The 58,523-nt window shown below is 32.4% G+C and overlaps 4 protein-coding genes and 1 long non-coding RNA gene across 12 annotated transcripts; 2 read left to right on the top strand and 3 right to left on the bottom strand.

The window, feature by feature from the left end:
• Window positions 1-2,490: 2,490 nt before the first annotated feature.
• Window positions 2,491-15,766, bottom strand: LOC105324676 (serine-rich adhesin for platelets). 4 transcript variants are annotated; one of them, XM_066066932.1, is made up of 10 exons: window positions 10,316-10,364; window positions 9,420-9,532; window positions 7,047-8,655; window positions 6,514-6,885; window positions 6,040-6,202; window positions 5,232-5,422; window positions 4,713-5,021; window positions 3,997-4,116; window positions 3,289-3,341; window positions 2,491-3,096 (listed from the first exon to the last, which is right to left on the bottom strand). In XM_066066932.1, the coding sequence occupies exons 3-10, from the start codon at window positions 7,105-7,107 to the stop codon at window positions 2,590-2,592; spliced, it is 1,776 nt and encodes a 591-aa protein (XP_065923004.1). In that variant the 5' UTR covers window positions 7,108-8,655; window positions 9,420-9,532; window positions 10,316-10,364; the 3' UTR covers window positions 2,491-2,589. The 4 variants fall into 4 exon arrangements, with proteins under 4 accessions (XP_065923004.1, XP_065923003.1, XP_034314349.2 ...); XM_066066931.1 differs by having other exon boundaries at window positions 3,289-3,389; window positions 10,316-10,363; XM_034458458.2 differs by lacking the exon at window positions 10,316-10,364 and having other exon boundaries at window positions 3,289-3,389; window positions 9,420-10,288.
• LOC105324677 (uncharacterized) lies at window positions 12,360-13,903 on the bottom strand. The gene is made up of 2 exons (XM_066066933.1): window positions 13,766-13,903; window positions 12,360-13,562 (listed from the first exon to the last, which is right to left on the bottom strand). Exon 2 carries the CDS (start codon window positions 13,475-13,477, stop codon window positions 12,482-12,484), a length of 996 nt encoding a protein of 331 aa, XP_065923005.1. The 5' UTR covers window positions 13,478-13,562; window positions 13,766-13,903; the 3' UTR covers window positions 12,360-12,481.
• A 7,668-nt stretch (window positions 15,767-23,434) lies between the features above and the next one.
• On the top strand, window positions 23,435-25,035 carry LOC136270230 (uncharacterized). The gene is made up of 3 exons (XR_010707977.1): window positions 23,435-23,607; window positions 24,331-24,420; window positions 24,742-25,035. It is a non-coding gene; the product is annotated as an uncharacterized lncRNA (long non-coding RNA).
• A 6,761-nt stretch (window positions 25,036-31,796) lies between these two features.
• Window positions 31,797-36,398, bottom strand: LOC117684806 (uncharacterized). The gene is made up of 8 exons (XM_066067798.1): window positions 36,156-36,398; window positions 35,624-35,995; window positions 35,149-35,311; window positions 34,342-34,532; window positions 33,818-34,126; window positions 33,091-33,210; window positions 32,403-32,503; window positions 31,797-32,147 (listed from the first exon to the last, which is right to left on the bottom strand). The coding sequence occupies exons 1-8, from the start codon at window positions 36,214-36,216 to the stop codon at window positions 31,797-31,799; spliced, it is 1,668 nt and encodes a 555-aa protein (XP_065923870.1). The 5' UTR covers window positions 36,217-36,398.
• Window positions 36,399-41,937: 5,539 nt separating this feature from the next.
• Window positions 41,938-56,380, top strand: LOC117688344 (uncharacterized). Of its 5 annotated transcripts, XM_066066834.1 has the most exons (10): window positions 41,977-42,287; window positions 43,185-43,280; window positions 48,428-48,490; window positions 50,349-50,445; window positions 51,526-51,687; window positions 52,427-52,626; window positions 52,882-52,953; window positions 53,848-53,919; window positions 54,412-54,489; window positions 55,553-56,371. In XM_066066834.1, exons 5-10 carry the CDS (start codon window positions 51,656-51,658, stop codon window positions 55,627-55,629), a joined length of 531 nt encoding a protein of 176 aa, XP_065922906.1. In that variant the 5' UTR covers window positions 41,977-42,287; window positions 43,185-43,280; window positions 48,428-48,490; window positions 50,349-50,445; window positions 51,526-51,655; the 3' UTR covers window positions 55,630-56,371. The 5 variants fall into 5 exon arrangements, 3 of the variants coding, with proteins under 3 accessions (XP_065922906.1, XP_065922905.1, XP_065922907.1); XR_010707890.1 differs by lacking the exon at window positions 43,185-43,280 and having other exon boundaries at window positions 41,938-42,287; window positions 52,427-52,579; window positions 55,553-56,380; XM_066066833.1 differs by lacking the exon at window positions 43,185-43,280.
• Window positions 56,381-58,523: the final 2,143 nt, after the last annotated feature.

Raw genomic sequence — 58,523 nt, 5'->3', positions numbered from 1 at the left:
ATTCCACAGCAACGGTAATCTGTTATGGTAAAATTAAGTTTTCATTATAGATATTGTCACTTCTGGTCAAAGTATTCAATCAATTTTGAAGTATAATATTATATCAAATATTTTGATAAGAGAAATCGGCCAATTCAAATTGACCACTGATTGAGGCTTGCAACCTTGTTCCAGTTTTTCGATGTCTTCAATTCCATTAAAACAAATCTGGTTTTACACGCATGATTTTATATTGAAATGTGTGATAAATAGAGGATATCTATATTGTGTGATTTTATATTTGCTTTATCCAACGAGTTGAAATGGTGTATATATTCGCGAGGCTTGCCGAGCGAATATAACCATTTCAACGAGTTGGATAAAGCAAATATAAAATCACACAATTATAGATGTTCTATTTATCTCATACAATTTGATTTATATTATGAAGCTTTGAGACAGTCCCTTGTGGGACCCAAATATATTGGGTTTTTTTCTTCAAAGATTAAAAACGATGATGCAACGTTGTATTATGCGGTTATTGTGACCTTGCGCAATACAATTTAGTACGTCATTCCTGAGATAAATCTAACTGTTTTAATGTAAAGTTTCACTGAAATAAACCTTAAAATAATTTTTTAGCTCTAGATAATTTTTCTTAGTGCTTATTCACTTGATTAAATGGAAATTCCGATTAGAAGACTTGAATAATCAAGTTTGTTGACATACACAAAGTTGCGAATGCTCGTTAGTTTGAATTGACTCGAACGAGGAACAGTTGTTGATGCATGATGTTTAATAAAACAAACACTAGGCTAGCCTTATGATTCAAAATTGAAAATAGTGAATAAGGATGCTTACTGGTGGTGGAATAAAAGTCTCATGAAACATTATTTCGGTAAGTTCTTGTATATAAACACAACCAGAGCGCTCTGTTTTCATCGCGTCGTCAGGATTCATGAACTCCTTGATAGTTAACGTAATTTGTAGATTTATAAACTTCACAAAGCAAATTGAAAGTTGGAAGTGGGCTAAATTTATCAAAAATCTTGACCAACAAGAAAAAAGGGTCTTGTGGTTACGGTTATGAATAACTTTGCAAAAAAGGTGGGGGGGGGGGGGGGGGGGGGGCTAACCTCCCCCCCCCCCCCACTCACAAGCCCCCCCCCCCCCCGGTTCCGACGCCTGTGCTACGCAGTTATGTGTTTTCCTTCATATTTGTAATTTAAATCTTTGACAAAATCAATTTTATATTAATTTTTGTAGTAGATATAGTTATGTTGAAAGTACTAGCAAATCTTCGAAAATAGGTCGTTGAAGCGAGGGGCTGTGTCAAAAGTAGTTCCGACCGGAAGTATTTGATATAGCATCACCCGTGTGATATAGCAAAGGTTTATCACACGGGTAATATACACCACACGTATGAGATAAATACACATATGGTGAAGTTAACTTACCGGCCACGGAGGCGCAATTAAAATAGGATATCTAACTTATGTAAAAAAAAAATGACGCAAGTTCGATTCGCTGCGTGACTCCAAAACCTTTCTGGAACATTAAGACTAAAGAGCAAATTACAAAAATCTAGAAATTGACTAACGATTAAAGGGGAAGGAAACTACAATTATGTTGTACAATAAATCAACTACTTATCATCTACTTTAATTGTAAATCGTTTTTATTTTCATTAAAACCTCCGGAACAATGAATAAATCAGGAAAATCGATCGCCTAATTTAAATTTCCCGCTGCTATGGGAGCTGCCATATTGAACATTAATGTATGACGTCACACCATCCATTCTGGTTTGTTTTATGAACATAGTATCAGTATATTAATAAGCAAATCATTATATTTACTATAAATGACAAATTTGAAACAATTTCGATTTGAGACCGTTCTTTAACCTTTGACTTTCCACTAAATTACAAACCAATGTCAAACAGGGCATGTTCGTTAAAATCTCAAAGCGGAGGTAATTGTCGGAGGAATTAATCTCCGCGTAGTTGTGGAAATTGTCAACAGATGCCAAGTATCGTAGACAAATTTTGACATGGTAATTCCGACTTTAGAGAATGAATTGTATTTTATACATTCCGATTACAAATATAACGTGCTTATGCGGAGAGCGAAGAACTTGACTTGGAATCAAAATTACTTTAAATAATAGCCGATTAACAGCTGTCATTTATTTAATAAAAATGCATATATTTATACATAAATATATTTATTCTTTAGATTGACGTGTGAACCTAAACATAATCAAATTTGCTCAGTCGGATACTTGAGTAACAGAAAGGCATTAACAAGCGTTTTATTCAGAGCACTGTTTATATTGTATTATGTAAACCAAATTGGAATAGATGGTGTGACGTCAAAATAATTTTTTTGTTATTTGTTTTTAATACAAAAGAGTTCTACATCATGTCAGCCTCCAGTAAATACGATTTTTCAACTTCAAACGTGCATTAAAGCTTAATGTAGTTTATTTTTAAAACAGCATGACCATGTGTGATAATTGAAACCACTTTATTAATTTAAATAAAATGTGTTTTGACTTTCCTTCCCCTTTAATATAAATAAAAGTTCAGCGTCCCAAGATAACGTATCATTAATACTGAGCCATCATTACTGGATCTGTAATGTCTATGGTTGGTGACGCCGGTACAGGTATGTGCGTGAGGTCCCACAGTTGACTCGTGGAGCCACCGTCCTCTTGGACGTCCTCTTGCTGGGAGACCTTGTTCTTGCTTTTTCTTTTCTTCGACTTATTTTTCTTTCTCTTGTGTTTTTTACCTTCCTTTGAGCTTTCTTGTAAACCGTGTTTGTCGTCTGACGCTGATATCCCAGTTATCGGATCTGTATCAGTATTGAACGTTTCATCAGAAAATTTCACTAGCGATTTGTTGTCATGTCTCTTTTTGGCTGTTTGGAAACGTTTATGTTCCCTAGTAATTGGTGTAGGGGTATCCAGATTACGTCCTGCCATTGTAAACTCGTGTCTTAGAGGAGGAAGGGATTGGAATTTGGAATGATCTTCCAAATTGATGTCAAATATTGGATTTGATTCATTGTTGTTGTCTTGAATGTTGTCATTTTCTTCAATGTCTTCTTTGGTCTAAAAAAAATCAGGAAAATTGATTTATATGAGAGAATGTATACTTTGCATTCTATATCTAAAACACTATTAGCTTATCTGACCCATAGATTGGTCGGATTGATTGGCAACCAATTCTCAGTTTTGACATAATGACAAAATGACGTAAAACCATTACAATGAGGCAATACTTGATATATAGTTTAAACTTACCTTTCCTCTACAACGTGTCATTATTCTGTTTCGATGATAAAAACCCAGAGCAGCTAAAACAAGAAGAACTCCCAGGACAATCACTGGTATAACATACGCCGCTAAAAGAGCAAATGCATCGTGAGTTATAAATCATGTCTTGTGTGTATTCTTCTCAAAAATGATAAGCTGCCATTGACCATTTTTTCGTAAAAATATCCAATTGAATGATTTAATTGTGAAATAAACACTGATAAATCATGGCCTTTCACATGATGTGCCATATTTTTGTTTCAACTATACATGTATGATCCTTGTTATGATAATGGCTCTGATTCTATAATTAACAGATGCACCAATAATTGTGAATTTGGTAAGTTAAATTTTCATAGGAGAAATGCAAAAAAAAAAAACAAAACACATCAAACTACTTCGTTATTTTACTGAATATCAATTAAAGCAAATGTACAAACCCTTCCTATTTTTGATGGTTGATTTTATTCCACATATATTATAGGGTCCTTTTTCCTATATGGTTACTACGTTAAAATGTATTACGTCAAACGCCAAGCTCTGCGACCCTGTTAGTTTTAGTGTGTAATGTTTTAGCTGATTCAGAAGCATTCAGTATGCAGATATTCCTGATCTTTTATAGTATTTTCTTTTTGCAATCTAAATTAATAAAAAAAATGATGGGAAGGTTAATATTCCTATAACATGATAACTTACGAAGTCCATCTGAGGCGTTTGAATCACTACAGCAAGATTCCATATCGGCAATGGTTGAGATATTTTCCGTACTCATCCATATCAATGTTGTCATTTTCTGTGTAACATCAGAGGTGATATCTGCAATTAACAGTATTCCTTTCTTCATAAAAAATATCATAGTTTGAACCCTTCGTGTAACTAGTATTTATCAGTTTCTAACCCCATAGAAATAATCGACTTTGATAACTAGTCTTTCTTATACAGATTTTGCGGTAAATATACATATTGCAGCAATGTATGTCGGTGTCAGAGTATGAGGAGAACACGTGATTTGTTAGACCGGAAGACAGAAATGTTGACCAATGCCAAAAGCCGAGTTTAAGTCTAACATTGATATCGTTAGGATGGTTAAATCTGCATATCAATTTGTTGGAAAGAACTTTATAGAATAATATTTAGTAATATTTATACTGATATCATAGTTTCAGGAAAATATATATTTTATTCTGATATGATTTTCAAACGAACATTCATAAAATCAAAAGTAATATGATAATGATACATTTTTATTATCATATGGAAAAAAGGTTACGCGAAATATGAAAAAAGCAAAATGGATGCGAGTCTTTCGTGATTGTGTTTGGTGTTTTGAAATTTTTTTTTGTTTTTTCTTTTATAAAGAAATACATTGTTTAAAAATTATCAATATGAAAAAATAATAATATTTTTCTCACTGTCAACGGTAACGTTGACCTGTGTCGTCATGTCTGTAGACAACAATGACGTTGTGTTGACGTCAGACATTGTAGACGAGTCTGACGATATGGTTGTTAACTCATCTTGTGTTGATGACGACACATTCGATGAGTCAGTCGTCAGGGCGGTCAGTGTCGTGGAGTCCTCGGTTGATATACCGGCGGTCGGTAGATTTGTGGTTGTGTCCCCCTCTACTGGACATGTCGGCAGACTACTGGGATTCTGTGACGACATTGTTAGTGCGGATGCCCCGCAAGAAAGAGTTACCTCTCCTGTAGGATTTGTTCCTTTAGAAAAAAATAAACATCAATAGTGAAATCAAAAGGCATATGATATTTATATATCATTTAACATGTAACAATTTAAGTTGTTTTTGAAAAAAACCCAGTTATAGCTATTAAAAGATTATACAGTAATGAAATCAGACATGGATATTGGTATATTATGACTTTTTTGAACTAGAAATTTAAATGGACTTAAAAGAAAGTTTTTTATACCTTGGATTCGAATAAAAAACTTCCCTCCAGTAATACCCAGATTGTTTGTAAAAACTATGGTCACAAAATGGCTGGTACTGGTGTACATCACTCGTGGTAGAAAATCGTTGTTGCTGGAGCAGTCATACGTTGAAGAAGAACTGCCATCAGTGACGACAAGGGACTGCTTACAGTTTCCAGGGTCTTTTAATCTTTTTAAACAAATGTTGGGGACTCACTAAATGCATTGGCGATTTTTTGTTTTAAAAGTTTAACTCACTGTCATTATTTAGATTTGATTTTTGTTCTATAAATCTAGGGTATATATATTGTACAAAATATGTTTCAATACTAGCTGACTCATAAACATTACTTTTTTATTATATTTAGTGATTTAGAGTCGCTTATAATTTTGATTTTACCAATATGAAAATGAAAATATCAAATTGTGTTTAAGTATGTTAAGATATTAGATTTTGACATATACATGTAGTCTATCAAAATGAAGAAATCAAAGCTTGTTACTTTACGCTTATAACTTGCAGATATCGGAATGAAATGATAAATGTGTTACTTTGGGTCCAGAGCTCACAACTGAAAGTTATCATAATTCACAACTGATAGTGAGTTATTATAGAATTGCAGAGATCGAGGGGAAAGAATCCTAATGCGTAGTGTTTTTTTTTTTAGTTTTGAGCTCTGATTTCGACCAATCTGTGCACAACATTAACAACACAAAGTGTGTTACTTTAGTTAGAGTGTACAATGTAACTGAAGGTTAAGTGCCTAGAATATATCAGATGACAAATTAAAGAAATCAGTGTGTTACTGTAGGTCGATGGCGGTGAGTTCCACTGTTGTGTCACATGACATCTCGATAGAGCAGGTACATGATGAACTTGTTGCCGTCATTTCTGCCGGATACCCAGTGTTCCAGAAAAAGGCGGGAGAATCGGATGTCGTCAGATCGGTACACGGGTCTACAGCCTGGTCTACACAGAGAGTAACAACTTAACAACATCTTATACATTTGAGAACCTGCAAAATCATTTTCCGTTTTGTTTATTTTCTGAATAGAATCTCAAAGATATATAAAACCCTCAATTTTCCTGCGACAAGCAGAAAGGTAGCGAAATGGACGAATGGATTCATTTCATACATTATTTTTCTTAACAAAACTACGAAAACTGCATATTTTTTGTTTTCAAGTCAAGGAACACATTTCCTTTCACCTTTTCAGCTTAAAATACTTCATAAACTTACATTTTAAATTCTGACTTGTTATTTTTGAGAAAATATGTACCTGAGATACAATAGTAGTCCATTTTCATGTAATGCGTCCTCTCAATGTAAACAGAACTGTTGCAGTGTGAGGGTATGTCGATCCATGAAACAGGTATCTGACAGAGAGCTTTCCCATTACATGTCTGATAATAGGCACGAAATGATCCAGAGTCATACAGGTATGAACAATCAGTGACGTCATACTGACAGCAGGCGGGGTCGTCACCCGGTAAAGTTTGTATTTGGGGACAGCCGGTCGACTTGTACTTAGCTAACGTGTACACCGCCATGACGGCTATCTTCTGTCCGGCTGGGCATGACGGCAGTAGAAAATTTTGTAACCCAAGGATTCCGTAACAAGCTGTGTAGGATTTCAACTCCATTGACGATTCTTCAGGAAATTAAAAAGCAAATAAGTTTACTTACTTTTATTCGTAGGAGGTAAATGCACAATATATATATATTCACGTACTATGTAGTAGTGATTTCTCTAATTCCACGCCATGATTTTAAAATAATGTCAAAATGATAGAAAAGATAGATATGACATACCTGTTTTAATAACCACGGAAAGCGCCAGGATTATCAATAAATATTTTTCTTTGATTTCCATTCAAACTGTACTTATATAAATACTTAGTGGAAACCTTCAACCTATAGCTACTTCTCCTTGTACAACTTATTAATAAACAGCTATTACATTGTTCGACCCGGTATGCGTACTGTTTTTATATACATCAAGATCAGCTGAAAGACACTTTGTCCAATTAAATCTAAAATGCAATGCATATTTAACTGCTTTGTTAAAGGGATATTTAACTTATCAGTATTTAGCTTCAAATGATCAGTGATAAATTTTAACGCCTTACGTTAAGCAATAATGTAAATGTCAATCAGGAATGATGCCATCTTTTTGAAATGATATGCACAAACATCCTCGTATATATTTGTTATCAAAGTTTCGGTAATTTTATATCAAATAAATGTTTGAACACTTCCGCACAGAAATTTATTTAATGCTTCAATATTTTAAACAAGAGATAGTACAAATTTAAAAAAGAAAAGTATCTTTTTCATTTGAAATTGTGAAAAAAATTTTGATTCAAAATTATTCCCGATCCCTGTTCCTCACCATCCAACCCAACAGCCCCCTCAACTGTTTATTTTTCTTCTCTCTTTTTGTTTTGATAATTATAATCATATAGGACAGTAATTTCTATGGGAGTAAAAATCATTCCTGCAAGAAATTTAGAACTTTCTGTAGGATTTTCTCATTTACGAAAAAGCATCACTATGTCAAACAAGAATTTAATTCAGAGTTAACGTTTTCCGAATAGATCTAATTCAGGTGTCCAGGTAGCGTCGTGGACAGTGCACTCGCTTTTCACCGCTGCGACCCGAGTTCGATCCCCGTGATCGACAGAGGTCGTATGTGATAGGGTATGGCCGTCGCCCGCTTGGACACGTGGGTTCTCTCCGGGTACTCCGACTTCTACCCACACCAATGACCCCCTCGCGCTAACATCCGTGCCAACGAGAGATAGTAATATAAGTTGTAGAACTTGTTTATCAATCGTTGTAAAATAAATAAAGTTCAGTTTTTTAATAGATCCAATCAGGATTAAAATTCTTGTTTGAAATATTTCCCTTTCGTAAAACATATAACACCGGTAGGGTTATTGTCTTACTCAACAGTCCCTACACAATGAGGTATGTATTTATAAAAATGATGCAAACATTTAACTGGACAGTGCATACTTTTAAGAAAGTATTGTTGCTATCTTCCACCAATAATTGCAATGCAAATGTCACATTTTAACTAAAACCGCTTTACTACGTACTTTACATTGTTACTACCTTCCATCAATGATTGCAATGCAAATGCCACATTTTAGCTAAACCGCTTTACTACGTACTTTTCTTTTCGACATTATTTATGGCAACACGACATAGAATATATGGTATATTTACAGGCATACAGCTCGTAATACAGTTACTCTTCTTGCACATGAAACAAAGAAATCATATAATCATATGGGTTTCAGGACGATCGTCAAACATATGAAATCATAAAATAATACAATAAAATTGGCTTCAAGTCTGGTTAATTCACAGTATGATTGTATAAGCCCTCAAGCTGCAAAGGTATTGAATATGTGGTCTGAAAAATAAAAGTTATTCATAAAAATACATCCTATAACCACTTTACTATTATATACTATTTATATATGTATAAATCTTTTTTTGTTCCATGTGTAAAAAGTCACTTTTCAAAAAGGTATTAAAACACTTTTAATCTATATAATTTGGCAGGTGTAGAGAGTTAGGTGATTACGAAGGCTTATATTGTACAGCATGATAATAAATCAGTATCAGAAATTATTTCCTCGATATAGTTTCATATATATCGTTGTTTTAAATCGTACAACTTATTTAAATAATACAATTTAATTAGGGTTAGTGTTAGGGATAAGATATCGCAGAGTAATTGATATTCTTCTATTGGTTTTACCTTTAGTAAATGGACCTGAGCGTAAATCTCGATGGTCTTGGCAACAAAGAATAAAAAAAAAAATGTTCATTCTTTTTTGATAATTTTTTGATTCATTAAATAAGTATTAATGGTTTTGTCAGTTTTGCCACTCTGCCCACTCATATGCAAAGGGTACAAGATTTCTTGAAGAAAAAATATTGAGTATAGTTAATTTATGTGATGTAAATAGGAATGTAAATAAATACAATTATAACGATATGTTTGGTATTTTAAACACCCCAAACAAGTGGGGCTTTGAATTTTTTTTCGCAATTTAATAAAATCAAAATTAGAATACTATAATCTTGGAGTCATTCTCCTCCAATCAGAATTATTCTCATGCACTTTACAGAATTAATGTTATTCCTAATAAGAATCATAAGGTTGCCTACCCCTCTATTCCGAAAACAACAACAACGACGAAGATAACAGACGTACAGGATAACTAATCCAATTACCAACAGCACGACTATAGTGATAACAACTGGTAAAATAACACCGTTTTCTAAAAGAACAAGACATATAATTATTGGTTAATATATTACTGCGTCAGTGATTAAATTTCTTACATACAGGTTCATAAACCATATAGCAATATGTGGCATTCATGAAGAAATACCATTGAAAAGTAAATGCCATGATGGTATTCGTCGTTTTTTTTACTGAGAAAATAGAAGCCATTCAAAAGTTTTTATTTATTGAAAATGTAACCTAACAATTTTATATATGGGTTTTTGGAGAGTTACTCCCTACATTTCATTAATAATTTAATATTCTCGATACCCTAAATTTTGTTTTATGATTTATATATTTTTATCTTTATTCTTTGATAATAAAGTAAAGTACTTTCTAAATGGTGACTGACATTTCTTAATATCATGATGATATGTGGAAGCATCCTCTGGTAGTGTAGATTCAAAGTTTTAAAAGTCATGACCCCTGATGTAGGGTGGGGCCACAATAAGGGTAGAATTTTTTTTACATAGGAATATAAAGAGTAAATATTTAAAGAAACTAATCAGCCAGGAAAGCTGAAACTTGTGTGGAAGCATCCTCGGGTAGATTTGTCATTTGTGTAAATTCATGATTGGTCAAAAGTCGCATAATGATTCTATAGAATTATTTAAAAAAGAACTATTATGAATTTACAGACAGAGGGAGAGACGGACATCGAACAAAATGAGATCAGAAAAGCTTAATTAAGCCACCATTTCGAACCCGATTTGTGAATTGTAGAATAATGTATAACAATACTGTTGTATTTTGGTTTTTCAGTGCACTGATATACCTGTATCTGGACTGCTTGGTCTGTTATCTACAAAATTCAAAATTAACAATTTTTTTACATCTTGCTAAAACCCCACACTTGTGAATAACTTAACTGTTATTAATATATTCTAAAACAAAACAGAATTTCCTCGTCGTAATAGATTTGCTTCTAACGTTAAAATACGTTCAATTGTCTTTATAATACATGTACTTTATGCCGAGATCCAGCAGGCATGTTCACGAAGCTGTCGTCGGATTAATGTGTGTCCTAAGTACGTCATAGAATATGTTTTAGTCTAAAGCCGCTCTGTTTCTCGAAGCTCTTCTAAATTAAGTAACCGCCATATCTCTGTCCTGATTTTAGAACATCTCTTCCAATGTCCAAAGACCATCCTATGGTTGTGAAATAACATTTTTGTTGATATTGTGACGGATATTAAGCCAGTAGAATAAGGCACTATTTTATAGTTTCCGACAAACCTTCAAAATAATTAAGTCTTTCATGTACGTTTATTTTAACATAATTATGTGGAGAGGGGGCCCTAACTCTCCCCCTCCCTTACATGCCAGCCTGAAAGCTTAAACAAATGTATTTCTTTCTCCTTTCTCTTTTGTTCGAAAATATTGTGTCTGTTTGGCAAAAGAATATTAGTCAATATTTATATCTATACTAAGTAAGTTAGAATTTGCTAAAAAATTCTTCAAATATCCTTGGCTAAAAAGTAATGCGTGATCGTTCTTAATTTTTATCACTTCATTAGGAAAAATTATCTTTAAAAAATTGTAATATTGTAAACTGTATGTATGTATTTTCGAAGATATATTACAACTTATTTTTTGTTAAACCTGTACTTATATTCTATATATTGCAAATAAAAGCTAAATTGAAAATATCATGCAAAATTTTATCGTATGATATTTGCATGAAAACTATGTCAAAATCAACAAAAAAACTTTAAAACACTGTTTCAAAATATTTACTTACTTTGAGGCCAATGCTAGTAATCAAAACAATGGATGTAACTTACTTAGAGTAGATATTAAAAATAAGTGAATATTTTTTTTTACTAAACAGAGACAGTATTTTTGGAAGAAAATATAAATTCGTTTAATTTGTTAGGCATGTAGCAATGGAGAAAGGGGGTGTGGGAATTCGGGGTCCCTCTCCGTTTAGTGTCAAAATGAACGTACATGATAGAATAAATGAGTATGCACCCTCCCGAATTAGAAATTTGAGGTTGTTGTAAATGCTGGAACTGTAGAAAAGATTGCGTTATTCTACCAGTCTAATGAAAAAGCTTTACAAAAGTCCCAATATCCCAAAATATGTGATTTAACAACCTTAGGATGGTCTAAGAAAAAGTTAATTATAACTGATGTCCTAACGTTAGAACAAAATTATGGCGGTTCCTGAATTTAGAAGAGCTTAGGAGAAACATACGTATCCTAAGACGTACTAAGGACGCACCATAATCCTTCGATAGCTTCGTGAACATGACTTCACGACAAGTTTTGAAATTTAATTTTAATGTTTAAAGGCTATATGACAATTTTATTATGCTTGCATCCTCAGATAGTGAAGATTAGAATGTGTTCTAACCGTTACTAGCGAAACAGAACTGGGGCTCAAGAAGGGGTTCAAAGTTCAACATAGAATCTATACACCTAATACTACGTGTCAGGTGAGCTACTTTACTGTAGATCTTTGCCGTAACTAATCTGGCCATAAATGACAGGAAATATTGAAATATACCCAGCTTCCCTTGGAGGAAGGTCTACTAAATTGCCACATTTCCTGGGGAAACTGCCATGTAGGTATTTTTCTGGCGGGGGAGGGGGTAAATTGCTAGGGGGAGAGGCACTAAATAACACCGGTCGTCGGCATTCAAAGTCCGTCCTTATGGCCTGAATGACAGTTTGACATCTCTGCATCAAATGCATTTTCTTATATACCGAAAAGCATAAAGGAGAAAAAAGCAATTTTGTGGAGTTTTCAGTTTTTACATTTAGTAAGGTGCTAGGTGAAGCAGTGGGTGAGTCATTTGTCACATCGGTAGACATTGTGTAGTCCTCAGTTGTCAGAGTGGTAGTTGTTGCAGTGGATGAGACAGTAGTCATAACGTTAGCTTTTGTGGAGTACTTACGTGTTACATTATGTGAGATGCTCGTTGAGACAGTGGAGGAGTCAATTAACATAGTGGTAAGTGTTGTGGAGTCTTTGGTTGACATACCGGTAGGTGTTGTTAAGTTCTCGGTTGACAAAACGGTAAGTGTCGTTGAGTCTTCGGTTGACATGGAAGTAAGTGTTGTGGAGTCTTTGGTTGACATAGCGGTAGGTGTTGTTGAGTTCTTGGTTGACATAGAAATAAGTGTTGTAGAGTCTTCGGTTGATATAGTAGTAGGTGTTGTTGAGTTCTCGGTTGACATAGAGGTACGAGTAAGTGTCGTTGAGTCTTCGGTTGACATAGAAGTAAGTGTTGTGGAGTCTTTGGTTGACATAGCGGTAGGTGTTGTTGAGTTCTCGGTTGACATAGAGGTACGAGTAAGTGTCGTTGAGTCTTCGGTTGATATAGTAGTAGGTGTTGTTGAGTTCTCGGTTGACATAGAGGTACGAGTAAGTGTCGTTGAGTCTTCGGTTGACATAGAAGTAAGTGTTGTGGAGTCTTTGGTTGACATAGCGGTAGGTGTTGTTGAGTTCTCGGTTGACATAGAGGTACGAGTAAGTGTCGTTGAGTCTTCGGTTGATATAGTAGTAGGTGTTGTTGAGTTCTCGGTTGACATAGAGGTACGAGTAAGTGTCGTTGAGTCTTCGGTTGACATAGAAGTAAGTGTTGTGGAGTCTTTGGTTGACATAGCGGTAGGTGTTGTTGAGTTCTCGGTTGACATAGAGATACGAGTAAGTGTCGTTGAGTCTTCGGTTGATATAGAAGTAGGTGTTGTTGAGTTCTCGGTTGACATAGAGGTACGAGTAAGTGTCGTTGAGTCTTTGGTTGACATAGAAGTAAGTGTTGTGGAGTCTTTGGTTGACATAGCGGTAGGTGTTGTTGAGTTCTCGGTTGACATAGAAGTAAGTGTTGTGGAGTCTTTGGTTGACATAGCGGTGAGTGTTGTTGAGTTGTCTGTTTGTGTACTTTGCCCATTGGTCGGTAGATTCGTGGTTATGTCGCCTTCTCCTGGACATGTCGGCAGACTACTGGGATTCTGTGACGACATTGTTAGTGCGGATGCCCCGCAAGAAAGAGTTACCTCTCCTGTAGGATTTGTTCCTTTAGAAAATAAACATCAATAGAGAAATCAAATGACATATGATATTTATATATCATAATTGTAACAATTTAAGTTGTTTTTGAAAAAATGAGTTGAAGCTATTTAAAGATTACATAGTCATGAAATCACATATGGATATCAAGTATTAGGTATATTAAGACTTTTTTGAACTAGACAATTAAATGGACTTAAAGAAAGCTACCTTGGATTCGAATAAAAAACTTCCCTCCAGTAATACCAAGATTGTTTGTAAAAACTATGGTCACAAAATGGCTTGTACTGGTGTACATCACTCGTGGTAGAAAATCGTTGTTGCTGGAGCAGTCATAAGATGAAGAAACACTGCCATCAGTGACGAGAAGGGAATGTTTACAGTTCCCAGGGTCCTTCAATCTGTGTGAACAAATGTTAGCAACTCACTGGATGCATTGGCGATATTTGTTTTTAAAGTTTAACTCACGGCCATTATTTACATTTAAGTTTTGTTCTATAAATCTAGAGAATATATATTGTACAAAATATGTTTCAATACAAGCTAATTCTTTAACATTAATTGTTTTATTATAAAGTGAGTTCAGAGTCGCTTATAATTTTGATTTTACCAAATATGAAAATAAAAATATCAAAGATTTTGACTTACTCATGTAGTCTATCAAAGTGAAGAAATCAAAACTTTCAGTGACTTTATATTTATAGCTAATATTTTACAGATGTCGGAATGAAATGATAAATGTGTTACTTTGGGTCCAAAGCTCACAACTTAGGGTTATCATAATTGACAACTGATGTGAGTTTCTTTCGGTTGAAGATATAGAATTGCAGAGGTCAAAGTGAAAGAATCCTAATGCGTAGGATTGTTTTTAGTTTTAGAGCTTTGATTTCGACCAATCTGTACACAACATAAACACCACAAATTGTGTTACTTTAGTTTGAGAGCATATGACTTGTAGTTGTTAAAGTGTATAATATAACTGAAGGTTAAGTGCTTTGATTAAAACAGTTGATAAAGTAAAGAAATCAAAGTGTGTTACTGTAAGTCAATGGCTGTTAGTTCCACTGTTGTGTCACATGACATCTCGATAGAGCAGGTACATGATGTATTTGTTGTCGTCATTTCTGCTGGATACCCAGTGTTCCAGAAAAAGGCGGGAGAATCAGATGTCGTCAGGTCGGTACACGGGTCTACGGCCTGATCTACACAAAGAGTAGCAACTACATCTTGTATCGTTTAAGAACTCAAAAAACCACTTTCTGATTTGTTAATTGTTTTAAATAGAATCTCGAAGAACCCCTCAATTGATTCAACATTCAGAAATCCAGATGACTGAACGTGCGACCATCAGCAAGGTAACAAAATGAATGAATGCATCCATTGCGTACATTTTTTTCTTTTTCTTTATTTCTTATTTTCAAGATTAAGTGCCCTGTTGTGTGTTTCACTTTTTCAGCTTAACAAGTACTTCATAAACTTACATTTTAAAATTTTCAGAAAAATAAGTACCTGAGATACAATAGTAGTCCATTTTCATGTAATGCGTCCTCTCAATGTAAACAGAACTGTTGCAGTGTGAGGGTATGTCGATCCATGAAACTTGAATCTGACAGAAAGGTTTTCCATTACATGTCTGATAATAGGCACGAAATGATCCAGCGTCATACAGGTACGAGCAGTCAGTGACGTCATACTGACAGCAGGCGGGGTCGTCACCCGGTGAAGTTTGTATTTGGGGGCAGCCGGTCGACTTGTACTTAGCTAACATGTACACCGCCATGACGGCTATCTTCTGTCCGGCTGGACATGATGGCAGTAGAAAATTTTGTAACCCAAGGATTCCGTAACAAGCTGTGTAGGATTTTAACTCCATTGACGATTCTTCAGGAGAAAAACAATTTAATTTACTTACTTGTCTTTTTTAAGGTATTGTAAATGCACATTATGTCTAAATACACAACGTAAACGTTATGATTTCACGAAATTCCACGTCATGTCTTCAAAATTAAATATGGCCTACCTGTTTCAAAGATCATGGAAAACGTCAGGATTGTCAATATATATTTTCCTTTTATCTCCATCCAAAACCGTGTAACTTATATAAATACTTTGTAGAAACCTTCAACATATAGCTACTTCTCCTTGTACAACCCATTAGTAATCGTCTATTACACTTGTCTGACTTGGTGTGCGTACTTCTTTTGTATGTATATTCAGACCAGCTAATAGACAATTGTCCAATTAAATCTAAAAGCAATGCATATTTATCTTCATTGTTAAAGGGGTATTTAATCAGTAATTAGCTTAAAATGATCAGTGATAAATGTAAAGTTAACGCCTTATGTTAAACAGTAATGTAAATGTCAATCAGGAATAATGCCTTCTCTTCTTGGAATGATATGCACAAACGTTTTAACGTTCTCGTATATCTGTGTATATCTTTGTTATCGAAGTTTCGGTAAATTTATATCAAATAAATGTTTGAACACTTCCGCACAGATATTCATTTAATGCTTCAATATTTTAAACAAGAGATAGTACAAATATCAAAAGAAAAGTATCTTTAACATTTGAAACTAAGAAAAAAAATAATTTCCGATCCCCGTCCCATACCATCCAACCCCCCCCCCCCCCCTGTTTATTGTTCTTCTCTATTTTTGTTTTGATAACTAAAATCACATAGAACAGTAATTCCTATGTGAGTAAAATTATTCCTACAATACATTAAGAAATTTCTATAGTATTTTCTCATTTACGAAAAAACATCAAGAAACAAGAATTTAATTCGGACTGATCATTTTCCGATTAGATCCAATCAAGATTAAAATTCTTGTTTGAAATAATTCTATATCGTAAAACATAAAAATACTGTAGGGTTATTGTTTGCTCAACATTCTTGACACAATGAGGTATTCATAAAAATGATGCAAACATTTACTTGGACAGAGTATACTTTTACGTAAGCATTGTTACTACCTTCCATCAATGATTGCAATGCAAATGCCACATTTTAGCTAAAACTGCTGCACTACGAACTTTTTTCTTCGACATTATTTATGGCAACACGACATAGACTATATGGTACATTTACAGGCATACAGCTCATAATACAGTTACTCTTCTTGCACAAGAATGATGAAACAAAGACACCATATAATCACATGGGTTTCAGGACGGTCGTCAAACATATAAAATCATAAAATAATACAACTAACGAGGCCGGGTCTAATTTTTTCTGCCCTAGATTTTTGAATGAATTTTTTTACAAGAGTTTCTAGTGATATAATTATTATTTTAAGATAAAAAAAAAGACATTTACCACACCGTTTGTTTAAGGGGTCATCTCAAAGTTTGTTAATTTTTAACATAGGACCTTATGGGATTTTGCTTGAAATGTACCAAATTTGCACATTTTAAAAACTTCTTCTGCCTTAGGGATTTCTTTTTTTGTTCTACATATTAAAGTTATTGCTAAAAGGCATCAAATTGTCAAAAAAAAACAACAACTTTTACCTCCTGGTTTGCTCCAGGGTTCTTATCAAAGTTATTTTTTGTACGCCCGATATCCAAGTTTGTCAGATAATGGCTATTTTTTATTTGACAAAGACGGAAATGGTGATCTTTATTGTGTTGTTAAAACATTACGACATATTTAAGTAATAAATAAATATATTTGCATTCCCATTGTTCTTTCCGACTGTAAGCCCATACGGAGGAGCTGCAATTATTTCTCTATAATCGCAATTGCTCTGTCTGTATACTATGACGTCATAAAGGTGTAACGTTATATATACTTTTCCATGACGTCATAGATTTAAACCACTATACGATACATCATGTGTTTTATAAAATTGATCATAAAATTGATGTATTTAATTAAAACATATTTTTGATAACATTTTAAAGAAATTACTATTTTAACATATCATTGATTCTGTTAACAAATCTATATGAATTAAAAAGATACATTACAGTCTTAATGTACACTTTTGATGTAATAGCTAAATGTCAAGGTCTAGGCTAATACAGGGTATTTGCGAGTGGTAAAATGCAAATATAAGTAATAAACAACGATTATTTAGTGAACATGGCGTTATGAATAGCAACTGCTCTGCTGGCATATTTTCCATGATACGCTAGCGCGCATCATGGAATATGCCAACAGAGCAATTGCTATTCATAACGCCATGTTCACTAAATAACGTTGTTTATTTCTTAAATATAACATCACATATTAATTAATATAAAATACATTGTTAATGTCTTGAAATAAATGAATTAAGCTATATTTAGGCGGGTTAAGAAAACGTGACAGAGGGTGAGGCTTGCTGAATACTCTTCACGTTTTCGACCCGAGCCCAAATATAGCTTATACTTCGAGACATTTATGTTTATTCCACAATATAATATCAATTTTATACATCAAACGAGCTATTTTCAACAAATTTCGCTGAATATCTGCAGTTGAAACTATCACGCCGTGGCGTCAACAAAGCAAAAATATGACGTCACAATACAAATGAAACGCTGCGCGAAAGCGTGCGTACTCGTTCTGTACTCGGCCTCGTTAAATTTTCTTCAAGTCTTTGTTCAATTCACAGTATGATTGTTTCCGCTCTCAAGCTGCAAAGTTGCTGAATATGTGGTTTAAAAAATAAAAGATATCATAAATATACATCATATAACCATTTTACTGTAGTATACTTTTTATATATGTAAAAATATTTTTTTGTTCAATGTGTAAAACGTCACTTTTCAAAAAGGTAATGACACTTTTGATTTTTATAATTTGGCAGGTGAAGAGAGTTAGGTGATTACAAAGGCTTATATTGTACAGCATCATAATAAATCAGTAACAGAGAGTATTTTCTCGATAGAGTTTGATAGTTGCTTTTAATGGTACAACTTATTTAAATAATACAATTAATTGACAACAATATATTTAAATTCTTATATTGATTTTACCTTTAGTAAAAGGACCTGAGCTTAAAACTCGATGACCCCGACTACAAAAAAATGAAAAAGAAATGAATATGTTCATTTGATTCATTAAATAAGTATTAATGGTTTAGTCTGTATTGTCGCTCATATGCAAAGGGTACGCAATTTCTTGAAGAAAAAAATATTGAGTATAGTTATGTGATGTAAATGGGAATGTAAATATATGCGATCATAAAAATATATTTTGGTATTTTAAACACCCTAAACAAGTGGGGCTTAAATTTTTTTTCCCAATTAAATAAAATTAAAATAAGAATACTATAATCTTGGAGTCATACTCCTCCAATCAGAATTGTACTCATGCACTTTACAGAATTATTGTTATTCTTATTAAGAGTCATAGCCTACCTCTCTATTCCGAAAACAACAACAACGACGACGACAACAAACGTACAGGATAACTGATCCAATTACCGACAGCACGGCTAAAGAGATAACAACTCCTAAAATAACGTCGTTTACTAAAAGAACAAGACATATAATTATTGGTTAATATATTATTACGTTATAGTGATTAGATTTCTCACATGAAAGCTCATAAACCATGTAACAATATGTGGCATTCATGTAGAAATACCATTCAAAAGTAATTGCCAAGATGGTATTCGTCGTCTTTTTACTGAGAAAATAGGAGCCATTCAAAAGTTTTTATTTATTGAAAATGTATTCTAACAATTGTATATCTGGGTGTTTTGGAGAGTTACTTACAACAAAAACCCCGTAAAATTCATACTAGGTAGAATTAAAAAAAAATTATTGTAACAAAAAGAGCACAGCTTCTGTCACATTTCATTTTTAATCTAATGTTCTAAATACCCTAAATTGTTGTTATATTATGTATATATTTTTATCTTTATTCTCTGATAATAAAGTAAAGTACTTTATAACTGGTGACTGACATTTTCTTCATATCATGAAGATGTGTTGAAGCATCCTTTGGTAGTGTAGATTCAAAGTTGTAAAAATCATGACTCCTGATGTAGGGTGGGGTCACAATAAGGGTCAGATTTTTACATAGGAACATATAGAGTAAATCGTTAAAGGAACTAATCGGTCCGAAAATTGCGTGGAAGCATCCTCGGGTAGATTTGTCATTTGTGTAAAGTCATGATTGGTCAAAAGTCGCATAATGGTTCTAGAAGAATTTCAAAAAAAGAACTATTAGGAATTTACAGACAGATGGACGTTAAGATGGACAAACGAACATCTAACAAAATGAGATCATAAATGCCCAACTAAGCCGCCATCTCGATCCAGATTTGTCGATCGTAGAAAAAAGTTTAACAATACTATTGTATTTGGTGTTTCAGTGCACTGATATACCTGAATCTGGACTGCTTGATCTGTTATCTACAAAATTCAAAATCTACAATTTCTTACATCCTGCTAAAACCCCATAATTGTGAATAAAATGACTATTATTAATATATTTTAAAACAAAACAGAATTTCCTCGTCATAATAGATTTGCTTAAAACGTTAAAATTCGTGCAATTGTGTTTATAATACTTTATACCAAGATCCAGCAGGCATGTTCACGAAGCTTTCTTAGGATTATGGTGTGTCGTAAGTACGTCATAGAATACGTTTTCGTCTAAATCCGGTCTGTTTCTCGAAGCTCTCCTAAATTTAGTAACCGCCATAACTTTGTCCTGACTTTAGGACATCTCTTCCAATGTCCAAAGACCATCCTATGGTTGTAAAATCACATTTTTGTTGATATTGTGACTGTTATTAAGCCAGTAGAATAAGGCACTATTTTCTACAGTTTCCGACAAACCTTCAAAATCATTTATTCTATCATAGTTTTCTTATTTGTACATAATATGTGGAGAGGGACCCCGAACTCTCCCTCTCCCTTCTTCTCCATTGCTATATGCTAGCCTGAGAGCTTAAACAAATGTATTTCTTTCTTTTTTTCGAATATATTGTCTCTGTTTGGCAAAATAATATTATTCAATATTTATATCTATACTAAGGAAGTTAGTATTGGCCAAAAATTATTCAAATATCCTTGGCTAAAAAGTAATGCGTGATCATTCCTAATTTTTATCACTTCATTCGGTAAAATTATCTTTTAAAAATTTTCGTCTCTTCTCATGCAAAGAAATCGCATGAACTTCATGCAAATTTCATATGAGATTCATGCGAGCAACTTTTGCCTTTGTATTTTTGAAAATGTATACAAATTACTGGTTTTAGGCCTGTGTTAACGACACGTAGGATATATATATATATATATATATATATATATATATATATATATATATATATATATATATATATATATATATATATATATATATATATATTCATTCTTTGGCAAGATGTCTATACTGATTTATCCCTGCCCAAGTCTCTCAAATTCTATATGTAAGGATTGATGTTAAAAATAAGATTTTATTAGGTAAGGATATCCTAACTTAAGATGTTTGTAAGTTACCGTCGAGCTACATCTTAAGACGTGCCCTAATGCCCTAAGTTGATCTTAGGATGTTCTTTACTTTTTTTTACTAAGTCATATCTTAGGAACACACTTAGGTCATATCTTAGGAAAGTTCGTGAACATGTCTGCAGATCTAATTACTAAGATTATTTCATGAAAAATAACAACGTATTATTATTTAAATCTTCAACGATCCCACATTTAGTTTTTGAATCTTTACAACAAGCAGACAAGTAAGCACGAGATAAGACCTAAGTGTGTTCCTAAGATATGATGTTATCAGTAAAATTGTGATTGTATAAAGAAAATATACATCATCAGGACAGCTTTAGACTTACAAGCAAATTTGAAACATTTAGTATATATATATATATATATATATATATATATATATATATATATATATATATATATATATATATATATATGAATGTAAGTTAATAAATGTAGATATTAAAAATAAGCGAATATTAATTTTTTTTTGTAAAAAGAGACAGTATTGAGGAAGAAAATATAAATTCTCTTAATTTGTCAGGCATGTAGCAAAGGAGAGAGGGGATGGGGGAGTTCGGGGTCCCTCTCCACATAATTGTGTCAAAATTAACGTACATAATAGAATATATGAGTATGCCCAATCCCGGATTAGAATTTTGAGGTTGTCGGAAATTCTGGAACTGTAGAAAAGATTGCCTTTTTCTATGTCCAAAAATGTGATTTTACAACCTTAGGATGGTCTGAGGACAAGTTAATTAAAAGTCATGTCCTGACGTTATAACAAAGTTCCTAAATATGTATAAATCACTGATGTTCTAAAAGATTTTTTTTTAAGAAACATAACTTACGTATCCTTTTTTCACATCATGCTTGTTTATAAGAACATTCAATTGACGCCAGTTAGAATATGATATACAATGATCTCCATTATCAATATATAGGTATAAATTATTTTCGTTTCTGTTATAGCCTTATGTACCAAATAAGAAGAAAATTTGCTGCATACACAAAAAGGAAAAGGCAGTTGCCAAGCGATGCAGTTTGTGGATAATTCAAGACCACACTAATATAATTTCTTGTTCGTCGGGCGTCCAATGAAAAAAAGTACGAGCGGACGAGCGATTAAATAAGAAAATAATTTTTTTATTGTCGGCAAAATTTTTATGCAGTACGTTAATAAATTTGTGCGGTCGGTCATATTTTTCTACATATTTCTGATTTAAAAATTAAAATTATTCAAAATACGAAATATAGAGCGAAAATAGGACAGAAAGCGCAGAATTTACTGGATGCGGAAATTAATAACATGATTAATTATTTGTACAGTTTTAATAAAATACGAGCGCGCGGGGTCATATGGACAAGAAATTATCTTGGTGTGGTCCAAGTTGTTCTTTACGTGTAAAACTACATAAGATTATGACACATAAAAAATTATAATCAAAATACTGTTTATAAATATAGCTGAGAATGAATTTGGATCTTTTTTTTTAAGTATTTCCCATTGACTATTTGAATATATTATCCCATTGAGCTCTTTAAGTATATCCCATTGAGCTTAACAAGGTAAAAACAATCATTTATTGTATACAAAAATATCAATTATTTCGAGCAAACCGTAAACAATATTTTTTTCAAAGTGTGTTAACATCGACGATATTAGCGCACTTTAAAAAAAATTACCTTTTTTTCCAAAGTGCGTTGTCTTGGTTCAAAAATTAACGCAAAGGTGTGTATTATCAGGGCATTGTTCTTGTGGAATGGAGATTTTTTCGGGCGCTTACAAAAACTGGTGCACGCAAAAGACTGACCAGTGAGGATTTCCGCACATATCTTTTTAATGCACTCGCTAATAACTTATAAAAAAAGACCCCACCCTCATAAGCCGTTAAAAATTGATATATAGTTAGCTAGATTTATAAAATGTCAATATCTCCCGAGTTTACCATATTTATTCTGATTATCAGGCATGGGTTTTGTCAAATACAACATGCACAGGGACCAAGCTCGTTTTAACATTAATTTCAATGTTACCATATATAAAGAAAGGGGTCGAAATCTGACCCAGATAAAAAACTACCAGCTCGTTGCAAAAGCCTAATACATCAATTAATTTTTAAAACACTCGCAATGTGCATGTATTTTTCAGAAAAGTAATGTCTGAGATACACTCATGCCGAATTTCACGTTGATGTGTCTTAAAATAGCGGAGATATACCTAATTATTCTCTCGAATTCGCCAGTTTATTTTTACTCGGACATTTACCGGTCCAGGGCTCACGATGGGATTTTGCCTAAGTTTTTTGTATGAAAATAGAAAACGTAAAAGTTGTTTTCCTATGTAGAATTTTATATTTTGGGACCATAGAGTTGTAGGCGAAACTGGAAGATAAACGACTTATAATGGCGACACGCTTGGATTAGGACATTAACCAATGAACAATTTGGTTACAATGTGTTTGTTTTTTGCAGTTGTACGACAAGATCCGCCGGTCAGAGCAGAAGTACCGCGTGGCCGTGGAGGTGCTGTCCTACCACAGCCAGTGTAACGATGAGGAGTACATGTTAACGAAGAACGTGCCCATTCCGAGTGACATTCCCGACATCCTAGAGTAAGTTTTCATTCCTAGCGACATTCCCGACATCCTAGAGTAAGTTTTCATTCCTAGCATTATTCCCAACATCCTAGAGTTGGTTATCATTCCTATCGACATTCCCGACATCCTAGAGTAAGTTATCATTCCAAGCGACATTCCCGACATCCTTGAGTAAGTTATCATTCCTATCAACATTCTTAACATCCTAGAGTAAGTTATCATTTCTAGCGACATTCCTGACATCCTAGAGTAAGTTCTCATTTCTAGCGACATTCCCGACATCATAGAGTAATTTATAATTCTTAGCGGCACTCCTGACATCCTAGAATAAGTTATCATTTCTAGCGATATTCCCGACATCCTAGAGTAAGATATCATTTCTAGCGATATTCCCGACATCCTAGCCGGAGTAAGTTATTATTCCCAGCAATCCTGACATCCTAGAGTAAGTTACCATCTCTAGCGACAAATTCCCGACATCCTAGAGTCAGTTCCTAGCGACATATTCCCGACCTTCTAGAACAAGTTCTCGTTTAAGTTCTCCGTCTCAACGCGTAATTCCGACACCCCGACAGTCCTTTGCAAGCGATATTGCGGACATCATACGTCATTCCCTTATGGCAAAAAGCAGATACGTAACAGTTTTAGTTCAATGCATATACATGGTTTATATTTATGTTTTTAATAACTTTTATCCATCTGACATAAAAATATCTATTATGCTGTATTTTGTTGCAGTTACAATTATTCCCCTTGGGCGATAGACAGTGACCACAAGCCAGTATATGTTCTGTACATGATGAGGGACATCTTTAAAATGCATTCACAGTAAGTCTATCGTCATCTCTCTTTGACGCAAAGAACCAATCAGATACTACACGTGTCACGTGATAAGACTGAGCCAATCATCGGTTGTTTCTACTTGTATTTTATGTTGTCCAACACAACAAAACGCGATCTGTTTAATAGAGCAGCTTGCTTGTTCGTCAGAAAAACGTATAATTAACTAGAAATGAAAAGTTGGGTTAAAGTTATTTTATGAAAGACCATTGACGAAGAAGCAATTTGTTTTTCAACAAAACCAAATCGTCCCTGTTTTAATTTTTGTCTTTTTCTGAAAAATGACCCATCACATGCTGTTTTTCGCAGTAAAAACAAAAATGAAGAAAGATATTGTCATTTTCAGTAGCGTTTAGTGTAGCCTCTTTCTGGTTCTTGCTCTTTAGAGAACACCACTTATAATTTTCAAAATGTGTGTGTTTTCCCTATCGACTGATCAATGATTGTCGATAAATCTCCTATATAACGGCTCCGCGTACTAACAGCCAATGACTGCTCTTTGGGTTTTTTTTCTCCTGCAGATGTGTGACGTCACAATCGATGTTGTGTTTACATTATTTTGATGTTTTGGGGAGTTCTTTACATAAAACATTGAACAGAAGATTCTCCGGTATTGATATGATTTTTTTTTATCTATTTTAAATTTTGATCCCCCCCCCCCTTACGATAAAACAGAAAAAAAAAATATTTTCTGTTTTATCATGATTTTAGAATTTTTTTAAAAAAATAGATGAAAAGAAATCCATATCAACAGTATTTGATATAATATAGAAAACTCAAAAAGTTAAAGTTCAAAAGTTTTTGTTTGAATCGGAAAGGATATTTGGAATAAATTTAGAGACACGCTGTCAACCCTTCCCACCAATTTCTGGTTTTATCTTATGTATACTAGTTTTCATGTATAACCATACATAGACCAGCTAGATTACTGTAACCGTATTGATGTAGCCTCGATAAATTCAACGTTTTTGAAATATCAGACTTTATTTCATTTTAAATTATGCTAAACTGTTTATTGATGTTTTAGCATTGTTGAGGATAGTGTGTGATAATTTCGGGATGTGTGTCTTTTTCAGTGTCTGGCGTTTTACGTCGCTTGTCTCTGTCATGATCTTGATCATCGAGGGAAAACTAACGCCTTTATGGTCAAGAGCGCCTCCCCTCTGGCTGTCATATACTCCACCTCTACAATGGAGCACCATCATTTTAACCACACCGTTACCATTTTACAGGTAAGTATCCTGGTCATGGCACCAGCAATTCATAATAAATAAGTGTTGGATTTTCAAGCTAAGCAAGATTTTTGTTTTGCTTTTCAGAATGGAGGTCACAACATTTTCAAACATCTAACCTCAGCAGAATACAAACAGGTGAGAATAATACATTATAAATTAGAGTGATATATACATGTAGATTGATCATAAAACAAAAAAAATTCAGATGATGAAAACTAATGATTTACGTTTCAGATTCTGAGCGATATCCGTCATTGTGTCAATTTTGAAGTATAATGTAATATTTGATATTTTGATAAGAGAAATCGGTTCGAAATATTGATAACCCTCAAATTGACCACTAACTGAGGCTTGTAACATTGTTCCAGTTTTGCGATGTCTTCAATTCCATTAAAACAAATTTGGTTTTACACGCATGCTTTTATGTTGAAATATGTGATAAATACACAGATGGTGAACTTACCGGATACGGAGGTGCAATAAAAATAGGAAATTTAACTCATATAAAAAATGACGCAAGTTGGATTCGCCGCGTGATTCCAAAACCTTTTTGGAACATTAAGACTAAAGAGCAAATTATAAAAAAAACATCTTGAAATTGACAAACGGTTAAAGGGAAGGAAACAACAATTATGTTTTACAATAAATCAATTAATGATCATCTACTTTAATTGTAACTCGTTTTCATTTTTATTAAAACTACCGGAACAATGAATAAATCAAGAAATCGATCGCCTAATTTAAATTTCCCGCTGCTATGGGAGCTGCCATATTGAACATTATTGTATGACGTCACACCATCCCTTTTGGTTTGTTTTTTCAACATAGCATCATTATATTAATTAGCAAATCATGATATTTACTATAAATGACACATTTGAAACAATTTCGATTTGAGGCCGTTCTTTGACTTTCCACTGAATTACAAACCAACGTCAAACAGAGCATGTTCGTTAAAATCTCAAAGCGGGGGTTATTGTCGGAGGAATCTCCCTGTGGTTGTGAAAATTGTCAACAGATGCCAAGTATCGTAGAAAATGTCTACCTTCGTTATTTCGACATGGTTATTCCGACTTTAGAGAGTGAATTGTATTTTAAACACCCCGATTACAAATATAACGTGCTTATGTATTGAGCGAAGAACTTGGCATGGAATCTAGATTACTTTGAATGATAGCAGATAAACAGCTGTCATTTATTTGATAAAAATGCATATATTTATAATAAATGTATTTATTCTTTAGATTACGGTGTGAACCTAAACATTATTAAATTTGCTCAGTTGGATACTTGGGTGATGAACCAGCGTTTTATTCAGAGCACTGTTTATATTGTAATTTGTAAACCAAATTGGAATAGATGGCGTGACGTCAAAATAACTATTTTTTGTTTTTTGTTTTTAATACAAAAGAGTTCTCATTATGTCAGCCTCCAGTAATTACGATTTTTTAAACTTCAAACGTGCATTAAAGCTTAATGTAGTTTATTTTCAATACAGCATGACTACATGTGATAATTTAAACCACTTTATTAATTTAAATAAAATGTGTTTTTGACTTTACTTCCCTTTTCATATAAATAAAATGTTAGCGTCCCAAGATAACGTATCATTAATACTGAGCCATCATTGCTGGACCTCTGTAATGTCTATAGTTGGTGACGCCGGTACAGGTATATAATAATAGTTTATTTTAAATTTTGGGCCCAGAGGGCATACAAGATTACAGATATTAGATAGAAATGCCTAAAAGAGAGATTTTACATATAAAAATAGTCCATACACATACATGAACTTTTAACAGCCGGGCAAATGGACATCAGTATGTCAAAACATATGAACAGTGTGCATATAATATCTTTTTTTGAAAGCATTGATCAGAAATTCTCTTAACTTTGTAAGTATTGTTTTTTCTTCATTCGACATTAACCAGATGAATTTGTCTTTCTTTGTAAAAAGTATAAAGTTTTTGTTAAGTATTGAGACTTAATGGAAAAATGAATTTCTTTCTTCTTTATATAATGGACATTCAGTAAGAAAGTGACTTTCATCTTCTACACAATTTTGGTTACATAATAAACATGTCCTTTTGTTTCTTTCTAAAGGAATTCTTTGACCAGTATTATTTTTTGCAAATTCATATCTACCTCTTTCAACTCGTAAGTCATGTGGACTTATTCTGAATCTACAAAGTATTTTTCTTATATTATGAAATTGGATAAACATATATGATTCCATTGTAAAATTTTCTTTATACAAAAAATAAGTATCAATTTTTCCAGAGTTTAAAAGGGGCAAAAAAAAAATCTTTTTTCAGCTTATTTGTCTATCTTTTTATTTATTTTAGGCATGGATAAACAGTTCCTAACGTTTAACACATTCGTTTTAAGTTTAAAACTGAAATTTTTATTTCAGCGTTCAAAATGTAAACAAACGCTTTGTTTACATAGCGAAGAATTTCAAGCTCTGTAACTCGCTTATAACTCAACAAATGACACTCAAATTTCGGGTGCCTATTAAAATGCCTTTCTGAAGCATTGTGAATATTAAAATCGGAAAAATGATTTTGACCAAAATCGTGACCATGCTCCTTTAAGCCCTCTTCACGTTTTAATGCCCAGTAATTTAAAAAGTGTTTTCTTAAATTTTTCTTAACTTGTTGTTTAAAACATGTGGTTTTGTACTTTTTACATATAGAGAGTGACATTTTAATTTTCTTACTAAAATAGACTAAGCTTTTGTACAAAGAGTTAACATTGCAAATTGGCTAGACTAAGATTAATAGTTTCTTTATACGCATGGTGAAGCAGGGAGGATTCTTCACATAATTCTAATCTATGCCAGTATGAAAAGATGCTTTGAATCAATGAAAAAGACAGAGGATATCGTCCTAATTCAGAGATAATTGCAATATTTGTGCTTTTTTCCCCAGCTCCTAATAGATATTTACAAAATTTGATATTTAAGTGTTCCATTTCCCATGTTTTAAAGGTATCATATAAATGTTTGTCTTTTTCTTGTATGCGTGATGTAAGGGTTCCCCAAATTTCACTGCCATATAATGCAATAGGTTTTATCATATGATCAAAGAGATGTAAAAATGTCTTGATAGGGGGTAGGGTAGAGTTTAGGTCTTTAAATAGTTTGAAAGAGGCCTTGAGAACTTTATTATATAGATCAGATCTTGCTTCTTTAAATGAACCACATGAGGACATGATTATACCTAAATATTTATTTTTGTTAACACATTCTAAGTGTGAATTTTCAAGAGTGAACTTCTCATTAATAAGGTGACCACTTTTGTTGAAAATTACAACTTTAGTTTTGCTTGTATTAATTTCTAAGCACCAGTCTTTGCAGTATTTTTCAAGTATATCTAGTTTGTTTTGCAATCCTTTTTGGTCATCTGATAATAATACTAGGTCATCAGCATATAGCAGTGAAATAATGTTCTTTCCAGATAGGTTGACAGATCTTATACTTTCTTCATCAAGCAATTTTGAAAAATCATTCAAAAATATCTTAAAGATGTTTGGGCTTATGACATCTCCCTGTCGAACTCCTATTTCTGGTCTATATGGGGGAGTTAATTTGTTACCTACTTTTACATAATTATTGCTTTGTCTGTACATATTACACAATATATTGAAGAAAAAACCATTTATATTTAACTGTAAAAGTTTAAGTTTAATGCCTTCATGTATAACTATCGAAGGCTTTACGAAAATCTACAAAACATGCATATAGTTTCTTATTACCGGTATTGATATATTTATCAACTAAGCATTTTATTACAAATAAGTGGTCTGATGTTCTGGATTTCTTTGAAAAGCCCATTTGAGTTTCATGTATAATTTTGTTATCTATTAAGTATGTATCAAGTCTATTATTTAAAATGATATTAAAAAGTTTTCCTATGCTATTGTTTATAGTTATTCCTCTATAGTGTTGTGGTAACTTAGGATTATCTGATTTGAAAATGGGTGTAGTATAACCCTCTAGCCATTTCTCTGGATAAATTACTGATGTTAATACAGTATTAAACAGTTTGAGAATACAGGGATTAACAAAAATTTGAGATGCTTTTATAATTTCATTTGAGATATTATCTAGGCCAGGGCTTTTGCCCGATTTCAAAGAAGTAATGGCTTTTTGAATTTCAAGAGCTGTTATCCTAAAATCCAATTTGTTAAAAGAATTTACAGTTTTACTATTTAATAATTCGTTGATTTGTGTTTCAATCGCAGTGATTCAGTTTTTATATTTTTCTGAAGTTTTGGATAAGGTAGTGAAGTAGTTAGACCATGTATCCCCATCTATGGCGTTTTCTATGTTATTTTTATTGCTATCAGTTTCTCTAAGAGATTTAACTAAGTTCCAATACTCTTTTGGGTTAGTTTCGTTAAGTTGATCCAATTTATCAACAATACTTTGTCTAAATTCTTGTTTTTTATAGCTTAGCATATTCCTTAAATTCCGAAAAAAGAGCCCCGCAATAAGGGATTATTAGGAAATTAAGAAAGTAAAGTTGCTCTTTCACATTTTTGCAAGGTCAAGATCGAACCATTTTTTGTGAGTTGAAGTTCTATGTGCGGATTTTCTATGTTTGGCTACTTTATTAAAGATATTGTGAATTTCGTTAGTGGCATTATTTATACTTTGTTCATTATATTCAATAAATTTATCTAGAACAAGTTTAATATCATTTTGAACTGTTGGATGCAAGAAAGCATTTTGAAAATTAGTAACCGATAGCTCGTCCCATTTGTAACGTTTTGGCATCTCTTGCATGTTCATACTTGTACACTCTATTTTGAACGTTGATAACAATTTTAGGGATATCTTACAATGACAGTCAGATAAAGGTAAAAAATCAGATACATATACATACAAAATGTCATTAAGTAGTTGTTCAGATACAATAAAATAATCTACCACACTAGAACCTGCGTAGTTATGGCAAGTAAATTTTCCATGTGTATCGCCAAAAGTTCTGCCATTTGTTATTCTAAGCTTGTTAGCAATACATAATTCTAATAGATCTTTGCCTCTACTATCAACAGTATTGTCTCTACTATGTCTTTGCCCGACTGCTGTATCTATGATATAGGCATCATTTTTTACTGGAATGTGCGAGGCAGAGTCTCCAGTTATATAGTTAAATTTATTGCCTGTTCTTGCATTGAAATCACCTGTGAGGATAATATCTCCAGAATTTCCATACTTATTGATACTATCTTGTTCTATATGTTTAAGGGTTTAACATCCCGTTTTTTAATAATGACTTGACATTTTAGGAGATATATATGCAAGACATAAATAAATGTCTTTTTTCAAATTGAAGAAGTCCTTCTTAAGCATTAACCATTGGTAATCTTTATTTGTATTTGGTAATATTGAAATCCCTTTCCTAATATTTCTCTTCACTAGAATTCCTAGACCACCAAAATATCTGTTATTTGATTACTTATCCCTACAAACTGGGTAATATGTAAAGTCTGTTATTTCAATATGAGTGTTATATCCAATATGGGTTTCAGTGAGAAGGAATAGGTCATAATTTTTAATTTGGTCAATAAAAGGTTTGTCCGTTGATTTGTTAATACCATCTTATATCATACCTCCCACATAATGACATTCCAGGTACAAATATTCAAGCAGGTATCTAAACTGCTCATGATTATGTTATGTGCATATGCTTTACAAAATAGGAAATAAGATAAACAAAACAAATAAAAAAAAACAATGAGTAAAAAGATGAGTTTAAAAATGGCAAAAATGGTAAAGGTAGTTCTGCTTAACCACAAAAGTTTGGTTGAATGTACTAGCGCCAAATCCCGCCATGTCTAGTTCTTTGGTAAGGGCCTCTCCTTTCATATACGTTCATCTGGTGTCGGTTGTAGTTTTCAGACTGGCCGTAAGAGCTCCTGTTGTTACCGTAGGGGCCTCTGTAATTTCCTGCAGTGCGGTTTCTGTATCCATTTTTTCTATATCTGATACCCTGCTCATTGCCTCGGTGTGGTGTCTTGCAGACGGTGTCAATTGTTTTCTTCATATTCGAAGCTAATACTGCTGTTCCATATCTAGAGAGGTGAATGCCATCAGGTATATGCAGGTATATGCGTGAGGTCTCACAGTTGACTCGTAGCGCCACCGTCCTCTTGGACGTCCTCTTGCTGGGAGACCTTGTTCTTGCTATTTCTTTTATTTGACTTATTTTTCTTTTTCTTGAGTTTTTTACCTTCCTTTGAGCTTTCTTGTAAACCGTGTCTGTCGTATGACGCTGATATCTCAGTTATAGGATCTGTATCAGCATTGAACTTCTCTTCAGAAAATTTCACTAGCGATTTGTTGTCATGTCTCTTTTTGGCTGTTTGGAAACGTTTATGTTCCCTAGTAATTGGTGTAGGGGTATCAAGATTACGTCCTGCCATTGTAAACTCGTGTCTTAGAGGAGGAAGGGATTGGAATTTGGAATGATCCTCAAAATTGGTGTCAAATATTGGATTTGATTCATTGTTGTTGTCTTCAATGTCTTCTTTGGTGTATAAAAATCAGGAAAATTGATTTATATGAGAGAATGTATACTTTACATTATATATCTAAAACACTATTAGCTTATCTGACCCATAGATTGGTCGGTTTGGTTTTCAACCAATCCTCAGTTTTGACATAATGACAAATTGACGTGAAAACCATTATAGTGAGGCAATACTTGATATATAGTCTAAACTTACCTTTCCTCTACAACGTGTCATTATTTTGTTTCGATGATAAAAACCCAGAGCAGCTAAAACAAGAAGAACTCCCAGGACAATCACTGGTATAACATACACCGCTAAAAAAGCAAAGGTATCGTGAGTTATAAATCATGTCTTGTGTGTATTCTTCTCAAAAATGATAAGCTGCCATTGGCCATTTTTTCGTAAAAATATCCAATTGAATGATTAAATTGTGAAATAAACACTGATAAATCATGGCCTTTCACATGGTGTGCCATATTTTTGTTTCAAATATACATGTATGATCCTTGTTATGATAATGGCTCTGATTCTAGAATTAACAGATGCGCCAATAATTATGAATTTGGTAAGTTAAATTTTCATAGGAGAAAATGCAAAAAAAAAAACCCATCAAACTACTTCGTTATTTTACTGAATATCAAATAAAGCAAATGTACAAACCCTTCCTATTTTTTATTTTATTCTACATATATTATAGGGTCCCTATTTCCTATAAGGTTACTACGTTAAAATGTATTACGTCAAACGCCAAGCTCTGCGACCCTGTTAGTTTTAGTGTGTAATGTTTGAGCTGATTCAGAGTATGCGGATATTCTTGATCTTTTATAGTATTTTCTTTTTGCAATCTAAATAAATAAAAAAATGATGGGAAGGTAAATATTCCTATAAAATGATAACTTACGAAGTCCATCTGAGGCGTTTGAATCACTACAGCAAGATTCCATATCGGCAATGGTTGAGATATTTTCCGTACTCATCCACATCAATGTTGTCATTTCCTGTGTAACATCAGAGGTGATATCTGCAATTAACAGTATTCCTTTCTTCATAAAAAATATCATAGTTTGAACCCTTCGTGTAACTAGTATGTATCAGTTTCTAACCCCATAGAAATAATCGACTTTGATAACTAGTCTTTCTTATACAGATTTTGCGGTAAATATACATATTGCAACAATGTATTTCGGTGTCAGAGTATGAGGAGAACACGTGATTTGTTAGACCGGAAGACAGAAATGTTGACCAATGCCAAAAGCCGAGTTTTAGTCTAACATTGATATCGTTAGGATGGTTAAATCTGCATATCAATTTGTTGGAAAGAACTTTATAGAATAATATTTAGTAATATTTATACTGATATCATAGTTTCAGGAAAATATATATTTTATTCTGATATGGTTTTCAAACGAACATTCATAAAATTCCAAAATTGTAGCAAAAGTAATATGATAATGATACATTTTTATTATCATATGGAAAAAAGGTTACGCGAAATATGAAAAAAGCAACATGGATTCGAGTCTTTGGTGATTGTGTTTGGTGTTTTGAATTTTTTTGTTTTTTCTTTTATAAAGTAATATATTGTTTAAAAATTATCAAAATGAAAAAAAAAATAATATTTTTCTCACTGTCAACGGTAACGTTGATCTGTGTCGTCATGTCTGTAGAAAACAATGACGTTGTGTTGACGTCAGACGTCGTAGACGAGTCCGACGATGTGGTGGTTAACTCATCTTGTGTTGATGACGACACATTCGATGAGTCAGTCGTCAGGGAGGTCAGTGTCGTGGGGTCTTCGGTTGATATACTGGCGGTCGGTATATTTGTAGTTGTGCCCCCCTCTATTGGACATGTCGGCAGACTACTGGGATTCTGTGACGACATTGTTAGTGTGGATGCGCCGCAAGAAAGAGTTACCTCTCCTGTAGGATTTGTTCCTTTAGAAAAAAATAAACATCAATAGTAAAATGAAATAACATATGATATTTATATATCATTTAACATATAACAATTTAAGTTGTTTTTGAAAAAAAAAACCCCAGTTATAGCTATTAAAAGATTATACAGTCATGAAATCAGACATGGATATTGGTATATTATGACTTTTTTGAACTAGAAATTTAAATGGACTTAAAAGAAAGTTTTTTTATACCTTGGATTCGAATAAAAAACTTCCCTCCAGTAATACCGAGATTGTTTGTAAAAACTATGGTCACAAAATGGCTTGTACTGGTGTACATCACTCGTGGTAGAAAATCGTTGTTGCTGGAGCAGTCATAAATTGAAGAAAAACTGCCATCAGTGACGACAAGGGACTGCTTACAGTTTCCAGGGTCTTTTAATCTTTTTAAACAAATGTTGGGAACTCACTAAATGCATTGGCGATTTTTGTTTTAAAAGTTTAACTCAATGTCATTATTTAGATTTGATTTTTGTTCTATAAATCTAGGGTATATATATTGTACAAAATATGTTTCAATACTAGCTGACTCATAAACATTACTTTTTTATTATAAAGTGAGTTTAGAGTCGCTTATAATTTTGATTTTACCAATATGAAAATGAAAATATCAAATTGTGTTTAAGTATGTTAAGATCTTAGATTTTGACATATACATTTAGTCTATCAAAATGAAGAAATCAAAGCTTGTTACTTTACGCTTATAACTTGCAGATATCGGAATGAAATGATAAATGTGTTACTTTGGGTCCAGAGCTCACACCTGAAAGTTATCATAATTCGCAACTGATCGTGAGTTATTATAGAATTGCAGAGATCGAGGGGAAAGAATCCTAATGCGTAGTGGTTTTTTTTTTTAGTTTTGAGCTCTGATTTCGACCAATCTGTGCACAACATTAACAACACAAAGTGTGTTACTTTAGTTAGAGTGTACAATGTAACTGAAGGTTAAGTGCCTAGAATATATCAGATGACAAAGTAAAGAAATCAGTGTGTTACTGTAGGTCGATGGCGGTGAGTTCCACTGTTGTGTCACATGACATCTCGATAGAGCAGGTACATGATGAACTTGTTGCCGTCATTTCTGCCGGATACCCAGTGTTCCAGAAAAAGGCGGGAGAATCGGATGTCGTCAGATCGGTACACGGGTCTACAGCCTGGTCTACACAGAGAGTAACAACTTAACAACATCTTATACATTTGAGAACCTGCAAAATCATTTTCCGTTTTGTTTATTTTCTGAATAGAATCTCAAAGATATATAAAACCCTCAATTTTCCTGCGACAAGCAGAAAGGTAGCGAAATGGACGAATGAATTCATTTCATACATTATTTTTCTTAACAAAATTACGAAAAATGCATATTTTTTGTTTTCAAGTCAAGGAACACATTTCCTTTCACCTTTTCAGCTTAAAAATACTTCATAAACTTACATTTTAAATTCTGACTTGTTATTTTTGAGAAAATAAATACCTGAGATACAATAGTAGTCCATTTTCATGTAATGCGTCCTCTCAATGTAAACAGAACTGTTGCAGTGTGAGGGTATGTCGATCCATGAAACTTGAATCTGACAGTAAGCTTTCCCATTACATGCCTGATAATAGGCACGAAATGATCCAGAGTCATACAGGTACGAACAATCAGTGACGTCATACTGACAGCAGGCGGGGTCGTCACCCGATGAAGTTTGTATTTGGGGACAGCCGGTCGACTTGTACTTAGCTAACGTGTACACCGCCATGACGGCTATCTTCTGTCCGGCTGGGCATGACGCCAGTAGAAAATTTGGGTTCCCAAGGATTCCGTAACAAGCTGTGTAGGATTTCAACTCCATTGACGATTCTTCAGGAAATTAAAAAGCAAATAAGTTTACTTACTTTTATTCGTAGGAGGTAAATGCACAATATGTATATATTCACGTACTATGTAGTAGTGATTTCTCTAATTCCACGCCATGATTTTAAATAATGTCAAAATGATAGAAATGATAGATATGACATACCTGTTTTAATAACCACGGAAAGCGCCAGGATTATCAATAAATATTTTTCTTTGATTTCCATTCAAACTGTACTTATATAAATACTTAGTGGAAACCTTTAACCTATAGCTACTTCTCCTTGTACAGCCTATTGATAAACAGCTATTACATTGTTCGACCCGGTATGCGTACTGTTTTTTGTATACATTGAGATCAGCTAAAAGACACTTTGTCCAATTAAATCTAAAATGCAATGCATATTTAACTGCTTTGTTAAAGGGATATTTAATTTATCAGTATTTAGCTTCAAATGATCAGTGATAAATTTTAACGCCTTACATTAAACAATAATGTAAATGTCAATCAGGAATGATGCCTTTTCTTCTTGGAATGATATGCACAAATATTCTCGTATATCTTTGTTATCGAAGTTTCGGTAATTTTAAATAAAATAAATGTTTGAACACTTACGCACAGACATTTATTTAATGCTTCAACATTTAAACAAGAGGTAGTAGAAATTTGAAAAAGAAAAGTATCTTTATCATTTGAAATTGTGAAAAAAATTGATTAAAAATAAATCCCGATCCCTGTTCCTTATCATCCACCCCCCCCCCCCCCCCAACTGTTATTTTTCTTCTCTATTTTTGTTTTGATAATTAAAATCGAATAGGACAGTAATTCCTACGGGAGTAAAAGTTATTCCAACAAGACACATAGAAATTTCCGTAGGATTTTCTCATTTACGAAAAAAATCATCACTATGTCAAAAAAAAATTAATTCGGACTTATCATTTTCCGAATAGATCCAATCAGGATTAAAATTCTTCTTTGAAATATTTTCGTTTCGTAAAACATTTAAAAACTGTAGGATTATTGTTTTACTCAACATTCTTGACACAATGAGGTATTTATAAAAATGATGCAAACATTTAATTGGACAGAGCATACTTTTACTAAAGCATTGTTGCTACCTTCCATCAATGATTGCAATGCAAAAGCCACATTTTACTAAAACTAATTTACTAGTACTATGTATTTTTTTTATTCGTCATCATAAATGGCAATACAACATAGAATATATGGTATATTTACAGGCGTTCAGTTCATAATACAATAACACCTCTTGCACCAAAATGATAAAACAAAGAAAACATATAATCACATAGGTTTTAGAACGGCCTTCAAACATATGAAATCCAAAAATAATGCAATTAAGTTGGTTTTAGGGTTTTCTCAAGCTGAGTACGGATCAATCCTTATTGTGTACAGCATGGTGATAAATGTCTATATCAGATATTGTTTCTTGGCAAAGTATTATATTGACTTCAACATCCCTGCGAATGCTATTGTAATTTAAATTTAGACCATGTTGTTGTATTTGACCATTTCAGTTTCGCAGTAAAAATCGAGACTCGTGGCTATGTCTATTTCATCGAATTTGGGTAAGCGTATCTAGACTTTTTATATTTTAAACTTTTTATTTAATAATTGGTGTGTAAATGAGTTATAGAAATACGTATAAATGTGACAATAGAAAATGTTTTATTCTGCAGTTGCAACAAATAACATGCATAGAAGCGACCCCCCTCCCATCCGCCTTCTACCGCTGCTAACACGTTTTATTTATTCATTTATTCACAAATTTTTGAATAAGCAGTTCAGCATATATATGCGTATTTAATGTGTATTGGCATTCTTAAACAAATATCGATTTAGCATTTAATTTTACGGTGAAGTTAATATAATCTTGTTTATTAAACAATGAAATGCTTTCTTTCGTGATTCATGCAATGTATGAATGTGGCGACATTGCAGGAAAAAATACATAACACGCGTAAGCGGGTTGTATAAATTTTTACTGCAATGATCGCTACCTTCATAGCATTTTATTGTTTGTTTTTACATCTTTTTTTAAGATTAACTATTTTATATATTGAATATAAAATGTAATTAAAATACACTTAATTACTGCAAAGAAATAGAAGGAACCATATATATATATATATATATATATATATATATATATATATATATATATATATATATATAAGAAGCACTAACAAACCAACAACTCAATTTTTCGGGTCAACCGGTCCCTTCTTCGGGACAACAAAATAAAAACTACATATGAAAGTGAAAACATATACATGTACAAAACTAGCACTAAAGTAAAATATAAATAATATATTAAACACCGAATCTGAACGTGGCAACTACATCTTTGTATTAAAGATCATTAGCCCGAAAAAGAAAAATCCCGTCCGACGCAGCGAACGGTCTATGTAGGGGTGTTGAACGAAAACGAAAACGAATTGATTTGCTGATTGGGGGTTGCTGTTAATTAAGTTGTACTAGTTAGATAATCCGTAATGAAGGTTTGTAGGGGAGGCTCTGTAAATGACCACATAAATATTCACAAATGAGAAAAGTGTAAAAACGAAAAGGAGTTAAATAAAGAAAAAAAAATGGATAAAAAAACAACTTTAAAAAAAGAAAACCAAACAAAAAGAACCCGTACAGATTAAACCGATTAAGGAATGAGCTAATACGTTGAATTATAAAAATAGCGTCGCTTCTGACGTCATATACTACCAGTGAGTGCAAATAAATCAAATAAATAGGTGAACAATATATTTTACATCAACTCTTCTAAAGAATAACACAACATTTTATTGTATCCGAAACACTTTAAAAAAATGGCGAGTGATGGGGGCCACATTTAACTCATATCATACAAATATATATATAGATATAGATATAGATATAGATATAGATATATATATATATATATATATATATATAAAACTTAAATAAATGAAAACACAAAGATCGAGTAGAACATAAGCGCTTTCATTTTCTTCAGATGTTTTACAATACTGATATATATATTGTAAAACAGTATTGTAAAACATCTGAAGAAAATGAAAGCGCTTATGTTTTACTCGATCTTTGTGTTTTCATTTATTTAAGTTTTATATATATTTCATCGACCACTGAGGTTTTTCTTGGATTTATCTATATATATATATATATATATATATATATATATATATATATATATATATATATATATATATATATATATATATATATATATATGTATCATTTCAGCATCACAAATTCCTTAAAACATTTGACTGACATTTAATATTTGATGCTGATTTACTTTACAAAAGATGCATGATTTAAACAAAAGTATTTGTGCAAAAAAACAAACAAACCAAAAAACAAAAAACAAAAACAAATACACGCAATAAATTAGCATCATTAAACACACACGTTGTTTCAAATCAGTGCTAATAAATGAAAACAAACTGTATAAAAAAAAATCAATTATCTATCAAGAGATCTCAACGGTAAATGCCTGTGAATAACATCAGATATGTATATATTAATATAGACAGTAAGCGTTATGAAGCATTCTATCCAGTTTAATTGTATTGATCCCATGAACCAAATATTTCTCTTTCCAAATATTACGAATAAAAGTGAAATAATGTCCATGAATGAACTCATACTACTTCACATCTTTTGACAGGTAGATTTATGACATTGAGTTAAATATTTGCATTATTAATCAACAGATATTATGAGAGAGAGAGAGAGAGAGAGAGAGAGAGAGAGAGAGAGAGAGAGAGTGTGTGTGTGTGTGTGTGTGTGTGTGTGTGTGCGTTTGTATCATGCCGACACCTACGACATGTACTAGTTAACACACGTGCAACTTACTACATTTTCAAAACCTACGACACAAATCCGTGTAGTAAGTTTGCAGAACCCCGTAAATCGGGTTTTTCGACCATGATTTACCCAGAAAATACAAAATTATAAAAAGTGTGAGTTTCCGGTTTACACATGAATTTTGTTACACACAATATCGAGTCTTAATGGGGATGTTACACACTTTGCCCCCTTGCCACATTTGCGCATGCGCAAATTCAACTTCCTATGGAAATAATGGAAACGCAAAAGAAGGTACGATCACTTATTTCTTTCATGAAAAATTAATCTTTTGTTGATTTTTACACCAATTTTCTTTCGAATATATAATTTTAGATCATTTGTTTAAATGCGACATCTGATTTTTCGTTATTCTGCAGCTAAATTGGGGAAAATTTACATGTCGTTGTGTGTGTCACCTCATAAAGTTGTAGATGGTTAAGATGGTTTTCTTTTACGTTTAACTGGGTTTAATTTCGGTAGTAGTCAAACACATGTAGTGTGTGCTTTTTTTAATTTGTGTTTTAAATAATCATTTATTTCATTACAATTTTAGTAAACCATTGAAATTTTTGATAAACTCTCAAAAAGTTAGAATTTCCTCTAGACTTTAACAAGTTGCATGTAGCACAATCGAGAATTATGTGCCTCCTGCATGTTCTTCTAAACATTTTAGGGGTTTTAATTATGAAAATGTGTTGTTATTAGTTCTGGTAATTAAAGAATAATGAAGAAAAAATTAACATTAACTTGGAACTTTTCAAATTTAGACTCTCTACAGTATATACTTTTTATCAAGAGGAGAAAAATATGGATTTCCTCAAGGGGGTCAACAATTTTTCATAGGCCTTAACTGGGGAATCTTTTAATTATATTCTCTTTTGGAATTCACAACAAACAATTAATCATGAAGAAATAAACAATATGTTTCTTAACTTTCAAATTTACACCCAACACATTTTATCCAAAATAAAGAAATATTTTCTGTTCAACGGCTTTAATTGTGGAGTTTCTTAGTAAAGTTCTCTTCAATCAATCAAGAAAAATTAGCAAATTGTTGCTCTATATTAATCACATATTAATTCTTTCATTAAATTGCACCCTCATGAGAAAACTCTAAGTTTCAATTTAATGCCCCCCAAAAAATCAGTACGGTAAATCACTTATAAAAACCCTTTAATTTCATGAGCTTAATTTTTGCACCATAATTTACTCTTCCTTGCATTAAAACAAAGAAATGATTATTAGAATAATTATTAGGAAAAATCCTATTATTATTTACATAAACACCCATGGGGAAACCCAAACTTTTCATTTTAACGTTAAAAAATCAGTAATGTTAAACCCTAATTTATCCTTAATGACATTAATACAAAGTAATAATCAGTATTAGTTTAAGGGAAAGGCTCATTTACAAATTGCACCCCAAAGGAAAAACCGTGTTTTTCATTTTAATGTTTAAAATCAGTATTAAATTGAAAACCCCTTTTATCCTTTTTTTTGAAAATCCTATTATCATAAACTATGACCCATATGAGGAAACACATTATTTTCTTTTTATCGTTGAAAGATCTGACAGGTATAGTTAAACATTTAGGAAACCACATGCATCTTTCAGGACCAGAATGTACACCCTAATTCCCCCTAATGACATTATTACAAACAAATAATCAGCATTAGTTTGAGGAAAACCCTTTTATTAAGAAATTACACCCCATAAGGAAACCAATAATTTTTAATTTAATGTTTAAAATTTAATACATGCAGTAAATCACTTAGAAAACTCTCTAAATCTTTTTTTTATTATTATTATTATCATTTGCACCCTTATTTATCTTTCATTACATTGATACAAAGAAATGGTTCTAATAAGTTTAAGGAAAGATCCTATATGTAGATATATATGAAGTTTGATCCCCATGAGGAAACTCATTTCTTTTTCATTTTAAAATTTAATAAATCGTTATAAAAACAATACCCCCCCCCCCCCAAATCTTTCGGGATCAATTTTTACACCATATTCATCCTCATAATTAATGACATCAATGCAAACTTGTAAAACAAAAACAAAAAACCTACAAGAGAGCTAAATAAATACTGAATCTTGTAAACACTCTCCAAAAGTAAAAAAAATATTCTTTAACAAGGTAATTATTTAAACAATTTTACTCTGCTTCATTTTCAAATTCATTGAAGTTTACCTCTTTTTTTTTTTTAAATTGAAGTTTATTGATTTGAGTGCCTGTAATACATATGAGAACAATTCTTTGTATACGAGTTGACCTGTTTACGAATTGGTCTGTGTACGACTTGACCTGACAGTGTTACGACATATCCGGTAAAAAAAATGTCACAAAACAAACCCCTCCATCCTGCATACTTTATACGAATTACTACAGCCCCCCAAAAAGGAAAAGAAGCTACGTAAGAACTGTAAGTCGTTTGAATAATTAGTGACAATCTTGTAGGAGAAGTTGAACGTGTGAACAAGTGTAGAACCTCTCTGCGTTTCGTCAGCATGTGCATGTGTTTAACAGCTGCACTTGTAATGTAACGTGATCAAGTCCAGCACAATCTCCTAATTTAGCTACATAGCTTGGTTATAACACTTTTTAAAAAAAAAATTGACATTTTAAATAACATGTCTTTTTTTCTTTTATTATTTTCATAAAATTATTTTGCTAAATAAATGAGAAATGTTTGGAACATATTAGTATGATTTTGATCAACGAAATCGATGCAATGCAATGATAAACAATAATTATTACCGTCGATTGACTAGATAGAATGGTCTTTTCTTAAAATGACACATGTCCAACTAACCCGGTTAAATGATAGAATTTGTGCCCTTTACTGTAATTCTTAGTAGCAAATGAAAAAAGAAATATCTCGGTTGTATCTTGCCTATATTTTCATTTGATTGGTCTCAAATACCTACAATGTTGCTCATTTATAATCCCATTTTACCACATTAACGGTTTTGGCAATGAAATCACTGGTCGCCATGTTAATGATAAAATCCGAGATATTTCGAGTGCAAAATGGCAGGCAAATTCAAACAGAGACACTTTTTGCCTCTGCTGGGGTTTGAACCAGGGTCCTCTGGCACGCCAGTCCAGCACTCTACCGATCGAGCTAAAGGGTTAACCCACTAGCCAGAGCTAGTAGGAATGCCATATACCTGACTCTACCACAGATATATTAACAAAATGCCTTGGTATGACCCATTATATTAATAATGAATATTTTGTGGACTTAATTACATATGCATTTTCAAAAAGGTTTGTAATATAAATGCTGTGTTTTACCCCTGCAGATTGTTTTTAACAGACTTAAAGTCGATGCGAAGCAGATCCGCTTTGCAGCTGCTACATTGCAAGTATATGGGACGAATTCTTACTGTGACCTGAGCGTAGCCTGGTCACGGTAAGATTATTCTTTCTATAGATTGACCAGTACTGAATAGGGTATAGATTTGGCGGTGCTTTAAATGTTCCTGGGTGTTGTTTTGAAATCTTTTTTTTTTCTTTGGCTGATGTACGCTATATTATTGCTGATAGTAATGCAATATTGCTTTATTTAGAATTTTGTCCTAAAAACTTATATTGGAAGCCATTTTACCATTTACGAATAAATCAATAAGTTCTGAATAGCATAGCTGTTTCCATGGAAATCGAATGCAGATAAAATTTTTTAGCCCTATTCAAACACCATCAATTGAACCTATTGAAAAAGAGGTTTGATGCATACCAACCAGCTATTGGCAATTCTTTTAACCTATACAGTTAATTTAATTTGCATGGATTTAACAAACAAGATCACTATAACAATACTTTAGACTACATGTAGTTTCTAAATTCTAATATCTTGTCGGAGTACAGTTGCCGCACCTCCATTTATCATTACTGTGGTTCAATATGATTTATTTAAGACTTAGTAAGAAAATTTAATGAATTCCAGAAGTAATTGTTTTAATCTATTTCTTCATATAATCCTGAAACAGACAAAAACAAATTGAGTTTTTGGAATTTGTAAAATGGCAGCTTAATAAGATTTTTCATCCTTCTGCATTTTTAAAAATTTATATCCTGCATGCTTATATGGGTATGTAAGAATAATACCAAAACAACTTTTGATAGAAGAAATCTTGTTACATGTGAAAATATAAGGCGTCAACAGACTATTTTATGCACATAATAACGTTGCAATGACCTGGCCAAGCAAAAGTTTAATATTGGTTGACTAATGTAAGACTGTAGTATTGAATACGTACATGTATATGACCGCAAAAAATGAAACTACTGCAAAATTTAAACAAGCATTATAAGTGTATTATATTAAAGGTAATGATTTTTTCTCCAACTTTTATTTCCATAACTATTTGCTATTCAACATATGAACTATTCGGAACTGATCAACGACTGTATGAATAAAATTAAAGATTTACTATAAATTACAAAAGAGGTAGCCTAAGGGGACATTTACTTTTAAGTTGAAGTTTCTGACTAGCTTAATAATAATTCGGATGCTAAAAAGTTAAAGTCAAGTGAAGAAAAAGAGTAAAAATAGATATCAAAAACAGTTTCTGTGGTTAAGGAATAAGGTGCACCATCCAGTCTTTAATCTATCTTTCTATAGACTATCAGATGATGAATCAAATTGCCTTAAAAATAAGCCCCTTTCTGAGTTTCACATCACTTTATAGCAAGATACAGGAATGCCTATTGGGGGCAGTCTGCAGAAATCCAACCCAGAATATTGGTAACAAAAAACACTAAATTCCTCTCTGACACAAACAAATAAAACTATTTCAGGGGGAGGGGATTGTAGCAGCTCATCTCATGACTTGAGGGTGGTACATTTAAAGGAAAAATTCAAATTCTAGATGGGGAGGGGTGGTATATCTGGATGGAACAATGCATATAAAAAATGGCAGGTGAATAAACAAGGATGTTTTGCAAATAGGGCACATGTTGAAACATTAGATTGAAGTCATCATGGTAATACATGTAATTCATGAATTGTTCATGTCTAGTTGTCTATTTCTTGAACACCCAGCTAGCTACATGTACATCATTTTGACTATGTCTGTGGTTATCTGAATCTAAGATCAAGCAAGAGGAGATTTGATATTAGTATTGACCAAATTGTTGTTTTAAAAATTACAAGAGCCTTTTTTATTTATATTACAGAGATAAAACAAATACATACATGTATGGAGAACTCTCTCGGTAGTGTGCGCATGATGTATGAGTTGTCTAATTGTATGGTCTAATTTCAATTTGGTTGGACTGACAATTTATGAATATGAGCATTTTTACTTTCTAATTTTCTGTCTAAAATGTTAATCAATTAAACCTTAAAATGAGTTGTTTAATCTGCGCAATTCTCATCTGGTTTAAGGTTGAGGCTGACTTTAGTTTGCATGGTTCATGTTTTTGTGCATTCTGATCGAGTAAGATACAGTGTATTTCAACCTTTTATGATTTTTATATAGATATAGACATTTATTAAATTGAACACAATAAACACATGATAAACAATTTTTTTTCAACAATTTTTCAGTGGTTTGGTAGGTGAGCATTGCCATTGATCTTGCTTTATATGTCGACATTATGATAAAATGAAGCTTTGTAGGAGTATATAGGAAAAAAGAAAAAGTAAAAATCGTAACCCTTTGAAATTGTATACACTAAATGATGGTATCTCCAGGGTTATTTTGCTTCATTTTGAATGAATCCATCATAGCAATTAATCTACATTTGTAATACATGTACCCAAAATACATGTATATAGCAAAATTTATCAACTGTTCATATTTTGAGATGACCCTCACTTAAACTAGATGGTTGAATTTAGTATTTTTTACATTATAAGGTACAAAATGATATTGCTAATCGCGATATCACAATTCAAAGAAAATCTCTATTGTAGTATTTTTTTAAATCTGCTTCGAAGTGCGGAAAATGAAAATTCTCTAAATATTCCTATAGAAAAATATACCTGTATTTTGAGATTGCCCCCAAAAAGAACCAGATGGTTGCTTTTTCTTTTTTTTTAAACTAGAGCTGATGTAAATTACATATGGTTAAAAATAAAGAGGTTTTCTAATGGGGTTTTTTTTTATGCACCCCCCCCCTTCCCCAATCAACCAGCTTAAATTATACCTGAGTTCAGGAAATCAGGGACATATACATGTATGTACACTCAGGTGCCAAAAGTAGGTCAATTTATTTTTTCTTTTCACCATATATTAATTGAAATTTTTTTTTTTTTAGAATTGTTAAAATGAAACCCTTTGACCATGTACATTGAAAAGACTTGGATTGATACATTAAGAATTTTTCTAGCTCTTTTTGCATCTTATTTGAATATTTTTCCAACCTTCTATTACTGAAATTTCATATAAACAGTTCAAAGTAAGATTTTTCGGCTCATACATTGCAAAAAATATATAGTAGAGCTCTTAAAAACTATCTCAGTGTTGTGTTTGAAATATTCAAATTTTACAAATGAGTTGTCAAAAACTAATGTACGACAACAAGTGGAAATTGAATCTACTATGCTGGAAATCAATATCAACTTCTTCAAAATCTGACCAATAATCTGACCTGAAAACCTTTTTAAAAAAAGTCTTGTTTTCGATGAAATATATAGGGAAAAACAAAAAATTGACATACTTTTGGCGCATTAGTGGACAATCATGTAATAATGCCTGATATTCATGGTCTGTGTGTTGCCTCTTTACCAATCTTGTGCACTAAGTTTCAATTGAATAACATATACATTATGTTATACATGTGTATCAACCCACCTTGTGTAATGAGTTTTCTTGCAACCAACATTTACCATGGTTGGTTGCATTGCCAACAATTTTATGTATTTCATATGCACATGTAGTGTCAATTTTCTTGCCAATATAATATATATTTCCTAGACACATATAGCAAGTTTCCCAATTACACCAGTATAAATTCACCTCACAGATGTAGTGTCAGTTTCATTGCCAATTAATGTACATTCCTACACACATGTAGTGAGTTTCTTGTCCATATTCATTTAAATTACCACACACATGTAGTGAGTTTCCTTGTCCATATTCATTTAAATTACCACACACATGTAGTGAGTTTCCTTGTCTATATTCATTTAAATTACCACACACATGTAGTGAGTTTCCTTGTCCATATTCATTTAAATTACCACACACATGTAGTGAGTTTCATTGCCAATATACAGGTAACTCTCAATGGCTCGAACTTTGATTGGATCGAAGTTCTTGATCGCTGGAAGTGAGTCTAGGGTCCCGATTTTTTCCCCTATATAACTAAGCAAATTTACTATTGATTTCTCAAACTCTTGATCTCTCGAAAACCCTAGCTTGATCTCTCTAAGTCAAACTGCAGTCCCGTTCATAATCTATAGTTTCTTACTCTCGATACCTCAAAGTCTCCGTGTATCTCCAAGCGCTATACCTATTAAATAACACCTTAGACGCGGGACTTGTGTCACGAGTTGTTTGTTCAGGCGGCACTTGTACTGCAAGGTGATAATTGTTTGATGACTGACTATACCAATACCTAATCTATAATTATCACAACCGTTTTACGATAATTTGGAGACGCAATGAAAATGAGAAATTAATTGAGATAAAACGATAATATTGAGCCATGGTCAAATTTTAGAATTATAAAACTGTTAAAAGTATGCTTATCAGCATCATTGTCATTGTAATGATTATATTGCTGAACAAGTTCTTACAGCTGGTGAAGGACCCTTACGGTGGGAACAATGGGTGATACTTAGTTATCACATTTATGACATGTTAATCGTCTCGCACTCCAGTAGTACTGAGCAATTTGGTCTTAATATGATGCATAAAATAAATAATTATATTATGAATTTATTCAATAGTTGTTTGAATTTAGTTTTAAAAACATCCAGTTCTGTATATTTTACTGAAAAGAAAACGTTGTTTAAGCATGAGCGTAAGGTTAGCACTAATTAAATGGCTTAATCATTACATCTGGTAAGACTAATTTTAAAACCCATTGGTCAACCCAGAAAATTCCGAACTCTTGAAAACTCGAACTCTTGAAACTTCAAAGTTTTTCCTTGGACCCATGGACTTCCAGCTACCGAGAGTTACCTGTACAATCCTACACACATGTAGTGAGTCTCCTTGTCCATATTCATTTAAATTACCACACACATGTAGTGATCGAGTTTCATTGCAAATATACCTTTCCACACACATGTAGTGAGTCTCCTTGTCCATATTCATTTAAATTACCACACACATGTAGTGAGTTTCCTTGTCCATATACATTTCCACACACATCATGTACATGTATAGTGATTTTCACTGAATTGGATTTCATGTGATAAATCAATAGTCATCATGAGGTGATAATGATAATAATAATTAAGGGAAAAAGTTAATAATTATCCACCTTATATACATTTAGTATAATATCTCATAACTCACATTAATGAAGTATGGCATCTCATATAACTCACATTTTAATTTGTATTGGCATTCATGTACAACTTCTTCTTCTTCTTTTTTCTAGCTTATGTAAGTTATAAAGCAGTCAACTAAAAAGATGGCAGCTTATTCAAGGTGGAAAATTGCAGTAAGTGAAATTTTTAACATTGTACATACAGTTGAACTTTTAAGGTATATTTCAAACAACAGTACATGTGTATCGAATACCATTGATATGTTAAAGTTATTTGGGTGTGCATATCTCTCATTCTTTAAGTAAACATTTTACCGGTGATATCTCAAATTCTCATATTTAGATGTTTATTCTTGTTTTTGCTTAGTGTGACATGTTGAAGTTTTCTATAATTGTCATACAGTCACAATATATGCTCAAATTGTTTTATCAGCAATTTGAACAAAATCAGTTGCTCGGTCTGTTTTGTTTGTAAGTGAAATTATCACAACAGAAAAGTGAATTAATCAATGGTTTTATCAAATTTATGATAATAAAAAAAACAATGCAACAGTATTAAGTATTACAGTCCCTTAAACCATCTACTTTCCCATTTTTTCGTGCATTCACCATGCGCTCACCGTGCACTCACAGCTAGTGCGTTCACTTGCACTCTTCACTCCGCTCCTTTTGTGCACACCGTTCAGAAAGCGCTCATTGTGTGTTCACCTTTGTTCACTTATCGTTCACCGTTCACTTATCGTTCGAATTCAGTCCGTTTTCATTCATTTTCATTCGGAGCTTCAAAAATGAAAGAATCGATCTCAGCAAAATGAGGAAAAAAACCTTGCGTTAAGGTGAAAGGAAACTAATATTACACATAAAGCATCATTTTAATTAGAATTTAATCTGTGGAATTTAAAGTACACATTCTTGAGCAGGTCTGTTTTTTGCTGTTGTTGTTTTTTATCACTCTCCTAAACAGGCATTTTTTTTGTTGATCCGAAAATGGCTTAAGTATGCAGTTACTGTGAAAATTTTATGTTACACAATACAGCGATAAATTGATACACAAATAATATTTAATGATTCATTTTAAGATAGTCAGTCCAGTCGTTTAAAAACAGAAGAATTCAGTCAACTAACGATTCGACACATATATATATATATATATAAATATAAGAAACAGACATTGTATTTGTGTATTTTTCACGCTTCAAATAATAATTCCTTCGATTCCAAATCACAAACATATCCATGTTGGACAATAAACTGTCTTACTGAACAGATCAACTTAAGATAGTAAACATAAATGCGTGTTAATTAATAGATTAACAATGGTTTTATGTATTATTTAGACATTTTTATCATTACATTACTCGATTATCTGTTGATGAAATTAATATTATGGTCTTAAATTTGGTTTTATTTAACTGTTATTCCTAAACATGCATAAATGGTATGGTATAACTTTAAAGATAATACAGGATAGATATTATTTGCAGGATAGTCGATAGGATAGGACTGTTTTGTCAACTTTCAAGATAGCAGCACTGTACGTATAGTTTATTAGCATGTTTTTCCTGATTTCCGTCAAAATACAATGTAAGGATAACCATCGAGACACTCCGAATAAATCGTTCATCTTGCGTTCACATATCGTTCACCGTTCATCGTTCACCTTTCATTAGCGTTCACCAGATTCCGTTCAGCGTGTGCTTACGTAGAATGTTTCAGGGACTGTTTGTGTAAAATTAGCATTCTAATTTATGTATGTAATATATCTTTTTTATGAATGCACGGTGTCAGGGCTCTACATTAACTTTTTTTCCTTCTTGTCCATTCGGACAAGTGATTATGACCGTGTGCATTATATAAGTAATATTAATAAAGTTTTTATTTTGATCTTGAAATAGTTGAAAAGGAGTTTGCAAACCAAAATGGAAGGCCTTAAGATAATTTGATTTTAAAATCAATGTGATAGTTTAAAAGACAAATTTTGCATATTTTGAAATAAAACTTTTTTCTAATGAGTAATTTATTTATGTGCTAGAAACAACGAATAAGCCCTAAAAGAGAGGCAGAATTTATGTGTCGTTCTGGACTGGACTGTGATGCATTAAAAGTTGAATTGATCAACAGAAGAATTGGTGAGTTGATACACATCTATTACTACTATACATTAAAATAAAAGACTCGAATTTTTGGGCTTTAATATCGAGAAATCCGAAGAGAACTGTCTTTTGTTCTTTATTTTTTAAACATCATTGGTATTTGAAGATTACCAGTTTGTTTTTATTTTTTCTCAATCAAGCTTCGCTTATTAATAATCAACGAAAATTCCTTATAAAAATCCGGAATCATCTGGATTTTTTTTATTCTACAATCTTGCGCATATGCATTCCATTCACGCTAAATCACGGGAGGCTCTTTAGTTTATGTTTCCACAATATCACACTTGCATGGATAAACTCAGAAACGATAATACACATATGTTTAAATTTTCATTGAAAATTTGCTATATCCTGAGAGTTTGAATGTCAACATGTTGTGTAAATTCGAAGTGAGTAAAAAACATTGGTAAAAAAGTGTTGAATTCTTCATTAATATGAATTAAATTTTTAGAAGAAAGGTATTTACAGCCTCAAAATGGTTTGTTATGAATAATTTGACTGTTAATCACAATGCAGCTTCAATAATTTTCTCCAAAACCGTTTCGAAGCGATTATGCAATTTTTTGCTACATTACGGGTATATGAGAGGCATTTCAACTGTGGTGAAGGCCTGTCCCGAGACACAGTTAGATTATTCTAACTAAGCAGAGTGTAGTGAAATTAATAGCATTATTGTAGGCTTAAAGCTTGGTTATGTAAATATGGTGTGTCGATGTATCTATTTCGTGAATGTCCGATATCATATGCAATATGTCAAACCGTGCATGCACAGGTCAGAGTCTAGTGTAATAGAAAATAGTATCATTTCTTTGTTTTTATGTACCAATCTACTCAGTTTCACACATTTGTTTCCCTTGATTATGCAGATCCTTAAATGAAAAATGTCATTAGTTTCTGGAACAATTTTAGCCCCTTGCATTTGATAATCACAATTATACAAATAATTCCATAATAAAAGGCATTTATAAATAAATTAGGTTTTGTACATGATTTGTGAACACACTGTACAATCATGTAATGCAAAACATTCACCAATATTTTTTTTCTTATTTTAAGGATATGGGGTTTTTGCAACTCAAAATTTTCCAAAAGGAAGCTTTTTGGTAGAATATGTTGGAGAGAGAATTGTGCCCAAGGAAGCAGTCAAGAAAGAGAAAAGAAGCGCAAAATAAAACATACTAGTTATATGTTTTACTTTAAGTGGAATGGTCTGAAGTGGTAAGCAAATACAATATATTTATTGTGATTGTTATGAGAGAGAGAGAGAGAGAGAGAGAGATACAATTGTTTTATTTACCTATTTTAGATTTTTTGTAATACAACTTTTTCTGGTTCTTATGAGAATGTGAAATTGATATCCATATACAGTTTACTAGATGCTGGGAATTGTACAATTTAGGTCAGATTTTGATGACAGAAAATTAATTAGAATTTAATAAAAAAAAATTGTGTTTGAATATTCTCACCACCCTGGCAATTTGTTTTTAGAAATTGCAGTGTTTGCGGCAGGTTATGAGTTCTGAGAATTGGCAAAAAACCATTGTTACGTACATTTCAACTAAATATGGAGATGAAAATGATATCCTGTATAACTATTTGCACTTTATAAAGGAAAGTAAAGTGAGCATGAGATAAAAAGTTTTGTACAATGATTAGATATTTTCTATTACCATGATTACACTATAATTCAGTGAATAAATCATTCTGACATCTTTGCTTGATGACTAAAATAACACCATGCATACGTAACAGGATTGGAAATATAATGACGGCCAAACAGAGATTTGAACCAGGGCATCCAGAATCACTAGATATGTACTCTACCAACTGAGCTATATATAGCCACCGATGATCAAACCAGTCCCACTTTCACACATATATGTGTAAATTCATTTTCATTAAATACCGGGGGGTGCAACCCAGCAAAAATCTATAAAATTGTTTTTTTTGTTTGTAGCATTGATGCAGCTAACACTGAAAGAAAGGGGAAGTATATAAAGGACGAGGAAGTCGGAAGTCCGTTGAATAACTGTGTTATGCGCCTTTTGGTTACCGAGAATTATCCAAGGCTCTGCCTCTTTGCAAATAGAGATATTAAAGCTGGAGAAGAGTTAAGATATGATTATGGGGAAGCCAACCTAGCTACCTTGGCGACAAGTATGTGACAATTTTAATAATTGTTGATGTGTTAATGTGATTTAAATGTCAAAAGGATTTCAAAAAAAAAATGCACATGGTTTAACATTTCATATTGTTTTTTACAACAAGAATTAGTATAATCAGTGAATCAATTAATTTTTAACCTGTATAATATTGAGTTTACTGCGCGAGAGTACATGTAGTTCAGAACTGCACAGTAATAAATACTATATAATTTAATAATAAATTGTTACAACTATTGTTCTCTTTAAGATTCACCTGATGATAATCCATTTGATGATAACCCATTTGATGTCAACCAGGACAGTGAGGAGAACAATGAAGGTTACTTTTACTTAATGTTTCTAGTGTTCATTTTGATTTGATACATGTACATGTATTAAAATGTATTTAATATTTATGTGTAACATATGTCATAACAAATACTGGTACACATTTCCTGCACATGTGGTGAATTTCCTTTCCATTTTGAATGCATTTCCCACACATATGAGTGAATTTCTTCGCCAGTGTACATTTACTACACATGTAGTGAGTTTCATTATCCATATTCATTTAAATTACCACACACATGTAGTGAGTTTCTTGTCCATATTCATTTAAATTGCCACACACATGTAGTGAGTTTCCTTGTCCATATTCATTTAAATTACCACACACATGTAGTGAGTTTCCTTGCCAATATACATTTCCACACACATGTAGTAAATTTCCTTGTCCATATTCATTTAAATTAACTTTTTCAGTGTTTTTGCTTGTGATAACATATGATAACACAATTGATTTTGTACTATACAGTCCATTAAATTCAAATAACGTATGATTTGGGTGCAAGCAGGGTTTGCTTATTTATATTCAAATATTTAATTGTACAACCGCTGGAAATTGTCAAATCCATCATAAAGCCCTCGAGCTTCATTGGATTTGATCATGCCCCGACCAAAATTATCACCCCATAATACATGTACTGAAAGAATGATTCCTTATTCCTTAATAACTACCACACACATGTAGTGAGTTTCCTTGCCAATATACATTATCTTCACACACGTAGTGAGTTTTCTTTTCAATATACATTAATCATGCACATTTAAAAAGCAGACTTTGATGAAATTGATTTCGCTGACAAAGGTGTGTTTATAAATCATGTTTTTATTTTCTGTCTATTCCCCAAGAATTTTCAAGGCTGTTTATTGATGTGTCTTTTCTTCAATATAGAAACTATTGATACTGAAACAGAGAGTGAAAAAGAAGTTGATGATGATTCCAACACTGCATCCCCTATGGAAGGTACTTTTCATTCAGTTGATTAGATCCAGATCTTTTTTAATATTCCAGAGTTAGGTAGCCTATTAAAGTAGAAGGTATTGCAACAAATGTTTCAAATATAAGTAGGGTGTGCACTGTTCAACCTGCCAACTGTGCAATCCGGTACACTGGACATTCTGACCTCATACTTGTATTTTATTCCCAATTTTTTTTTTATAATGTATCTAGGATAAAACACTACACTGTAAGTTTCATAACCTGAGGTTTTATTTGGTCAAAGTACTTTAAGTAATTCAACACATTACATAATGTACATGCACAGTAATTGCTTGTTGGCTAGGTTACCGGTACAAAGATGTCCTGTAAGGTTAAAAGTTATGGTCGTTTTAGAGCATAGTTAACTACATTTTCTAGTTAATAGTAAATAGTGTATACTGTGTAATTTCATACCTTTTGTGCTACTTGAGGTGAATTTTTATCGAGATGTAATTAACATTGTATATTGTATTGCAGTTCCATGTAAAAGTAAAAAGCTAAGCACAGAGAGATCATCATGCCCACCCCATGCAAAACCTGAGGCTCAAGGACAAGGTATTATCTTTGATTATATAAATTTAAAACTTTTTACGGACACCACCTGCCAGTTGCCATTAGTGACAGTAACTTAATTGCATATAAATTAGGTATTGTAGATTCAAGTTTGTTCAAATTATGGTCCCTGGGGGTAGGGTGGGGCTACAATGGGGGATAAATTATATATAGAGAAAATCTTTAAAAATCTTTTTCTCAAAACTATTAGGCCAGAAAAGCTCAAATTAAAATGGAAGCATCCTCAGGTAGTGTAGATCCAAGTTTGTTCAAATCATAGTCCCTGGGGGTAGGGTGGGGCCACAATTGGAAGATCAATTTACATAGGAATATATAGAGAAAATCTTTAAAAATCTTCTTTTTTAAGACTATTAAAGGTATTTGGCCAGAAAGGCTTAAACTTGTGTAGAGGCATCCTTGGGTAACTATGTAAATTCAAGTTTGCGAAATCACAGTCCCTAGTGGTAGGGCGGGGCCGTGATGGCGGTTTGGATTTTTACATAGGAATAATATAGAGAAAATCTTTAAAAATATTCTGGGAAAGTTTTCGGTCCTAAACTCAGTACTTAGTGTGAAAGCACGGGTTATGCAGATTTAAGTCTGATGAAACCCTGATTCCATAACGAAAAGTGGTGCCACAAAATGGGGGGGGGGGGGGGGGGGGGCTATTTAGGAATAAAGAAAAATCTTCTTACAAGTACAACAACAAAAGGGGCTTGGTATTTACCCAAAATAAAGAGGTGGATAAAAATTGGCAGATTTTCAAGTTTTTACTGTACTTAGTTGTCAAGATATTTTGATACTGTTATGCTAATTTGATCAGAATTAAGGCAATTGTTGCTCAGGTGAGCGATGTGGCCCCTGGGCCTCTTGTTTAAATTCTTGGATACAATGAATGAATGAATATCTTTTTACTATATTTCATACAGTTTTAACATTCAAAGGAAGGATACCAATTTTTGAATAAAGACTATACATTTGGGCTGAAGAACAAATAACCTTAATGACAAAAATATGATAAAGATACAGCAATTTTAAAATAATAAAATCTTATTTTTTTTCACAGCCAGTGTTCAACGTCACACATGGACTGCTGTAGAAAGGCATCCTTGGAGCGACAGTTTAATAACTTTATCAAACTAGGGAAAACTCCAGGTCAGCTTGACTGTTTAAACGCCATTAGGAAGGAAAAGGCATTATCAGGCTTCACTTGGCGCAATGTGAAGTTTGCTGTCAAAAACATAATACTTCTCGTCTGAGAAATTGCAGAAAATGAAATTCCAGGTGGTCGCAACGTTAAATTTCTATGTGTTATAATTATGTTACCGTAATGAAGTTCGAATGCATACTGTTTGTGCTGTATTATCAATTTGTTAATAACATTATGCCAGTATCTAAATTTAATACAGGGTGCATGCATTTGTGACAAATGCTTATTGGCTTATACAAATGTACATTTATTTTGTTGTCTGTTATTCTACTTCCTATTCCATGAAACATTTTGAAATGGCAGAAATGGGTAAACATATTATTTGATATTTTAATTGATAAAATATGATCAGAAATGTAAAGAAGGGCACGCATCATGCATGATAATGTCAATAATTGATTGAAATTATTTGAATTCATAAACAAAATTCCATATATCATGAATTACTATGAAATTATGTACTTTTAAATTTTAGCTTAAAGTTGTTTGATCCTAAAATAAAATGAATTATAATTAAGATTCTGCAGTTGATTTATGTTTTGTTTGAAGAAGTGTTCAAAGTCCACAGGTCTAGATTTTACAAAGCAAGTGGCAAATAGGAATTTATTTAATTTAAACAGTATATGTTTTTAAAGAAATGAAACACACATGAAGACTTTTCAATTCAATTAGATTTTCTTATAAATTCAGTCTTGATAGGGTGCGTAAAAATTAGCAAGAAATCATAATTATTTAAGTCATACAGTGATAGTGTAAAGTGTCTTTTATAGGCAAAACAGTTAATAAAAGCATACAAGTTGCAATGGTACTAGACTGTGCATGTCCTTTGACAAGAAATATTACTGTCTCGTATATGTTTCAAATTACAATACTTATAACATAAAATGTTGAATGAATTTACATAATTGAATTATATATGTAATTAACATAAGATTCTTTGTATCGAAGTAGGGTCTGGTGCTAAATATAATGTAGTTTAAATAGAAAACGTGCATATGTGGAGAAAAGTGTGAAATGCAGTCTAATCTTATTTATCCAGAATTCACTTAGTATCTATTGTTCTCCACAAATTTGACAATATATGCATCTTGAGTATACCATAATGAATTGATTAGATTAGCCTGAGTATTAGAATTAGTATAAAATAGTTCATCTTGCAGCTTGCTGAAATTATTAGATCTCTCTCTCTCTCTCTCTCTCTCTCTCTCTCTCTCTCTCTCTCTCTCTGTTCAGTAATAAATGGTTTATGTGGTAAATTTCCTTTGAATCTTCAATCGATCACATGACTAGCTAGATGTATTGACTTTGGGGTAAATTAGGAAGAAATACACACTGTAGTGAGTTTCTGGTGTGTATTCACAATGAGTCATGTGACCTCATGTAGTGACTATCAGGTATAAAATCATAAACTTTTACAAAGAGATTTTGCCTATTTCAAATAGCAGAATAGTAAAAAGATGTCTTATATTACTTAAAAATATTAATATATATTGAATAGCACAACTAGAACATAGTGTAGTGAATTTCAGGTGTAAAGTCTGATGTAGTGAGTTTCGGCATAATGCAAGTATGTGTGTGTGTGTGTGTGTGTGTGTGTGTGTGTGTGTGTGTGTGTGTTTAACGATTTAAGTTTCCTCTAGGAATTAATTTAAAATCCGTGCATGACCAATAGTAATAGCATCAATAGTGAAACAGAATATACTTAAGTTTATTATGCAGATTGTTCCTTGAAAATGGCATAATATAATAAGTATTTACACAAAACAGACACCTATTAATTTTTAAAAAAGAATGGTATTTCATACAAAAAGCATCAAACATGGTTATGATTTTTCTATGAAACCAAGCGTTTATGTTTTTAAGAGTGCTGAACTAGAATGATAACTCTGTTTCGAATATCATTGTAACAGCTAGACGTTAACATGAGACATATCTAAAAATAATTTAATTCTGGTTGTAACACGATTTCTGATTGGCTAAAAAATTATTTTATATCGTATAAAGAATGTTGCCTACGTCATAGTAAGACTAACGTCAAAATCGTATCAATACGCCTGACGTTACGTTTGAATTTTGTACAATTTTACGTCATTTTAAAGGTCAAATGACCGGTTTTATCTACAACGAAGAGTAAAAAAATTAAATTATAAGCAATGAATTCAATATTTATTAGTTTTATACGATATAAAATGGTTTGAAACAGTTTACGCTTTTTTATAAACCGCTTCGCGGTTTATAAAGCGTAAACTGCCCCAAACCATTTTATATCGTATAAAACAAATAAATATTGAATTCATTCCTTAAATATGTTCATGTTTTAAAGGGACTTGAACACAATTTGAGTTCAAAATTTAAAATTTTATATTTCTAATTTTAATGTCTAGAATGGTAAATACGGATACTTTTAATGCTTTGTCAAAATTTAAAAGTCAAATATTAAGTTATATTCAAGATACAGTGTTTGAAAATCTTTTGATATGGTTTACATTTGTGTTTTACCATATACATTTGGTATATGTCTCAATCAAATGTTGCTTTTTTTATTTATCATATTATCTATGAACACATTGAATCAGTATACCCTGTTTGCCACTAGTCATTTGGTCAAAGAAATGGCAATTCCATACTTTACATTATTTGTAAACAAATATAAGACTCGAGCTTTTTTTTTTACATAACAATGATTTCTGACCTTTGTATCTCTCTACTAGCTTGAATTCTAACATTTAAATTTTAGTCAATCATTCAAGATGAGCAAGTAAAACATTTAATACATAAAAAAAGAAAAAGAAAATTTTGATCTAAAATTGTGTCCAAGTCCCAGGTT

This window comes from Magallana gigas, chromosome 7 (assembly GCF_963853765.1).
Source record: "Magallana gigas chromosome 7, xbMagGiga1.1, whole genome shotgun sequence".
NCBI lineage: Eukaryota > Metazoa > Mollusca > Bivalvia > Ostreida > Ostreidae > Magallana > Magallana gigas.
The sequence above is the reverse complement of the archived record's forward strand: the minus strand, read 5'-3'. Positions and strand labels throughout refer to the sequence as shown.

Excerpts from the sequence above, each read along its gene's own strand:
- LOC105324677 (XM_066066933.1), bottom strand. The coding sequence starts at position 13,477 with ATGTCCAGGAGAAGGCGACATAACCACGAATCTACCGACCAATGGGCA.
- LOC105324676 (XM_034458460.2), bottom strand. The coding sequence starts at position 15,636 with ATGGAGATAAAAGGAAAATATATATTGACAATCCTGACGTTTTCCATG. Across the intron at positions 5,423-6,039 it reads CTCACCGCCATCGACCTACA|ATTAAAAGACCCTGGAAACT; the intron begins GTAACACACTGA and ends TTGTTTAAAAAG. Across the intron at positions 4,117-4,712 it reads GGTCAACGTTACCGTTGACA|ATATCACCTCTGATGTTACA; the intron begins GTGAGAAAAATA and ends TGTTAATTGCAG.
- LOC117684806 (XM_066067798.1), bottom strand. The coding sequence starts at position 36,216 with ATGGAAATCAAAGAAAAATATTTATTGATAATCCTGGCGCTTTCCGTG. Across the intron at positions 33,211-33,817 it reads GATCAACGTTACCGTTGACA|ATATCACCTCTGATGTTACA; the intron begins GTGAGAAAAATA and ends TGTTAATTGCAG. Across the intron at positions 32,148-32,402 it reads TGACACGTTGTAGAGGAAAG|GATCATTCCAAATTCCAATC; the intron begins GTAAGTTTAGAC and ends ACCAATTTTGAG.
- LOC117688344 (XM_066066835.1), top strand. The coding sequence starts at position 51,656 with ATGTTTTACTTTAAGTGGAATGGTCTGAAGTG. Across the intron at positions 52,627-52,881 it reads CCTAGCTACCTTGGCGACAA|ATTCACCTGATGATAATCCA; the intron begins GTATGTGACAAT and ends GTTCTCTTTAAG. Across the intron at positions 52,954-53,847 it reads CAGTGAGGAGAACAATGAAG|AAACTATTGATACTGAAACA; the intron begins GTTACTTTTACT and ends TCTTCAATATAG.